Source organism: Xenopus tropicalis, chromosome 4 (genome assembly GCF_000004195.4).
Source record: "Xenopus tropicalis strain Nigerian chromosome 4, UCB_Xtro_10.0, whole genome shotgun sequence".
NCBI lineage: Eukaryota > Metazoa > Chordata > Amphibia > Anura > Pipidae > Xenopus > Xenopus tropicalis.
Window position 1 is genome coordinate 82,310,663 of NC_030680.2, and position 72,089 is coordinate 82,382,751.

Consider the following 72,089-nt stretch of genomic DNA (forward strand, 5'->3'; position numbering starts at 1 on the left):
AAGCTACAGCAATTCTATACCTGTGCAATTTCACATGTCCGTTTCCTCTTCGCTTCTGAATAAGAAATGTAAACATTTAACAAATCCAATGAGACCACAGTGATGAGTATATTTCGGCGAAACTGATAATTAAAACTAGAATAATTGACACTAAGGGTGAGAGAATTTTAATGAGCTTTCACACAATACGTATCACTGTGAATAAATTCTAAAACTGATGGCATACTCAGGTGGTCATTTAGATTTTTTACATTATTTCATCAAATCAGTATCTTTTTTAATCACTTTTGCACTATTAACTCTGTTAGTGCCAAGGATTGCAGAATTTAAGGAGCCTGAATAAAAACATAGTTCCAGCTCCCCAGATTCTACTTTTTCGGTTGGCTCTATCCTTTGCAGAACGGGGGTGGCGGATTGATCAATGCACATTCCCTGGTCCCTCTTCACTAGTCATTTAGTATCTATGGAAGTGCATGTAATTACAAAAACAGGGGTTTTAAGTTACAAAATTAGGATCATAAAATTGACAAGCCACCATAGCATGTCAAGGTAAACCCTATATGAACTATTTATCTCCAGTCATATTTTTGAAGGCTGGCACATCCTTTAATCTTTATTTTGTTAAATTCACCTTTAAATGATTTTTTTTTAGTAGACAAAGTATGGAGATCCAAATTATGGAAAGACCCCTTATCTTAACCTGAGGTACTGAGCATTCTGCATAACAGGTCCCATACCTGTAGTACTAATATAGTAGTTGAGTAGTGGCAAAAGAATAATAAAAAGGGAGGTTATACCATATCATTTCACTCAGTCTACTTTGTTATTTTGTGTAGCAAAATATCACAGTACGCTCTAAATAAACATTGATTAAAGTTTTTAAAATTAACTTACAAATGAATTTTAGATGGAAAAACTACATTTTGAAAAATGCTATTAGCGAATTGGTTGTCAATGGTTTCTGGCCTCAATGATAAACTGGTTATCTCCATATCTCAGGCTCCATCAATAGTGCACATGACCTGAATATCCACTTCTGTCCTGTTTTTTAGTGCTGAACAAAGGGGTGCCTATGCTGGCATACTTTTCTGTTGTTTGTTTATGCAAGCTAATGCTAAGCCTTGTGTATAACTTACCATTCTATGCACTACACCACCTGGAGAACTATGCTACAGACCTTGCTAGGTTTCTGTAAGAGGAAAACAGGGCAGCTGCTCTATGTAAGGGATCATGACGGTGCAGCAAGAAAATCTAAAATAATAGCTTAGGAAAGGCTAAACCTGAATGCAAAATGCATATACACATGCCAGTAATCAAGATATCAGACCAATTAGTCCATGATGAACAAGGTTAGATACTGCCGGTTTCAGCCACTCAAGCAAAACTCTCAGACAGTACAAGCTGTCTGTCAGTAACACCAAAACAGACTCCATTCCCCAACCATGATGACCTCGATGATCACCTTGATACCATTAATAAAAGAATAAAAAATAATTTAGGAGTGTTAGCAGCCATACTAAGTTGTGTAAGGCTATGGTGTAAAATATACATAGCACCTGACAAGGTCCAGACTAGGATTCAAAACAAGCCTGGGCATTTTAAGTACACAGATGCCCAAATTTCCCCAAACCAGCCCAATTTAACGGGTTGCTCACCTTTGAGTTAACTTTTAGTATTAAGTAGCAAGTGGTAATTTGCAATTTGTCTTCATTCTTTTATTATTGGTATTTTTTTTAATTATTTAACTTTTGGTTCAGGAGCTTTCCAGTTTGGAATTTCAGCAGCTAACTGGTTTCTAGGGTCGAAATTACCTTAGCAACCAGGGAGTAGTTTGGATGAGAGATTGATATATGAAAAAGAAAGGGTCTGAATAAAAAGATAAGTCATAAAAAGTAACAATATAACAATAACATTGTAGCCTCATAGAACAATATATTTTGGCTGCTGAGGCTGGGATCAGTGACCCCCATTTGAAAGCTGGAGAGAGTCAGAAGAAGGCAAATAATTCAAAAACTATAAAATATAAAGACTAAATAAAAAGTTGCTTAGAATTAGTCATTCTTGAACATACTAAAAGTTGACTTAAAGGTAAACTACCTCTTTAATAATGATTGTCTATGGCATATATGGACAGCAGCCCCTCTGGCGTTGGCCAAAATCTATGGATTTGCCAGTCTGGGCCTTCTTGTGACAGAAAATATAGAAATATATTAATACATACTGTAAGTGCTGAGACACTGCAGTTTAATTTAATTCATAGCCATCTACATAGAAATATGATAAAATACTGTGCATTCTTATACAAAGTAGAACTGGTACTAGCAGGATATTTTTCTTGAAAAAAAATACAGCATTACTGATGCTTGAGGATTTCCATTTATAAAAAGGAGAAAAAAAGATCAAGGTTGTTGCTGACCAGTTTCACTGTGCTTCTGTGAAGATATTTTACACCTTTGCAAATGACCTTCCTGGAGTAGCTTTTAAAGGAGCTGAGAGAATAAGTAATCTGGGCTAAGTGGTAAAGGGACAAAATGCTATGCAAATTAAAGGAACAGTAACACCAAAAAATGAAAGTGTATAAAAGTAACTAAAATATAATGTGCTGCTGCCCTGCACTGGTAAAAGTTGTGTGTTTACTTCAGAAAGTCTACTATAATTTATATAAATAAGCTGCTGTGTAGCCATGGAGGCAGCCATTCAAAGGAGAAAAGGCACAGGCACAAAGCAGATAACAGATAAGTTCTGTAGAATACAATAGTGTTTTATCTGTTATCTGCTATGTAACCTGTGCCTTTTCTCCTTTTTTCCAGCTTGAATGGCTGCCCCCGTGGCTACACAGCAGCTTATTATATAAATTATAGTAGTGTTACTGTAGCAAACACACCAGTTTTACCAGTGCAGGGCAACAGTGTATTATATTTTTATTACTTTAAAGCTCTTTCATTTTTTGGTGTTACTGTTCCTTTAAGAGCCCTGCTGCACCTCTTTTTTACACCTATCTGCATTTATATAGAAATATTATCTGTGCCAGATATTACATGCATTTTTTTAATAAACTCAGAAAGGCAAATACTAAATTTTACTCAGCTGCTTTAATTTATCTAATAAATGAGGGAGCATGGCTTCTATCTTCTATTTGTGAACTGCATGAACACTTTCTTCAAGACTGAAGACAAGTCTATACATTTGTAAATTCATTTTACAAATGCTGAGGCTCACTAGCCATTGGTAAACATGTTGCAAATGGCAAAATGTAAACTGATAAACTGTATCTGGTTGGTAACTAAGAGGGTGTAGGTATATCCAGGTATATGATAGGTAGGTGAGGCCACCCAATCTGATGCTGCTAAGCAGTGCCAGCAAGTCCCAGCATTGATTACGGGTGGCAATAGATAAATTCAGTTACTCAGGGAGGAGGCCAAGTGGATTGAGACCCTAAACACAATTGAACCAAGGGGGATGAACGAAGCTTGGAGTTTAAAATGTTTCTTGTGAAACGTGTATTGTACTAATTACATACTTTTTCCATTTCAGATTTATTTACCTTTCTGGACTTATTTTGACTTAATATGGACACTGTTACTAAATGGACTGGTTCCTAACCGTATGGTAGGATGTAACCTTTTGTTATTCATTGTTTACACTGATTAAGGTAATTTTGTTAACCTGTATACATATGTGCTAACTATGGTGCTATATTTTTGGATAGATCTTTTGGGTATTTTCCAGAAAGAAAAGAAGAAAAAAATATTTTAGTACCTGGCCACTAGATGGAGCTGGTACTGTGAGTCACATGATCTGGTGGGGGTGATGGGTAGTGGGTTTATAAGGCCATCCACTCAGCTGTTCTGTAAACTGCACCAGGGAAGGACCCATGTGGTCCGAAACATGTAGTGCTATGCATCTCTAATAAAGTTCACACTTGTTTGCACAGACGTGAGCTCTCCGGCGGATTCCTTTTACATTTTGAACCACTAAGATCTCCTGGGCCCACCCCTAGGGGACCCAAGTTATTAGATCATTGGTCAGAGAACCCTGATGTAATCTTCCCAAATTGCAATCAAACCCATTCTTCTGCAAGCCCCATTCCTTTTCCAACCAACAAATTAAACATTTAAATCTCATGGGGATCCTGACTGCAGTACCCCTGTACCCCCATAATAGCAGCCCTGAGAGACAAGATTTACATCCCATTAACCAGAACAACTTAAAGCAATCAACATGAACTGACCAAGGCATCAACTTTGCTAATTTTGTCAATTAAGTAAAAAATATTATTTAAAGTTATAATTTGATAGATCAAATTGCTGGGAATCCTTCTAGATTCCCAAGTTTGATCTATAATAACTCTGTCTCTAAATATCTTGGCAAGTGTGTGTTGTCAGAATAATTTAAAAGTCATCTTCCATTAGCAGACAGCAGCCATCTCATTAAGATAAAAAAAAAATCTGCGGAGTTACTTTTGATCTTGCATCCAAAAAGGCACTGCAGGATATCGATAGTACTACAAGGGAATTCTTACTTCTCAGAAGTTTAATTATAGTAAGGCACATTAAACCTTATTTGATAGACTTTTCTCTTTTGACTTCTGTATATTCACTGGGGGATGTAATAGCAGCAGCATAGATGCACATGCACTACACAGAATGTTGAAATATTAAAGGGTGCTAAATGCAAATGCTAATTTGTGATTCGTGCTGTATAATTGTTTTTTCGAAAGCAAATGAACAATCACAGTTAATTCAGTTTTAACACATAACAATCCTCTCTGCTGCTGCTTCTAATTCCTCTATTTTCTTAAAAAGCTGTACAGGTATCGGACCCCTTATCCAGAAACCCATTATCCAGAAAGCTCCAAATTACGGAAAGCCTGTCTCCCATGGACTCGATTTTAATCAAGTAATTCAGATATTTAAAATTGATTTCCTTTTTCTCTGTAATAATAAAACAGTACCTTGTACTCGATCCCAACTAAGATATAATTAATCCTTATTGAAGGCAAAACAATCCTATTAGGTTTAATTACTGTTTTATTGGTTTTTCCGTAGACTTAAGGTATGAAGATCCAAATTACAGAAAGACCCCATATCCGGAATACCCTTGGTCCCGAGCATTCTGGATAATGGGTCCTATACCTGTATATATAAGGTCATTTTCATGAATATAGTAGAGCAGTGCTGTCCAACTGGCAACCCCCCTCTGTGTGGCCCCCCACCTGTCTGGCTGCTTTGATGGTTTACCCTTGTATAAGCTTTAAATGGTATCAGTACTGAGATTAACAGCCCCCCTGCATGGTTCTCACCTCAGATTCAGGCTGTAATCCCCCTGTATTGTTTAAACATGTAATCCCCTGTACTGTTCACACCTTTTAATCTATGCATTGTTTACCCCCTGCAGTGTTCACACCTCAGGCTCAGGCTGTAATCACTCACATTGTTCAACTGTTCACACCTCAGGCCTGTGTGTAGGCAGCATAGGGTAGGCAGAGTATGGCACTTAGGCAGCATGGGGCAGGGAGGGTATGGCACAAACAGGCAGCATAGGACAGGGAGGGTATTGAACACACAGGCAGGGTAGGGCAGAGTATGGCACACACAGGCAGGGTAGGGCAGAGTATGGCACACACAGGCAGCATATGGCAGGTAGAGTATGGCACACAGGCAGGGTAGGGCAGAGTATGGCACACACAGGCAGCATATGGCAGGCAGAGTATGGCACACACAGGCAGGGTAGGGCAGAGTATGGCACACACAGGCAGCATATGGCAGACACAGGCATCATAGGGCAGGCAGAGTATGGCACACACAGGTAGCGTAGGGCAGGCAGAGTGCTACCCTATGCTGCCTGTGGGAGGTGAACCTGGCAGGAGTTTGTTAGCAGTTGGAAATAGCCAGTAAATGGTCCCTAAGGTGTGTAATTATGTACTGGGGGCTGCTGTGCTATCCACAGGGGAAGAGTCATATGGATTTTAGGGTGTGTCTTAATATGACATAATATAATTCTTTCACATATGAATGATGGTTGATATCCCTGCAGTGAGGACCAAGCTTTTGGGTTTTTGCTGCACTACCACCATTGTGATAAAATGGGTGTGGTTTGAAGTGGGTGTGGTTTAAAGGGGGAGTGGCTTCCATTAGCGGCCCTCCACCATGTATGCGTGAGAAATTCCGGCCCTCGGCACCGCAGAAGTTGGACAGCACTGTAGTAGAGAATGAAGTGCTTTATTTTAACTGCATCTCTACAGTCAAACTCTGATTAAACAACTGAGTACGTCCTAGCAACATGCAATATCCTTCTTGTAAAAGTATAAAACACAAATGTAGAGATATAATATGTGCCCTTAATGTGTTGTGCAGAATAAACGTAATACCAGGAGGTACTGTTGGCCTTAAGTAGCATGGGTGGGAAACTCTTTTGGCAGTCCTACTGGTGATGCATAGTAAATGATGTATGGGGGTAATCAAGGTTATTTTTCATGATACTCCAAGTGGTGCATATAACTAGGGCTACATTTTTTTTTTCACAAGTCAAAACATTTTTTAAGCAATTATATATTAAGCTTTTTCTGTAGAATTATTATGTTGGGTTGAAAAACCCAACATATTGTTCTTTATACTTTATTCTTCCGCATTTTCTTCTTCTTCTTAGCGCCCCCCATTTTCTAAACACTACTCCTCCTACAGTTTTAGGGGTACAACACCCAAACTCTCCACACTTCTTCGCCCTATAGCGGAGCAGGTTTTCTAAGTGATCCCGCCCCCGTCTTTTTGTTGCGTTGCTCCAAAAACCCCAATTTTCCCATTGACTTTGACAGGGAAGATTTTAAACTGCTGCCACACTTACAGCTTTGAAGCTGCACTCCCCAAACTTGAATAACATAATCATGGGGTCACCCTGAATGAAACAGCAACATTTTTGGATGACCCAAAGTGGGAGGGGCCAACAACAGCCAATCAAATTTCACATATTGACTTTAATGGGGAAATTGAAACTGCTACTATTCTTACAGCTTTGAGGCTACACTCCCCAAACTTGAATCACACAGTCATGGGGTCAGCCTGAATGAAAATATGATGATTGTTGGATTCTCAAAAGTAGGCGGAGCTGTGAACAACCAATCAGATTGTACCTATTGACTTTCAATGGGGAAATTCAACCTGCTGCCATTCTCACAGTAATAACACCACGGTCCCCAAACTTTGCAGAGTTATGCACCAGGTAAATGTGGTTCAAGGTTAGAAAAAGTGGGTGGAGCCACAAACAGCCAATCACATTTCTTTCATTGTTTTCAGTGGGGAAATTTTAACTTCTCACATGTTTAATGTCAGGGTCCCCAAACTTTGCCCAGTTTGTCACTGGGTGACTTCGTTCCAAGTTTAGAAAAGTGGGCAGGGCCAACAACAGCCAATCAGATTTTTTCCTATAGACTTCATATGTTTAAATTTAAACTGCTGCCGTTCTTTAAATATTTATATAAGGTCCCCAAACAATGCAGAACTAGTCCCCAGGTAACTGTGGTTCAGAGAAAAAGTGGGTGGAGCCACCAACAGCCAATCAGATTTTACCTGTTGATTTTCAATTTGGAAATTCTCACAATATTAATATCAGGGTATCCAAACTCTTCACAGTTGGTCACTAGGGGACTGCATTTTTAGGTTTGAAAAAGTGGGTGGTTTTGGTTTAAATTTAAAATGTGAGGTTTGAAAAAAGTGGGTGGAGCAAAGACAGCCAATCAGATTTATTTAATTGCTATTAATAGGGAAATTTAAAGTGCTGTGATTCTCACACGTTTAACACCAGTGTGCCCAAACTGAGCCACTGAGGGATTAAGCTTAAAGGTTAGAAAAAGTTGGTAGGCCAGCCAACAGACAATCAGATTTCACCAATTGAATTTTATTGGTTTTTATTTATACTGCTGCCTTTCTCACACTATTTATGCAAGGGTTCCCAAACTTTGCACAGTCAGTCACTACTTGACTACGTATTTGTATTCAATGTTAGAAAAAGTGGGGGGAACCACCAACAGCCAATCACATTTCTTTAATTGATTTCAGTGGGGAAATTTTAACTGCTGCCATTCTCACGCATTTGATGCCAGTGTCCCCAAACTTTTCATAGTCTGTCACCGGCAGACTAAGATTAATGGTTAGAAAAAGTGGGTGGAGCCACCAACAGCCAATCCATTCCCACCTATTAAATTTCATTGTTTTTTATTTAAACTGATGCCATTATTTAAGTATAAATTCCAGGGTTGTTAAACTTTGCAAAGTTAGTCACTGGGTACTTGCGGTTCAAAGTTAGTGAAAGTGGGCGGCTCCACTAACAGCCAATCACATTTCACCTATTTACTTTCAATGGTGAAATGTAAAATTCTATCGCTCCCACAATATTTACGCCTGAGTCCCCAAACTTTGCAGAGTTAGTCCCTGGGGGACTGCAGGAAAAGTGGGTTGGGCCACTAACAGCCAATCAGATTTCATCCATTGAATTTCATTGGTTTAAATTTAAAATGCTGTCATTCTCACACTATTTATGCCAGGGTGCCCACTGTTTGTCACTGGGTGACTTCAACTCAAGGTTAGAAAAAGTGGGCACACCCACCAACCACCAATCACAATTCACCTATTGACTTTTATTGATTTAAATTTAAGCTGCTACTATTAATGCTGCTATTAATCCTAGGGTTCCTAAACTTTGCAGAGTTAGTCACTGGGTAACTGCAGTTCCAGGTTAGAAAAAATGGGCGGAGCCACCAACTGCCAATGAGATGTCACTCGTTGACTTTTAGTGGGGAAATTTAAATTGCTGCCATTTAGACACTATTAAAACCCCAGGGTCCCCAAACTTTGCACAGTGTTTTTTACTATGAAACTGTGACTCAAGGTTAGAAAAACTGGGTGGAGCCAACAACAGATCAGATTTTATTCAGTGACTTCACGTTTTTCAAACCAACATGAAGTTTGTTCTCAAACTTCCCTTTCTAGTTTGTAAATGTACTGTAATTGCTACTGGATGCAGTTTATGTCCCTTTATATTCTCTGTACCTTCTTGTTTTTTTAAAACATTAGTGCTATGGTTAGCCAGCTGATTTACAGACTTGTAAAGAAACATGCTAATCTTGGCTGAAGGAGAGCTGGGCTCTACAAACGTTCCAACTCTGTTAGGAGACCCCCCCCACCCCTCCGTCAGTAACCTACGATGGATGCTCAGTCTTCCCCTTCACAATCCTTGCAACCAGAATTTTCTTTATGGAGGTAATAATCAGCATGGCTGGTGGGATCACCAGAAGAGTGGTTGTATCATTACAGGGGTATGCTAATAACACATCCTCAAGATGTATATTTTAAGGTGGCAACTCTGTTTTTGCCACCTTGTTTCAAGTCAGAGCCCTGTCCCTGTTGTGGCCCACCAACCACATTTTTACATCTCTTGGGGCCCCTGACTGCAGTACCAGTACCCCCTGTACCCTCATGATGGCAGTCCTAAACAGTTGGTTCGCCAGCAGATGCACCATATACCAGTGTATGGTGCATTGGCAGTTAAGTAAAAACAAGGTGTGTTTTCTATTTTCACAGCCCAAATGTAGAATAGAAAGTTGCCCATAGCATGTATGGCCCCTTGTACAGAATACATCTGTTTTAGTGCTATAGAGTGTATTAAGTTGAGCTTACATAGAAAAGGTACATAAACAGTATTTAATATGAATTTATTATATTTTTACATAGACATAGCTGATTCCACAGACTGAAAGGAAACCATAAAAGCCTGCCAGTGTTTGCTATCTGTGTGTTTGCCGGACTTCAACCCTTCCCTTATCTTGTTCCATTGTGAAGGATTCTGGGACTTGAAGTTTCTCTGCTTTCTAGAGAGTCTATGCACCACCCACTATGGTAAGCAGTAAGACTAAAGTCCCAGAATTCATCACTTTTCAATGGAACAAATTGAGGGACGGTTGCATTAGACTCTTAGCATAAGGGATCTTGAGAAACAGCTCACTGGAGTTATCAGGGTGTCCTTCAATCTGTGGAATCAAGTATGTACGTGTAAAACAAAAACAGGTTTATATTTATAGCCTGAAGTTCAGATAGTGTTTATGTATCTTTTTTACATAAGACTACCTTAATGAGTTCATGTGAAAAGGTTGGTATAGTTTCTCCTTAAAGAGGAACTGTCACCCTAAGAAATAATTTGAAATTCTTTTCTATTGAGTTTGTTAAGCAAAATAAACTTCACATACATTATATAAGTAATGTAAATCTTGTTTCCTTCAGCTCTGGAATTACAGTCACATCAAATAGGCAGGTGCCATTTTGTGGACACTGTTATTAAGGCAAGCTTTGTATCTTGCCAAAATCTTGTTTCTGTGCCAGTATGGGGGGACCTGATGCTCATGCCTATGCAATGGTTACAAAATTAGATGGTGAGGAGGGAGGGGCAATGAGAGGAGTGCAGCAACATCTAAGAAGTTCTGAATTCAAAGTGAAGGTATCTGCCCCACCTCTATGCCTTAGGCATAGAGGTGGGCAGGCAATATATGATTGACAGCTAGGATTTTTAAATGCTTTTATAATGGGTATGGATGTGTTAATAAAAAAATTAGTTTGGGTTTCATGTTTAATTTGAAAAGGACTTTTATTATACAGCTTTTTATGCCTGGGTGACAGGTCCACTTTAATAATATTTTAAGGACATCAGCTTCTCCTGAAGGGAAAAGCAGCAGTTACAGGCAGTAGAGTGTGCTGAACATGGAGACCTTGTAATGCCCCCCTCTGGGCTTTGATCATTTTACATTCCCCTTTACATAATGTAGGGTTCTTTGGAAAACTTTATTTTTTAATACATATAAACAATGTTGTCATATCAGATGCTCATATTTTGAGGTTACTAGCTCATTTGAAAAATCAGGGACATTTCTAATAAACAAGTTGGTTCTGTTCTGCACTGCCTGCAAAGAGATTGTGTTTAAATGAAATGCAACAAGATTTTGTTTACAATATGCAGCAATGTCAACACATTATGTACATATTCTAGAACATCTGGATATTTAGATGCTCTTGTAGCAACAGCAAAACAACTGACAGTACAACATTTAATAAATAGTATATATTTAACCTTGGTATGAGACAAAAAAGACCCAACCAAATTTTGGAGCAAACCAAATCTTAACCCAAACACTCAGAAAAAAAACATTGCTTGAAGTAGAAGGAAAGGCATTTTGGTATTTTATTGCCAATAGATTAGCCACATTACTGCAAGTTAGAACAGTTAGAGAGGTTTACCATAGTGTGAGTAAACAGCCCTAGAAGCTCTTGTTGTTTATTTAAGATAGCAGCAGCCATTTCAGCTTGGTCTAACTTCACTACCCTTCCTGCCTGCTCCTGGAACAGCTCTAAACTCAGATTACACAGCAGAGATAGGGGGGTGGAAGAAAAGGGAGGGGGAGAGAGGAGCAAACTAAGCAAACTCCTGCCGTGCCCTGGAGGACTTTTCTGAGAGCAGGAAGTCTGACACAGAAGACCATGTATATGTGAAAGAAATGTGGTGTTTCTTTTCACTGAGGACTCAGCGCAGCAGTTCTGTAAGTGCTTATGGCAGTATTTACATATATTTTTCTGCTAAAGCTTACTTAGTTTTTACATTTTTTCTCCTTTAAAACTGCTCTCAAGGGCAGAAACTAGAATTTTTTTTTGTGTGTGTGGTGACCTCCCAACAGCTGCTCTTGCATATCTATCCCGTTCTTAGATGCATATGGTACATTCCTTCACCAATACATGACAAAAAAAACCAAAAACAAATGGCAAGTAAAACAAACAGCCAGGTTGTTCAACTGATGTAAAACAGTTCAGGGAGAGTAGGAAAGGTCAGGTAATTTACCTGCAAGTACAGTACATAACTGGTAATTATGCAATACCAGCTAGGCCAGTGAAAAACTATTCAGATGGTAGCCCTACATACAAGTAAGATACTTAAGACGCAAACTTTCGCTTTTTTCAACATCAAGTCTCTTCTTAAGCCAACAAGGCAGCAGTTTGGGGCTTTAACACTGGGGTTCTGAATTTAATTACAACTTGGGAGTATCTGCAAGGTGTTTGTATGTTTTTTTCCACACTCCAAAAACATAAAAGCAGGTTATCTGGTTCCTGATTAAATTAATCCTAGTGTAATTGTAACAGGGGTCTAAAGCTGGCCACACACGTAGCGATTTTCCATCTTTCGTGCATCGTTCCAACCCTCCACTAACGTTCAAGGCTGAATCGTCAGATATGGAGGTAGAAACAATAGGATTTCTACCTCCTTTTGCCGATTCAGCACTGAACATAGATTTTGCTTGGGCGCGATAATAATCTTCTAACACGCCCAAATATTTTCTATATATTTATTGTTGCATCTTTATATTGACACCTTGGAGTACAAAGATACTGATGGCCCTTCTGATGTTACAAAACCAGCAACATTGCCATTACCTTGTGAGCCAATAAAGAACTTTCCATTGGTTTCACAGCATCATAAGTGCCATCACTGTTTTTGTTCTCCAAGCTATTGATCTCTTACCCCTGGCAGTTTAGGGGCCTACACATAAAAGCACATGAGGCTAACGTGTATTTTATACTGGTGGAAGCACTACATTCTACGTTCTCTATTTATATTTACAACAATTTATATAAAATGGCAAAATAGTGATTTATTTTTAATATATTTCCCAAACAAGAGGATAAGGTTGTTTCGCAAAAAAATTGATTTGCCATTCAGACTTGCAAGTGTAAAAACCTTTACTAACAAGCCGTGTTAGTCAAACACGATATCTTCTTATACTCCTTAATCCCGTTACTACAATACACCAACTATCTGTGACGTATTTCCTACGTACTACGCAGCTTCCGGCTATTACTCACACGCCGCACATTCAAGACGAGGCTTGAGATATTTGGGGTGGCCAAGGCAGTGCCAGTGTCCAGTCATCTACAAATTACATCGGTATTTAATTTCTGACATAATTATACATAACCTGTATTTGTCATGCATAAAACCACATGTGTCACAAATATATTTTTGTATGCGTTTAAGGCATAGTTGTTGAGGGCGCCTTAGCGCTGGGTCCTGCTTTACAGAGGGTACTGTGGCTGCCAAGATGTCGACGAAAAATTTTCGTGTCAGCGACGGTGATTGGATTTGTCCGGATAAAAAGTAAGTCGTTTGCAGGCTAGTATTCTGAGCCTTCGTGTCAGTAGTTATACTCCTCACGGGCAGTGTCCCGAGCAGCTAGGCGGAAGTGTTTGCTACAGCTGGACTTGTTCAAGTTGTAAACTCTTAAGGCCCGAAGAGTCAGTGGGTGGGGTGGGTACCTTGCTATTGCCCACTCCAGGATATATATTCATTATACACGTGTTATAGCTTTCCCAATGGTCTACAAACACCTTTCTACAAAAAAGCAGCACCATAAAAAGAATCATTCATGGTGCTTTATTAGAAAACGCCTTGTTTGGTAAAGGTTTTAGGTTTTATACACTATTTTTTCTTTGCGTAAATTGTGTCTCCTTATTGCTCAAATAATATCTTTACTTGATGTTATTCCCTTGTTTTTAATACACGTTCTGTAAAAGAAAATGAAAAAACTATGTTTCTACGTTTTTTTTTGCTTAATGTCCTTTCTTTTTAAAGTTTATAGCCTATAAGATTTTACAGGTAACCTGTCCCTAAAGCTCAAGAGACAATGTCAAATGTGGATAGCTCTATAATTCTGTAAACTATACTGATTTAATAGTTCTAGAAACTTTCCTGGTACAAATCTAAATGATTCTCTTTCCTTTCTTTCAAATAGCAGAATGTTGCTTTATAGCAGGGATCTTAGGTATACTCCCACGATCAGAGTTTCAGTGGACAAAATAGCATTGCATTCTCTTTTTCTGAATCTTTCACACACATTTACTACATTGCTGCTAGCAATGCTTGTGGCTTAACAATGAGATTCAAATATATAAGGAGGTTTAAAGAGATAATTTCATTATTTTTATGGTGTACTTTTTATTTCTAAATTACACTGATTACATTACAAATAAGTTTATTTTTGAACCAACAAATGTATTTTTTTAGCTGTAATATTGGTGTGTGTAGGCACCATCTCAGTGCATTGTGCCTAAAGGTGGCCATACACGCACCGATAATATCGTCCGAAACCTCGTTTTGTATGTTGGCGAGTCGACCAATGTCGCAGGAAGCTGCTGATATCGGCCGACTCGCCGATCGGGCCAATTTGAAAATTTTGATCGGGCGCCATAGAAGGCGCCTGACCAAAATCTTCCTTCAGCGCTGAATCGGCAGAAGGAGGTAGAAATCCTATTGTTTCTACCTACTTACCTGCCGATTCAGCCCTGAATGGTGTGAGGCGGATCTGACGATGTTTCGTGCGACTGATGGTCGCACGAAACATCGTCAGATCGCCACGTGTATGGCCAGCTTAAGTCTGAGGTTTTAGAAGGAGTCAGCGCTACACCTTCTCCCAATAACCTGCGTTAGCAACAGTCATTTGGCCCTTTGGGTTGCCATATTGTGAAAGGTCCGCTCATTTGGCAGCCTGCCAACTGAGCAAATTGTAACATGTATGATCACCTTCACTTGAGGCAATGTAAATAAATGCTTTAATATATTAAGCATGCCAGATCAGCAGATCTTCCCCTTATATGACCATATTGGACTGATCCAAACATTTGGTCACTCATAATGGATGCTGATGAAGTCCTCATCCCAAAGGTATATTTAAGTATGTCTGATTTTCGTCCCGATATCTGTTGTTGATGTTCCATACACAGGCAGCTAATCTGATGATTTGGTCTGAATGGGCTGTATGGCCAGCTAAGGGCTGTGTCACATACTGTGCTATTATCTACTTTCAACATGGTGTAAAAATGGCAAGCAAACATTACTATAGAAAACACTTTAATATATTTGGCATAAAACACACAAATACATTACAGATGCAGAAGTCCTCAAAAAAAAAAAAGTGCATTTTCAAGTGTAGGAGCTGATAAGCCAGGACAAATTTGCTTTTGAAGCTTGCAAAAATGCACTTGTGACGTAGCATTATTGGCAGGCATTTTCTTTCTGGTCTATATACAGAAATGTATTTTAACTGTGTGCATATGCAAGCAGAGAGGATGTGGTCATATAATTTCAGCATTTTGCTATATGGTCATTTTGCAATTATGGTATTGCATTAAAGAATGAACATATTCTAATCCCTCCCCCCACCCCCCCTTTATTGTTATTGTTTAGTGGTCCTTATTTTACTTTAACCAAACAAACCCCTCCCTTCCATCATAGCCTTGTATGTATATCTTTATTTCTAAAGCGCTACTTATGTACGCAGCGCTATACAGTAGAATACATTAATACAAACGGGTTTAAAGATAATGGATAAATACAAAGTACAACAATAAATACAAGGTACAGTTGCAATAAGAGTCAGAAACACAAGATGAAGGAGGTCCCTGCCCCGTAGAGCTTACAATCTATATGGGAGGGGTAACTAACAGACACAAATGGGCAAATGTAAGTGCTGTAGGTCACAGTGGGTGACACTACAATATAAGTGCCTTTCGGCTGCTCATTATTGAAGGGCTTCTCAGTGGACGGGTAATTCGTTTTATTGGCTTCTCTGCTTTGGAGAATCTGGTGCGGGTTTCATTTCCTTGTTAGTGTCAAGAATCGCAATAGGAAAAAAGTATGGTCAGCACATGCCACATCGACTGAGCTTATGTTGAAACAAGGTATATACTGTCCCTTAAAGGAAAACGAAACCCTAAAAACAAATATGGGTAGAAATGACATATTTTATAAATTGAATTTACTGCTCCAGCCTAAATTTTCAGAGATCCTACAACAGTAATGATCCAGGTCTTCAAAGATATCTACAGGGGGGTCACCATCTTGGATTTTGTTGGGAGTGTCAGTGGAGCTCACATGCTCAGTGTGGTCTTGGCAGCTGTTGTGAAAGTATGCTTAGGGGTCATCACAAATCATGAAGAAAATGAGGTACATTATATCATAGAATCTGATGCTAGAGGGCTACTGCTATATAAATTCTGATGCAAATTGCACAGGCTTCTGAACTGCCATGTAATGACAATACTGATGAATTACCAAAAAGCCTTGTATTGTGACTTTTGTAATACATACAGTATATTTTGAGTCAGTCCCTAAGCTCCGGTAACTGAAAGCAGCACTGAGTTTGTGCAGTAAATCAACATAAAGGAAGATGATGGTCTGCAGATCTTCACTGCTAAAGGACTGTGGTTGCCTTGGGCTGGTATAAAAGCCCTTCTTGCCTACTTCTTTGTTAAGCTTTAGTTCTCCTTTAAGCCAAAATTGTGTAAGAGACTGAAGCCACAGCAGTGTTCATCAGTGGATTTATAGAACAGAACCATTATCTCTTTACTCTCTGAGTAGTGCTACTTTATTTAAGCATTGGAAATATATGATATTTCTTTTAACGTTAAAGTGGACATTGGTTCTAACACAGCAGATATGTTACATGGGATTCCTGGGTAAAAAGGGGCTGTATTTATTGCAACAGTTTGGAACAGCACTTTGTGGAATACTCCTCTACAGAGGCCTAGGACCATTTGAAACTGGTGTAATTTTTTAGAAGTATGGGTAAAACAGTGAACCCCTTAGGTTTTATGACGGCATATTTATAGTGTTATAAAAGATTAAAAAAAAAAAAAAAATACGCTTGCACATAGAATTTTATAGTGTTAAGAAAATGTGGCAATTTATGATGAATTTGGGTATTTGTCTTCATAAATTACTGAAATGTTTTTTAGGTGCGGGAATGTAAACTTTGCCAGACGAACCAGTTGCAACAGATGCGGACGAGGTAAGACAATTTGGTTTTGTTTCTTAATCCTGAAACATTGTACTTTGATCATATTCTAAATTTCTCTTACTTGTTTTTGTTAGAAAAAACAACTGACGCTAAAATGATGAAAGCTGGAGGAACTGAAATAGGAAAAACCTTAGCTGAGAAAAGCCGTGGATTGTTTAGTGCTAATGACTGGCAATGCAAGACGTAAGTTGGGTGATACTATGCGTGCTGTTACAGTTCCCATTCCTTTCATTATTACATATTTCAACTGTTGGAATGTGAGGTTTTTATTGCAACGGACAGGTGCCAAACTGGCCATAATGCTGCTAGGGAGGACAACAGTGGATACAAGGAGGATAGGAGAATTTCACTTATAGGTCTGCTGCTATAGAGATTAGTCCTCCTTCAGTCTCTGAGTTTACTTACCATCTTCCAGTATTTTATATGCTTTTATAGTATTTCAATAATGTATTTCCTGTTATTTTATTAAATTATACAAACATGCCTGCCTTCATTTTATCAGATGCGGAAATGTAAATTGGGCCAGAAGATCAGAATGTAATATGTGCAATACACCAAAGTATGCAAAACTAGAGGAAAGAACAGGTAGGATATTTGCTTGCTAACATATTTAAACCCTTTGTATACAGCACTTGAATGATTTTTGGAGGCAAGACAGCAACACAACTATAATTCTGTTGAAGAAATGCAGTGGAGTACATTCCATGCACAAGTATTCAGGAGAGGATAAAATGATTATTGGTCCACAAAAGTCATCTATCATCAGCATATGCCAAGGTGTTCATACAGTTTAATAGTTTTAAAAAATGCTACGAGAGGTTATGTGGAAACCCCTTATTCAGGAAACTCTGAAATATGGCATTGTCAATTCATGTGCTGTGCATTTTAAATACACATTCTTAATCTCTGTAAAAAAAAAAAAAGCTATCTAAATATAAAAATGTAATATGTTTTAGTAGACTTGAGGTCTCCAGACTAGAAAAAAGTCCTTATCTGGAACAGAACAGTTGCCAAGAATTCTGGATAATGAAATTTATACCAGTGCAGTTAAGGTTATGGTAACAGCTTGGTCCCTGAACACACAAACTTGAACCAGAAGGGTCAAACTCTAAAGTCTCTCTTGTTTTGGAGATGCTGCGAATGAACACCTTATGACCAATTCCTTTAACCTCTCACCAGTTTAAGAGAATTTTGAAAATCCATTTTTATATCTTTGTTATAGGCCATGTAATGGTGCCTTTATCTATAATTTTCAATATTAATGAAACAATTGATGTTTCAGATGTCTTTTGAGTGGTGAATTTCCTCAAAAGTACCCTTATTTTAATCAGCAGGGAAAACCCAGCATATAATTTCCAAAATGATATTTTCTATGTATTTTAAATATCCTCAAGTTTAATAAGTCAATATTAAATTAGTGTATTTTTTATTATTTTGGCCCTGCAATTCTTTTAGACAAAAGATTATTAAGGATAATTGTTTTTATATACATTCACAACAGTTAAAGACAGAATGAAGGACATTTTTAAGTTTCTTTACCTCGAGACTAAGAAGTAGTTGGTATTAAAGGTACAGTAACACCAAAAAATGAAAGTGTATAAAAGTAATTACTATATAATGTAATGCTGCCCTGTACTGGTACAACTGGTGTGTTTTCCTTAGAAAGACTACTATAGTTTATATAATAAAGCTTCTGTGTAGCCATGGGGGCAGCCATTTACAGGAGAAAAGGCACAGGTTACTTAGCAGATAACAGATAAAACCCCATTATATTCTACAAAGCTTATCTGTTATCTGCTATGTGCCTGTGCATTTTCTCCTTTTTCCCAGCTTCAATGGCTGCCCCCGTGTTAACATAGCAGCTCATTTATATAAACTATAGTAGTGTTTCTGTTGCAAACTTACCAGTTTTACCAGCGCAGGGCAACTATACATTATATTTTAATTACTTTAAAACACTTTAATTTTTTGGTGTTACTGTTCCTTTAAAGAAGTTAAAATGAGGAAGAGAAATAAAGATGGAAGAGCAAAGTCTAGATAGTGCCGAGTAATAGTTACCATGAAACATCTGTATATACAAGAGAAAGGGGGGAAGAAGGCATCACATGTTGGTGCCACTTTTTAAATTTGAACCAGTTGTGCTTCACTGTTTGATCTTTAGGGACCTTATCCATCCCTAACTGCCTATGGCTGAAGAGAAACCCTGCTCATTTAGTCCCACTTGACTGTATTATAAGCCTTTTTGTTGTCAAATAGTACAATGTCACAATCACCATAGTTCAGTGGTTCTCAACCTGTGGGTCGGGACCCCTTGGGGGTGGAACGACCCTTTCACAGGGGTCGCCTAAGACCCTCGGAAAACACATATTTGTGATGGTCTTAGGAACCGAGACACTGCTCCTCTATGGTTGGGGGTCACCACAACATGAGGAACTGTATTAAAGGGTTGCGGCATTAGGAAGGTTAAGAACCACTGCCATAGTTGGAATACTGGGTCTCCTGATCTAAATGATGTGGCGGGGTTTGTTTGTTTGTTTTTTACAGGTTATGGAGGAGGTTTTAATGAGCGTGAAAATGTAGAATATATAGAACGTGAGGAATCTGATGGAGAGTATGATGAGGTAAAGTAATTTGCCCCCAGATGTTTGCATTGTTAACTGTATTTACAAATATTATTTTCTTTATACAGGGATATGGTTTTTATCAAATTGCTAACCCAGTGTAATCAGTCACATATTTAGAAAATTTAAATAATAACTTAACCAATCAACTTTTTAAGGTATATGCATCCCTTTTATATATACAGCATTGTTTTTACTTGTGATAATTATGTGCTATCTTAGATTTGATGCAGGACAATATATAGTTATCACTGTATAAATATATAAGCAACCTATTTCCTGTTTATTGCCACATTTATGAGCCCATGCCATTTTTTAACAATTTTCTATCCCTGCACAGTTTACAGTTTGGTCAACAAACATACAGTTCCTTGTATATTGTTCCACTTTAGTCTTCTGAGGTTTTGAAGACTGTCAGTCAAGCCATGTGTGTTTCAATCTGCATCCTTTACTACAATTGGCCTAATATATTTAAATCTAAAAAGGGTATTCTTTAAGTTGTAATTTAGAATCACACAGACAATAAAGTTAAACAGCCTTGGACTAAATGCTTCACCCTAGTCTGTTGATAATTACTATTATTTTAACATTTATTTATAAAGTGCCAACATATTCCGCAGCGCTGTACAATAGGTGGGTAATCAAAGAAAGCATGTGCAAAACTGTATGAGATGAATAGGCCTTCGAGATCCTTTAAGGAGATGAAATAGGACTGCTTGTGTAAACGGGACACTATCCATTTTGAGAGAGTTTATATTTTTGCTTTAAATGGCCTATGTTTGTGAGCACCAAGGACAGGTTGGAAAGGGTGTAGGGATGACTGTACTAGTTTGGTTATTACAGTAGGTTTTTTTTTTTTGTTTTTTTTGTTTTTTTTTTTAAATTGGGGTCCACATGAACTCTTAGCATGGTTTTACCCTTGATTTTATGTAAACCTAAATGAAAATAAATTATCTTCAGTACATATTACTATTCTGTCAATTAGTGCGACTTTGAATATATATCTTTATTTAACTTTTTTTTTTTTTAGTTTGGCCGGAAAAAGAAAAAATACAGAGGGAAACCCGCTGTGCCCAAATCAATTTTAAAGGGCGATGAAAAAGAATCAGAAGGTGAAGAAGAGGAGGATGAAGATCTTTCAAAGTATAAACTTGATGATGTAAGCAATATTTTTAAATTGCATTAGTCTTACAGATTTTTATAAAATATTTTATATTTTACCAAAATAATGAGCTGGTATCTCCTATATCTTGGCAGAAATATTTACTTTCAATTTAAACCTAGCAAAAAGGAAACATTATTGAATGCTAAAAATTAGTTCTTCCCAATAACTTGGAAAGATATTTTGGCCCCATATTCCTCCCCTTCTGAGATTATAGATATAGAATATGATTCTGCTTTTGAATTAGGCAAACCCAGATTACAATTAGAATAGAATGAATCTGTTGTAGAAAAACAATGAAATGGTCTAAAAGATTCCAGACACCGCACATACCAAACACAAAACTGCTTACAATCTTAGAATCTCTCTCATAGTAAATGTAGAACATTAACAGATTTTAATCCCTCTGCTCTATATCAGTTTTCCCTGCAACATAATTATCTAAGATATGGCTGAATGGGAAAAAAATAAATCTACACCAAATTGAAGCTAAACACTCCATCAGTAACGTATTTCAAGAATATTATTAAATAAATTGCTTTCCAGATGGTAATAGGACCCCAGTTGTGTTGTGTAAAAATGGATTACTATCTTCAAATACATGTTTGAGATGGGAGGCAAAAGTAGGCACCCTACATCTGACTTAAATGTCTAATCCTGGCCTCATTTTGGACTCGGGTTTAAGTGATTTATAAAACAATCACTGGTAATCGGGTTGCGAATAACCCCTGCTGTTGTAAGGTTATGGTAAGGGTTTGCTCCTTGCTCCACTTAAACTGGAATTGAAGTCTGTTGTTTTGCAGATGTGAATTGGCACCTTCTGACCTATTCCTTTAACCTCTCTTTTCCAGTTTCATAACTTTGTTATAGGCCTTGTAATGGTGCCTTTGTCTATCATTTGCAATATTAATGAAATAACTGATGTTTTTTATAAATAAAAAAACCCTGCTTTTGTAATTATTAATAGCGGCAAAACTACCCTCAACCCTGAATAAAAATGACCATGCATAGTAATAGAAAGGTGGCAAAGTTTTTTTTGGTTACAAAACATGTTTGGCCAAATTTACAAAAATTGTCAAGCTTTTTTTTTTTTTTTTTTTTTTTTTTTTTTTTTTGGCACGAAAACCCATGTGATTTATAGTCCACCCCAACCCTTTACTAAGATGATATTTCTTCTATTTTAGGACGAAGAGGAGGAGGAGGAGGAGAAGGAGAAGGAGAAGGATAAGAAGAAGGAGGAGGAGGAGGAGGAGGATGATGATGATGATGAGGAAGATGATGATGATGGTGATCTGTCAAAATATAACCTTGCGAGTGAAGATGAAGATGATAGTAAAAATAAGAAATCCACACATAGCAGTAGATCTAAATCCCGATCTCATTCCAGATCTTCACGCTCCTCTTCCCAAAGCTCAAGGTCTAGGTCCAGGTAAACGGGTGCAGGTCAAGGGTAAAGACAGGAAAAATGTCAGTATCTAACGTTCTCACATTTTATATTATATCTTAATGTTTTTCATTCCTTCAGCTTTTAATTTCCCATGTTGTATCCATTAATTTTATTTTCTATTAAATCCTTATGAATTTCCTGTACTTTATAAAAGAAAATACTTTTTTGTTTGAAGAAATGCAATTTTTATCTAGTAACAGAAAATGGCATTAGTGAAAAGCTGGTACAGTGTGTCTAATTGTTTCTTCAGCTTCTCTTATTTATTATTTATAAGTATTTCATATTAAAGGGAAATGCCACCCAAATTCAACTTAAGCTTTTTGAAAAGTAAACCTCATTTTAAGCAACTTTGCAATATACATCAAAAGAATATGCACAGTTACCAAAGCTTAGCCCCTTGTTCTCCTTCTGATCTAGCTTTAAACATTAAATTTAACAGTAGTCGACTGTCCTCAGCCTGCTTTCAGCCTGTATCCTCCAAATCCCACAATTCAATGCACATGTGATGTCATTAAGGAAAGTATCATGACAGAGCAATGCCTTTTTGGTTATATAGTTTCTGCATGCTGTCTGTATGATGTGGAGAAGTTGTTACAAGTGTTTTAGTCTCTCCTCCCCTGCCAGGAATGTAAATTATGCAGAAGAGAAGAAATGTTTTGGCGCTGGATTTTTAGCATATAAAATGACATTTATTCATACTTTTTAAAGGAACAGATTACGGTAATAGGTATATTAGTGGTTTTTGTGTTGTGTGGGGCTCTTTAACAAATTTTGGTTTGGAAGACAAAGTTCCCCTTTAATATGATTTTATGCTTAAAAATTATATATTTTTCAGTGGTTTGTGTAGAGTATGGCGATATCTACACTGGTATAACTCTTGACATAACACAGTGGGTGGCACTTTGGGAGTGGTATTGTTTTTTTATGAAAAGTAGGAAAGAACAATTAGGAGTGTATTTATAAAAGTATTTCTGGATTTGTACACCAGAAAAAATATCAAATATTTGGCACAAATGAAAAAGGAACTTGACATAAATACTGGGAAGAAATTGCCTAATGAAAGGAAACAAGCTTCCAAGGATACATTATTTTAAAAAAAATATAGTTTTCAAATTAAATGTTTAACATTTAGCAGTTTCTGTCTGTCCCTTTATTTTTCTGAGCTGTTGACTCTTAAAACAGTATAGCAGAAGCCAGTTCTCATCCAGCCAGTACTACAGTTCACTTAGAATTAAATTTTTGGTCATCAGGCAGAGAGTTCCTTAATAAAAATTACTTCGTCCATATAATGAAAAAAAACGAATTATTATTATTAACATGTATTTATTAAACCCCAACACATTCCACAGCATTGTACAATAAACGGGTGTAAACATTAAACATGCAGAGGAAGAAAACAAAACTTTAATTTTATTTTATACAACTGGTGCAAGTTTTTTTAGTGACCATGTGCCATAATACAAACCATATATGTAGGAAACAGCAACATATAATTTTTTTAAAAAAAAGTCCTTTATTCCATCATGGCTACATCATGGATAATACAAAGGACATTTCAGGCTACAGCAGGCCTTTTTTCAAGCGCTGAGCTTCCTTCACAAGGTCCCGGTCGTGCGATATATAAATGTGCACAAAGCAGCCTAGTTGGTGAAGTTGTAAAGTATACAAAATTTGTTACTTGATTTTACTAACTAGGATAATTTTGTATACAAGTCTGTATTTTTTTTTTTTTAAATGCATTTGCTTGTTACACTATAATGGGCTGTGTAAGAAGCAGAAAGGGGGAAAAAATGACTTCGTTAGCACAAAAAAGATATTTGTAATTGAAAATATCTGTAGATTTTCTTATAGGGATTTTGGGGTGCAATTTGAGTATGTATCATCGAATTTTGTTGAACACAATATACCCAATGGAGATTTGTTAAGGTGCTTTTGGTCCATTCATAAAATTATGCATTCCTAAATAAACTGTGTGCAATGCATCAATATGGAATATAAATATATCCTTTACGCTACAAATAACAGTAGGCAACTCTTGGTGCTTCTCAGAACACACCTTTATGATTCTGTTGATATCATTAGATTCATAAAACTTCACTAGATATTTCCTTTATCTGTAAACTTGCTTGTTTACCGTTGCTTTTCTCTTTTTTTCCCCCCGCATTAATCTTAACTTTGCCTATATTTGCATGTTGCATATATTTGCATAGTTGTCTAAGCAAAAATCAAATATGGCTGTGTCCCTTGATTGAGGTACTAGCAGTTGAATCTAGAATAACCCTGATGGGTTCTTCAATGAAGCTCTTATGCCAAGAAACATTAAAAGCTTTTCACTGGTTAATGAAATTTTTTGCAGCAGTATTTGATTAGAGACTAGATCTAGTTTGCTCCACTGAAACCATGTGAGCATGGGTACCCGTTTTTTCTCATGTATTTTTCTTTTTTGACCATCTTTACCCCCAGTAGCGAATAGCATACTACACTGTATATTTTAGTGAGATGCAGTTTATCAATTATCCATGTAAAATGGTGGAACAATGCAGCATGGGACATCTAGGATAGACGCTAACCACTGCAGTAAGAAATACTGTCATAACTTTACAGCCAGCTTTTGCCCCACGAACAGATTTCAAATTGACCCCTGCAGTCTTTCTGTTAGCTTTTAGTAAAGAAATGTGTAGGAAAACCTGAATTGTACCATATTTGCTTTCAGTGTAGCAGCACTGCATTTAAAGTATTCTGACTATGCACTGGTGAGCTCAAAGATTGTTAGATCGTAGGCAGGAAGTACATATTGAGGGTTCACCTCACTTAAAGGTGATCGAAGAACACATCTGTGCTCTAAAGGAAGATTGAGGTAAATGGGTTATTTGAGAAAGAAGTGAATTACAAAGCACTAAATCATACTTTCAACTAAATGTACAGTTTGTCAGAAATATTTTTTGGTCAGTAGTACTGGAAAAAAATGCCCCATGTTGTTTCAGATCCCGGTCAAGAAGTTCTTCCAGTTCCAGATCAAGATCACGTTCAAGTTCAAGAGAGTACTCTAGATCTCCTGGGTCGAAATCAAGGTGAATAGGTGTGCCACTCTCTCTGTGGCTGCAAGAGAGATTGGAAGTGTTCCTGGATCTTGTTAAGACTGACACTTATTATACTTTTTAATATATTTTGTTTAATACTTAATAATTACACATTTAGACAACACAATGTACTAAATAAGATTTTTTTGTATGTATTGGATATGTTTATATATAATTTGTGCAGCCTGGCGGCCACCATCTTTGGCTCCCTAGTGGCTCTTGCTGGAGCACATGCACAGGGGTATGGAGAAAGACAAGGTATGGGGTATCATTAAATAAATAAAAATATAATATGGCTAAATACATTTTACATTTTTGCTCTATAGTTTTGAGAAGCTTACGAGAGGTATATTAACTTACTGCCCGAGGGTTTTGACTTTCAGCACTATCTGTCCCAAAGTGCATTAGTTGTGGTTTTGCACACCCACCACTAGGGCACTTTGGGAGAGGTTGTGCTGAGAGTCAAAATTATAGGACACTTAGATAATATACCTCTAGCTTTTTAAATACATTTTTGCTCTATAGATCCAAGGCTAAATTTCCAACTAGTTGCTAGGGCTTAATTAGCCAAGCAACAGGCAACAGTTTGCAAGTAAGCATGGACGATAAAGACATGGGCTGAGTAGAAATATAAGCAATAAGAATGGTCTGTGGCCCTGACATCTACATAGTAGTATAACTTGCAGGCTGGAGAGGCAGAATTGCAAGGCTGATTATTCAAAACCCATATTAAATTAAAACCCATTATTATTAAATAACATATTTTAAAGGTAAAATTCACTTTAAACAACATTACATAACTGAACTGCTAAGGAATGTGTAGCATCTTTAAACCTGAATTTGATCTTAAAGAAGAGTACATTTCTTTGATTACCAACCTTTCTTGCCTTTGTCAAATGAATTTGTCAAACATAGACACAAATTATCTTGGGGTACATTTCTCCTATATCCTATGATATGTAATCATGGTGGAAGGCTACTTCCTAATGTCCTTTTTTGACAACGTGGGTCTCCATGTCATGTCCATGTTACATGTCACTGAACATTTGACTTAGAATATTTTTTTTAGTTTAGTAACAGTTGGAGGACCAATGTAGAAAGGTAACTCTTCAGCTGTCTCTGAACAGAAATTACTTCCAGCCAAGGGTGAAGGTAGGCAGTTCTTGTTATGTAACCGCTGGGGGAGGGTTACCTGTTATATGCTTTTTGAGCATGACATTAAAGCTTGTTTCTACATATAAGCAGGTGGTCACTAGCTAATGACCCTTGGCTAAAGGTAGTTGTTCTGTGGCAACTGGAGGGCTACCTAGTTATCAAAAACCGATCTTCCTCTCCAAGGTTGAAGAGAGTTGTGACAGACAGCAGGAAGGCCCAGCATAGTGTTCTAACTAGTGCTTTAACAGGGGGGCTCAGTAGAAAATATGAAAATTAAAGAATGAAATATAATAGCTGATAATGGGAAACAATACAACAAAATAAAGTATAGACTCGGGGACCCTCTTTTTTTATTTTATTATAACCTATTCATTATAAAACCTTAAGGTAAACAATACTTTTAACCACTACAGTTTGTACTCCAACTAACCTAGCAACTCAAAGAATGTCACCTGGAATGACTTTATAAAGCATGATCTGTTTTCAGTCCAAATTGCCAGAATAATGAGGAGACTGGGTTGGGTTTGCTATAAAATGAAAAGATTGTAAATACATTTTCAGTATGGATTTTATTCTGTTAAGGAGTCATAGGGCAGGATGATTTGAGGACTTTACTGTTAACCAAGATTAACATTGTTTTAAGATTATTTTCAATATCCGGCAACTACATATCTATTGTGCTTCTAGCAGGGACCTTAGAACCGGCCCAAACCTTATTCAAAACATGGACAGGTACTGTAGCAGATCTATAAGGGAGCTTCAGTAAAGGATCAATATTTAAAGATAATGCTAATGTTTAGCCCAGAGTGAAACCAGCGCTATATAGTATTTATTATTGCTTACAATATGCTATATGTCTCCTTTAAGACTTTTTATTACATTACCCAGTTGGTCACTTTGGTACCATACCTGTCTGTGTAACTTCTGACTTAGATTGCAACTTGAAGAATCCAGTGGATCTTTGGTCTCTTTGTAGTAATTGCACATAAACTTTGTTTCACATGTTCTAAATTGTCTCCTGTGCGGGCCACAAAATGTCCAAAAATACCTTTGTATTTAAGTCAACCAGAATCAACCCTGTAAATGAGTTTTGTCCCATAATAGAGCAAAAATAGCTCTTTATATTTGCACAGTTACACAAGTAAATGGTTTTAGAGTTGACAATTCCAGTTGACAAATACAAAGGTATTTGTACTGGCCCTACAGGAGGAAACTTTGCATGACTTCTGAAAATGAAGTGTTTCTTATGCTTTCCCACCAGTAATTCGCTTTATTGCCGATTGGAAACCATATTCGTGGAGATTAGTCACCCACAGTAGCCGAGATTAACCATGGGCGACTGATCTCTGGGTAGTGATAATTTTCGCCTGGTTTCACTGTGAAAAAACGTCCATAGACTTATAATGGCTGTAAAAAAAAAAAATTTGCAAGGTAAAAAAAAAAAAAAAAGTTGCCCATCTTTTTGGCGAAGCGAAACAGGACAAATTAGCCCAGCACTAACGAAGGGCCATGGACCTAAGGCTGTTGGGGGGCTGAAAAGTCATTTAGGATTACAGTTTGTTGGAGGAATAGTTTTTAAAGAGAAAAACTTATTTCTTTCTGTTTTCCATTGCTTTTTTTTTTTTTTTTTGTTCTTGAAAACAGATTTTCCTTTTAACCCAAAAAAGAAAAAATAGTAATTAAAAATGCATTTAAGCCCCATGCACTCAGGGGAATTCCTCTACTTGCATAGATTTGTAAAGTTTATATAAAGAATAGGGCATTAGAAAACCACAAATAGTTGCTGTATGTGTGGAGAGTAGCTTTTTCAGTACTGCTTGTATAGCTTAGGCCATGCTCACTGCTGTTAATGGAATTATAGCATGTTAGGAAGGCTGTATATGCAAGACTAAAAATGCAGTATGTGTCAGTAGTACATTGAAACCTAAATTGTAAATTTAGCCTGATTTTTAAGTTTTCTTTCATTTTACACCATTTCTTTTTCTTTTTTATTGTTTTTTGTGGTCCTAACAAAATAAATTTACAAAATAATTTATAATGCATAGGGCATTCCCTAATTTTTTTTCTAATTCCTTCGTAGAAGCTTGGCAGCCTAAAGCTAAATGAACTCAAATGTTATATATTTAACTGTAGTATTTCGATTAGACAACTATAAAAAGGCGTAAACATGATGTCTTATATAAGTAACTGGTGCAAGTAATAAAGGAAATATCTATTGTTGTTCTTTAATCCCTTCACAAAAGGCCCAATATGTATGCACTTAATTTGTTTACCATTACATACCTTTCATTTACAGTAAACAATAGAGAAATGGTACTGAGGATTGCCATGAGTGGGGATATTCTTTTAATACATGACATGTGACACTTTATCATAAATTTGTAACTGCTTTTTTATTTTTTAAGTAGTGGAGTAATCATAACCAGTGTTGGGTCATAACCAGTGTATGTGTTCCCTGGCTCTCAAGGTGTTTCCTATAAATTTATTTTGCTAATTTCTTTATTCAGATATTGATGACTACACACAGTTTGACTTTTGCTGCTTATGATAGGAGATTCTTGTTTATACATTTTATATTGCCAAACAGTAAGTCAGTGACACATGAGGATTGCTGGCACATTGAAAGTTCGCTTTTAGCAAGGAGGTGCAGCAGGCTCCCCAGATTGCCCTCTGTTGAACATGGCTGCATATTCAGTTTCTGACATTTTAAAGTAATCTTCATTGGGGACAGTGGAGAGGTATTTTAGGCTTTGCGCTTAGTGAGAAAAAATGATAGGCAAAATACCTGATGCATCTCCCTGAGCACCATTGCCTTGTGTTCATAAATGCATTGTTTTAAAATATTGGTTCTAATTTTATTTCAGTATATACAGTAAAACCCCTATCTTAATGGAATTGTTTTTTTTTTTGTTTTTTTTTTTTTGTTTTTCCTGGATTTTACATTTTCATACAGCTTATGCCAGGAAACGCAAATTCGGGTTTCTACTGTATTGACTTTAACGCCATGAATTAATAGAAATATTTGTAACTTGCCATATAACAGTAATTTTTTTGTTTTACCTGTGTTTTTTGTATATTGTCCTGATGGTCCATACATTAAACTGTCTTCATTTTCAATCAATAAAGATCCAGCTCCAGATCACACAGGGGATCTTCATCCCCGAGAAAAAGATCTTATGCAAGCTCTCGATCATCTTCATCTCCAGAGAGGGGCAAGAAGAGAAGTCGCTCTAGATCCTCATCTGGTGACCGCAAAAAAAAGAGATCAAGATCACGGTCAACAGAAAGGTTTGGGTTACTGTAGAATTAGAAGGGAAATTTAATTGTTTAGCAATAAAACATTGGGAAATTACTTACCTACTTGGTGTTTTTTTTTTTTTTTTTTATTATTATACATTGTAACAGCAGACTGCGAAAGGATCAAATGTCCCTTTCTGCCCATGTACTGCTCAGTGGTATAGTTTCCATTATATTAAATTCTGCCCACCCCTCTCAGTAAGCAAGGCAGTATGGCAAGCATAGTTCATGGTCTCTCAACACTGGAAGTGACTATATGATAGTGTGCTGGCAAAATGTTTGGGTGGGAAAACAGTTATGAAGGGCCATATTGTAAATGTGGGATGAAGTGTTTAAAATTTGTGGTGAAAGAATTTTACTTCTATAGCCTCCAAAGTTTTGCCTAGACAAATGTTTTTGTGATAAAACAATATAATACAGCAGATCTCACTCTAGATATTTTCTTTTCTTTTTCCTGCCTTTTAGGCTAATGCCACAAGAGGCTATTTCCCTGCCTGTGTATAAATAGGCAGCCTCCTCTCATCGGCTCTGTGGTATAAGTGTACTGACAATGACTTTGGTCATGTACACACAGGGTTTTAGCACAAAAGTGCATACTTTTACATTTCCACACTAAAATCTCCTCAGTATGTACACACAGACCAGCGCTGTGTCTGTTGGTGTCCTTACCCTATTGAGTGGATAAGAGCAGATTCGCTTTTTTTAAACACAGGCAGAGAAACAACCTTGTGTGACATTAGCCTTGTATTTTTCTTATTTAATCAGCATATTCAAACTTCAATTTCTGTTTTGCAGACGCCGTGGGTCATCATCCGGATCATCTCACTCTGGCTCCCGTTCTTCAAGTTCCAAAAAGAAATAAATTATTTTTAGGAACAGTGGCTATCCAAGTGCATTGCATGAGGCAGACTTTAAAAAAAATAAAAAACATCAAGATGAGAACTTAATTAAGAAGAACAATTAATATTAGAGGTGCATGTCTTTGTGCTTCTCCAGTTACAGCATTAGTGAGGTCCTAATTTAAAATTAGCATTTTAAGCCGTAAGACACAGAAACTTAAAATATTATCATTAATGCTTGGATGATGTTTGTCACCTATTGTGCTGCAATATATATATATATATTTTTTTTTTAATAAGTAATAACTCTCTGATCTAGTTTCTTGGAATTCTTCCCATTTTAAATAAATGCGTTCTTTTTCCATTACTGCTGAAATGGAAGAAGTTGTATTTGATCATGTCACCCTATTCTTATGGCTTAAAATGCAAAGTATTACAAAATAAATCTTGTGTTAGAGAAAAATGTTCACTTTCTTCATTAGTATTACAAGGTAAGTATTAGGTATTGGAAGCAATCCTAGCATATCTAAAATGCCGCAACTAGTAAACTTCTTAACTGAGAATGTAACAGTACCATAGTTAAATTCAATTCTAACTATTTAAATACCAGATACAATTATTTGGGTTCAAATTGGCTTTGCTTTCAAGTCTCTCTATTCATCAGTTTACTTAATAAGAAATGTCTTTAGTTCTGTACTTTTTTCCTGAATGTACTGTTTTTCAAACTGTAATCGTAATTGTGCCTATTGCAGTTTCAACGCTACTATTTAAATATGTGCAAAACTTCTTAACCAGATGTTAGAAGTTAGTCTGTTCTTCTTAGTATACAAAACTGTTCTGACAAGGTGAGAATTTTTTATCATTTAGCAGTAAGCAAATAAGAGCGTTTGTTCTGAAACAAATTATTTTTGTTTAGATAACGTATAGTACAGTTTAGAGGATTTACTGTAGTTATGTGTAAATAAAAACTGACCTGTGCAATTGCCATGCTTTCTTTGTTGTTTTATTGTGCTTAGGGCTAAAAAATATGGGAGGGGTGGGGTTAACATATGCTTACCGTATATACTCGAGTATAAGCCGATCCGAATATAAGCCGAGGTACCTAATTTTACCTAAGAAAACTGGAAAAACATATTGACTCGAGTATAAGCCTACGGTGGGAAATGCAGCTACTACTGCTAAGTTGTTTTTTTTTTTGTTTTTTTTAACTGTCAGGCAAGTTTGGGAAGGCTAAGGAAGCTGCCATACTAAGTATCAAGTACTTGCCATCCTGCTGTGTGTGCCTCCCATCCTGCTGTGTGCAGTTCCCATCCTGTGTGTGACATGTCATGTGACATTGTTGTGGGTTTACTTTTCAGTTAAGTTTGTTCATTTTCATAAAAATAAAAAAATGTAAAAAAAAAATAATAAAGCGCAGGTATGCAAAGAGTTAAAACTTACCAACTGCAGGCCCTGGTATCTTGCAATTGGAAAATCCTTTACTATGTATGTAGGGTTATATGCGCAGGGGACCAGCACGTTATCCAATCTTGATTGTTCAATCAGTGGCGCTGAGAAGGGGAATGGGTGTGGGTGACGTCACGCCTGCGACCCTGTCACCCCCCTACCCCAAAGAATAGGGACCCGAGGGCCACTCCCCCCAAAACATGCTGCCCTAGGCACACTGCTTGCTACTGAAATTCCTCCAAAGAATAGGGACCCGAGGGCCATTCCCCCCCCCCCCCCAAAACGTGCTGCCCTAGGCACACTGCTTGCTACATATATGGCCGACCGGGGGGGGGTGCGAGCGCAACTGATGCTATTAGACATGGGTGCGGGCGCAATGGATGCCAGTAGACGGGGGGATGCGAGCGCAACAGATGCCAGCAGAAACGGGGGGGGTGCGGCCGTGACGGATGCCAGTAGACACGGGGGTGTGAGCGCAACGGATGCCAGCAGACGGGGGTGTGAACGCAACGGATGCCAGCAGACACGGGGGGTGGGATGTGCGAGTGCTACGGATGCTGGACAGTTAAGGTGACAGCTTCAAATTCTTCTATTCCATATACTCGAGTATAAGCCGAGGATGGCTTTTTAAGCCCATTTTTGGGGCTGAAAAACTCTGCTTATACTCGAGTATATGCGGTAACTAAGATACTTAAAAGAGTGACTTTCAGAGTATGCAATGTTTTTACACTAATCAGAGGAGATATTGTATTTCTGTTTTACACTACTTGGTTCTGTTAATTGGGGCAAATTTTTAAATCTGCCAATAAATGGTAAACAAAATTGCTGTCTGCTTAAAACCAGTTACCTCCTGTTGCAAATAGAAAATGCTGCTAGTTTGGGGCAAGTAATAATAATGGGGGATTGTAATTATCCTGATATTGACTGGAGCAATAGTACTGCCAGGACAGTAAATGGGAACAAGTTTATAACCTTCTTGCATGACAACTTTGTCATAGGTGGTTGAGGAGCCAACCAGGAACCATGCTATATTGGATCTGGATCTCTAATGACCCAGAACATATAACAAATGTGCAAGTGGTTGAACCCCTGGGTAATAGTGACCATAATGTTATTTCATTTGATGTTTGGTGCAGGAAACAAAATTACACTGGTGCAACAAAGACACTGAATTTTAGAAAAGCAAAGTTTAGCTCCTTAAGGGCAGCGCTTCAGGGCATAGATTGGGGCATTATGTTTTCTGATGAAAACACAGAGCAGAAATGGTTGTCATTTAAAATGATATTCAATCATTACTGTTCTCAATTTATTCCATTAAAAAGAAAAAGTAGAAGTGTTGAGAATCACCCTATGTGGCTTAACTCTGAGGTAAAGAAGTTAATAGGGAAAAAAAGGAAAGTTTTTAAGAAATATAAGTCAGAGGGACAGTAGCTGTGTGTAATGAATATAAACACTATAACAAGTGTTGTAAAACAGCAATCCGGAAGGCAAAGATAGAAAATGAGGAGTGCATTGCGGCAGAGGCCAAGACTAACCCCAAAAATTTCAAGTATATTAATAGAAAAAAGATGCAGGTTGAGGGTGTGATCCCATTGAGTTATAGTAACAATATAGTTACAGCAGATACAGAAAAGGCACATGTGCTAAACCAGTCCTTTTTTTCTGTGTATACAATAGAGGAGCCAGAGTGCCAAGTCCCACCCAATAGCGGCACTGTTGCCTGCAACTACGCAGTGGTTGACACAGAATATGTGCCCTTTATCAAGGGCTTTGAAGCCCTTGAAACGTACCCCGGGGGGATGTGATGAGATTTTGACGGGTTGGAAGGTGTTTGGTTTTAAAGTGCAGGGGTGAACAGATCGATGGTGTGGAGGCTGGGGAAAAGGAGATTTGGCGCTATACATTGCCAGACAATAGATAATACAAGTGACTGTAACGCTCCTCTGTGGGTGAAATTAGTCAAATCATTTGCGCTGTTACTTGTCTGAGACGAGCAGAATACTTTATTGTAGCTTTATCTGCACTGTTCTGGGAACATTAGCAAGAACTAGCCTTAACAAGTGTGCAGGGAGAAAGTGGATACATTTGTTGCCGAGCGATAGTTACAATTGCAACATGCACCATGTGGGTGATGAGCCTTAGGCAAATAGATACTTTAGTTGCCAACTTAGAAGGATACACTAGTAACATTCACTCGTCTTACAGATGCAGTGCATTAGATGTGAAACAAGCGATCTCCATCTCTCCATCTCTTCATCTCTTCTTTACTTCCCAAAGCTACAAGGTTCATGTTTTACCCTACGTGTTTCTTAACTTTTTTAATACGAATGGAGTGGTTATTATTAACATTTATTTATAAAGCGCCAACATATTCCGCAGCGCTGTTATGTTATGTGAATTTTTAATTAGCTTGTCAATAAAAGTTACATTTTATTTAATTCCTGGGCACTGATTTACCTGGTATATGGGGGAGGGAATGGTGCACTTAATTGGAGTCTATTAAGATCACCTGAACAGTGTTCTTCTCTTTTCTGCATATACTGGTCTAATACTCATAATGCACATTCTCCTCCTATCCTCTTTTGATTTGAGATTCTTTCATGTGGTAACACAATAGACTTGAGACATTCCTGTGGAGGGTGCAACCTTAGTTTCTTATTTTTTTTGACTGTATGATATTTACCTTTAATTTATTATGGTAATATAGGTATAGAATTTATAATACATAATGCTTGGGGTTTCTCTTTCTCTCTGTAATTTTAAAGTTATATGGTATAGGTTTGGCTGGCGTGGGAACAAACTGGTGACCGGTACACAGAACACAATTACTGCAAAACATAAGGTGGACCAAGACCTCTGGGACTGGTTAGAGAAGTCTGAACACATGGCAATAGAATAAATCCCCTATTTAGGGTATGACAAAAGTAGTAAAATATGGTGGCAGCCATAATAACTAGGAGAGATTAAAATAAACATGGTGGTATCTAAGACATTCTGCTAACAAGAAATGAGTTATGCTCTCCTTCAGAATTGTTTCTTTTTTGGAATAACACTCACTGAAGTTTATTTTACAATGTAACTGCTTTCACAGTGCTTGCCTCTTCTAGCATAGAGGAGGGCAGACCAGGAGAAGGTGGAGTATTAGATCAGGTAGACAGTCTGTAGTAATAATATAACTATTGTTATGCTATTCAAGGATTTAGAAAGTCCTAGAGTTGGGCCCCCCCCTTTAGAGAATTCTGGAGTCCTGGACTAAACACTGATTGGTAGAACAAAGTTTATGGAGTGTTGTATTGCTGGGTTCAGGGATATCCAAATATCGGCACTGAGAGACACTGATAAAGCATTATTTATCATCAATCATATGTCCTATAGAGACTGACAGCTCAGACACAAGCTCAGAATCAAGGGTCTACCATCAATGGTGATCAGAAGGCATACAAGAGCTTTAGGAGAATGGTACGCTGCTCAGCAAAGGGAGAGTTGATAATATTGCCTAAGTCTAAAAAGACCTAGAGAGAGAATCTTGATTAATTTTGGAAACCGGAGGAATGGCTTGCTTGTTAGAGAGTTGGTTTATAGTGATGAGCAAATTTTTTTGGCGGTTATGGATTCGCTGCGAAATTCTGCATCTTGCCATTGGCAAATATATTTGCAAAACTGCCGCAAAAATTTGCAGAGTGAGGAAAAAGTCACGTTTGCATCTAAAAGTTGCACAGTTGCTGATCGTTTTTTCAATTACATTCTACTCCCTGTGCCTTATATTGTTTACAGACCTTTCCTCCTTCCCTAATAAAGTCATTGTATAATACTCTCATGCCCCTGCAGACAATGCCAACAACACTAGAAGAAGTTTCAATGCAACTATAAATGACTAACTTTCACATAGAAAATACATTTCTCTCCTGCTTGTGTTAAGCCATGAATCTCAGCATCTACAGACAAAATTTATGGGATAGCAGAATTTGTAGTCCAGCACCAGCTGAGCGCTTTAAATTACCAAACCTTTTAGTGGCAGAGGGTAGGTAGGTATTGTATTAGAGCTACAGAATATAAACACTGTCCTGGCTCTGTTCAGATCAGTGCCCTTACCTGACACAAAAACAAGGTATCTAAGCCCACATAATGATGGCAATATAACCACTAATTGCCTAGGTTTTTGTTACATGAGGGGTAGCTGCTACTTTTTTTATATTTTATCCATGAAGAAACACTTTTTTTTTTTTTAAATTCATAATTAAACAATGAAACCACCAAGGTCCAGAGTTTGATTCGATCCAGGGATTAAACTGCAAGTCGTTTTCATGTTCTCTCTATGTAGGGTTTCCTGGCGCTACCCCAGTTTTCCCCTTGTATCTTGTGTAAATGTGTGAAATGGGATGGTAGGTTTCAGTGGGGCAGGGAAAAATCTGAATGATGAACAATTTTTGTGCTGCTACATCTTGCTATTATATAAAGGATAATAGTGGGCAGCTACAATAAGCAGCTGCTAATCTCTTAATAGAGCATATTACTCTAATAAAGCCCACTGGGAGATTATTCATTTGTGATTAATCTCGGCTGCCACGGACGACTCATTTCCCAGAAATGTCTTCCCGCTGGCAATTAAGTGAATCACAAGTTGGAAGGCTTATGTGGCGCTTCGTTTTTAGAACAAAGCGTATCCTTTCCAACTGACGATTCTCTTGCTGGTGGTAAAGCCTTTCGGGGAGATTAGTCACCCATGGTAGCCACGACTTATAGTTAGGGCCCAAATTGTTGGCACCCCAGAAATTTTTCCTGAAAATCAAGTATTTCTCACAGAAAAGTATTGCAGTAACACATGTTTTGCTATACACATGTTTATTCCCTTTGTGTGTATTGGAACAGAACAAAAAAGGGAGGAAAAAAAGCAAATTGGACATAATGTCACACAAAACTCCAAAAAATCGGCTGGACAAAATGATTGGCTCCCTTAACTTAATATTTGGTTGCACACCCTTTTGAAAAAATAACTGAAATCAGTTGCTTCCTATAACCATCAATAACCTTCTTATACCTCTCACTGGGAATTTTGGACCACTCTTCCTTTGCAAACTGCTCCAGGTCTCTCTTATTGGAAGGGCTCCTTTTCCCAACAGCAATTTTAAGATCTCTCCATAGATGCTCAATGGGATTTAGATCTGGACTCATTGCTGGCCACTTCAGAACTCTCCAGCGCTTTGTTGCCATCCATTTCTGGGTGCTTTTTGACGTATGTTTGGGGTCATTGTCCTGCTGGAAGACCCAAGATCTTGGACGCAAACCCAGCTTTCTGACACTGGGCTCTACAGTGCGACCCAAAATCCTTTGGTAATCCTCAGATTTCATGATGCCTTGCACACATTCAAGGCACCCAGTGCCACAGGCAGCAAAACAACCCCAAAACATCATTGAACTTCCACCATATTTCACTGTAGGTACTGTGTTCTTTTCTTTGTAGGCCTCATTCTATTTTCGGTAAACAGTAAAATTATGTGCTTTACCAAAAAGCTCCATCTTGGTTTCATCTGTCCACAAGACATTTTCCCAGAAGGATTGTGGCTTAAGGTCCCCATACACGGGCCGACTATAGCTGCTGATATCGGTCCCTTGGACCGATTCGGCAGCTAATCGGCCCGTGTATGGGGAGAGCAGAGCGGCCTGGCCGACCGATATCTGGCCTGAAATTGGCCAGATCTCGATCGGCCAGGTTAGAAAATCCGGTCGGATCGGGGACCGCATCGGCTCGTTGATGCGGTCCCCGATCCGACTGCCCCATTGCCGCCCACATAATCCGATCGTTTGGCCCCAGGGCCAAACGATCGGATTATTTTTTTTTTTACCTAAATGCTCCCCGATATCGCCCGCCCGTAGGTGGGGATATCGAGGGAAGATCCGCTCACTTGGCAACATCGCCAAGCGAGCGGATCTGCTTGTGTATGGCCACCTTTACTCAAGTACATTTTGGCAAACTGTAGTCTTGCTTTTTTATGTCTCTGTGTCAGCAGTGGGGTTCTCCTGGGTCTCCTGCCATAGTGTTTCATTTCATTTAAATGTCGACGGATAGTTGGCGCTGACACTGATGCTCCCTGAGCCTGCAGGACAGCTTGAATTTCTTTGGAACTTGTTTGGGGCTGCTTATCCACCATCCGGACTATCCTGCGTTGCAACCTTTCAGCAATTTTTCTCTTCCGTCCATGCCCAGGAAGATTAGCTACAGTGCCATTGGTTGCAAACTTCTTGATAATGTTGCGCACTGTGGACAAAGGCAAATCTAGATCTCTGGAGATGGACTAGTAACCTTGAGATTGTTTATATTTTTCCGCAATTTTGGTTCTGAAGTCCTCAGAGAGTTCTCCTCTCCTCTTTCTGTTGTCCATGCTTAGTGTGGCACACAGACACACAATGCAAAGACTTTGACAAGTGAACTTCTCTCCTTTTTATCTGCTTTCAGGTGTGATTTTTATATTGCCCACACCTGTTACTTGCCCCAGGTGAGTTTAAAGGAGAATCACATGTTTGAAACAATCTTATTTATCCTTATTTATGAAAGGGTGCCAATAATTTTGTCCAGCCCATTTTTGGAGTTTTGTGTGACATTATGTCCAATTTGCTTTTTTTCCTCCCTTTTTTGTTCTGTTCCAATACACACAAAGGGAATAAACATGTGTATAGCAAAACATGTGTTACTGCAATACTTTTCTGTGAGAAATACTTGATTTTCAGGAAAAATTTCTGGGGTGCCAACAATTTGGGCCATGACAGTAACTGTGGGCGACAGTGGCCAATTGCCTTAAGGGGCAGATTTATCAAAATGTGAGTTTAAAGTTCACCACAGAAAAATGTCCCAAATTTCTATTCCTGTTGGATTTTTAGAACCATATTTGTTTTGATAATTACACTTTTAAAAACCTCATAGGAATGAATGGAAAGTGGGTGAATTTTTCTGTGGTGAGCTCTAATCTCACATTTTGATAAATCTGCCCTTAAATGTTATGCTGCAAAAGTAAACAGGTGACAACTACGTGTTGCTAGCTATAATAGGTTTTATTGCATCAATAAAGAGATCTGCAGCACATATTTTAGTAGCAGTAATGTGGGCAAGTGTGGCATTGTCCTTATGGGCAAAAAAATTGTATAGTCACATTTTCCACATAGGTTGTACGGTAAACCTATAAGAGATGTATAAAAAAAGAGTGGTAGGTATAACTGAATGTATTTCATTCTATTCTATATTTCCCAGGTACTTCATACAACATAGCTTACTAAAATTCCTTATGAATATTGTCCAGCATCAGCCAACCACAGATTTGAAGAATTTTTTTTTTTATTACGATTCATATTTTTTTTGCAGAAAAATACGTTTTTCACCATTTATTATGCAACTAAACTGCAACAAATAAGAAAGTAAAAATACACCATCCAAAAGCTGTACAGGTCAAGTAGAAGTCAATGGCAGCTGTCCTCTTTCAATTGGCCAATCTTTTCTTAACTTTGTGGCATTTTTCTATGTTGGTTTTTTTTCTCTCATTTGAACTTTTTTTTAAAAGGCTGTTTTAATATATCACTTGGCATTCGTGGTTTTAGAGAAAATTAGTTTTTCCAAACTGACAAAAATGAAAATGTTGATAAATAGGCCTTCCAGTTTGATTGGTATTGAGACTTGCTCTATTCTGGTAAATACAAAAGGAAAAATATTTCAAAATATTTTTTCCATAATTTATTAATGAACCAGTCCCTGTGTTAAATGGGACAAAATGTTTATCCTTGTGACATTAGAATAAACGCGCAGAAGTTCCCAGAACACATCTTAACAAAAAAATAAATTACACTGTTCACACTATTTATAGCTGTCTGGTAAACTGGAACTGTTTCTCCTCTGCTGGTTTATGATTGGGACCTTTTACATTTAAAATAAATTGTATATAAAGCATTTATCATGTGTTCTCTAAAATGTGTGCGTTTCTGTTTAACAAAACTTCTTTGAAAAACAGCAATTTAGTTTACACAGCATGCTGTTATATTTGTAGCTTTCTTTAAACCTTTGTATATGCAGTCTTTGTTTCCCCTAGTGTATTACACTAATGGTTTCTTCTTCTTACATATTATAGATTATTAAAAAAAAAGAATAAATAATATTAAGGTATTAGCAGCATATGATTAAAAAGCCCTAGGCCAAATCTATTAATATATATATTTGGGAAATAAAACATTATGGGCCTGATTCACTAAAGTGCGATAAAAATTATCGCACGCTTTTTTGCGGTAAAAAAGACGCGATAATTTGCGCGCGATTCACCATAGTATTATCGCATGCGATAAATCGCCATTTTCGCATGCAGTATTTCTCACGCTAGTTTTACCGCATGCATTAATTTCCATGCTGAAAAGAATACGATCGCATGATTCACTATAACTTTTGCACGCTAAATATCGCATTCGGCTATGCGAAAATTAACTCCTACTACAGGCAGGCGAAAAATTATAGAAAAGTACAGTAAATGATTTTTTTGCAATAAAATATGGACTTACGGTGTTATTTATTCAAGTATGTGTCTTTTTACTCAATTTTACTCAAAATTAACACCTACTTCAGGCAGCCGATAATTATAGAAAAGTACAGTAAATTAGTTTTTTGCAATAAAATATGGACTTTGCAGTGTTATTTATTGAAGTCTGTGTTTCCCCTAGAGTGATGCAGCCGCCAGTTTGCAGCGAAATGTTTATTTTTAATACAGTAATTTTCCGCAAGTATTGGCGTGTATGGCTAACATGGCGCGCGTTCATTTGCGCGACTATTTATATTTGGCTACAAGTGATGAAATGTTTCGCCAGGCATGGATTCGCAGCAAATTTTTGGACGTGCGTTGAATTTTTTCGCGGCGGATTTTTTCATGCGTTTCGCAAAACAATCCGCCAATGGCAAAACGCATGAAAAAATTTGCCACGTAAAAATTCAACGCACATCCAAAAATTTATACAAGCGTCAAAAAATAATAGTCACGGGCAACAATTTTTTTGCCCGCACAACATTTTTGCCGTTTCGTGGATCTTTTGCTAATAAGATTTGCTAATTTTTCACTAAAGATAACCAGAACACATTTGCTCATCACTAGTGGCTACTATTTATAAGCATCTACTACTTATATGATACCATTTATATGCTACCATTTATATGTGGCTAATATTTATATACACCATTTATATGTGGTGACAATTTTTATACACTATTTCTATGCTACCATTCATATGCGGTGACTATTCGCGTGCGTAATTTAGCGCATGTACCGGCAAATACCGCATTGAAATAGTCTTTGCGAGTTAAATAACGCATGCAATATCGCGCGTAAAAAAGCGCACGTATGCTTATAGTGAATCGTGCGAAAAATCGCCAAAATTAAGACGCGGTAAAATTTATAGCGCACACTAAAAATAGCGCACATTTTATCGCACTTTAGTGAATCAGGCCCTATATGTAATATGAACCCAAACAAACAAGCCCATTGCGATGGCAGAAAGCCAATACAAATGCAGCCAATTTATGTGAGGAATTCACCAATTTGGCCACAGATTTGCATCTTTGGACAAGTTTTGCCACATTCTACTATGTTGGTAATGCAATTACACTGGAATTCTGGTAAATAATGTTGCATTGCATGTAAACATAGTGGACAATGTGCAGTTGCTATTAAATAAGCCCTAATGTTTGCTGGTGTTAGTACTATATAACGCAGGGGTCCCCAACCTTTCTTACTCGTGAGCCACAGTCAAATGTAAAAAGACTTGGAGAGCAACACAAGCATCATAGAAGGTGCCAAATAAGGGCTAAGATTGACTATTAGGCAGCCCCTGTGCACAGTATCAGTTTGCTGGAGGATTTATTTGGTAGTAAATCTTGTTTTTATTCAACTAAAACTTGCCACCAAGTCAGGAATTCAAAAATAACTATCTGGTTTGGGGGCACTGAGAGCAGCATCCAAGGGGTTGGTGAGCAACATGTTGCCCCTGAGCCACTGGTTGGGGATCACTGATATAACACATTGTAAAGTACTGGCTTAAGATAATGCAGTGTATTGCATAAAATGCCATGCCACAGTGACATTATAATACTTGTGCAGTCGGGCATAATCTCATACAAATTGGGGCACCACAAAAATCAGTACTTGTTTGTACCACTTTCTGTACACATATTTTTTGTGTATTAGGTTTACAAATAACTATAGTGAACATTATTGCCCCCTATTTTAAGATGAACAATCCAGTGCTTTAATACAAATCACATAAAGCAAAGTTGTGCTGAGGCTTTGAAATAATGGAGTTGCCCAAAACCTGTCAGGTTATTTCCTTGTATGATTTAGCATGCCATTTTGAGTCAGGGTTATAACTTGCTAAGAAATGTTAGATGTAAAATGGTATCCAGGTATGGGACAGGTTATCCAGAATGCTCAGGACCTGGGATTTTCCCTATAAGAGATCTTTCCATAATTTCGATCTCCATACTGTGTCTATTAAAAAAAATATTTAAACATTAAATAAACCCAACAGAATTTTTTGCCACCAATAAGGATTAATTATATCTTGGGATCAAGTACAAGGCACTGTTTTATTATTACAGGGAAAAAGGAAGTCTATGAGAGATGGCCTTTCCATAATTCAAAGCTTTCTGGATAATGTATCCCCCTATTGTATAAGGATATTAGAAGTCACTGGCATTTTTTTACCATTTAAAGAGACAAGGCCATAGGTCTATGGCTTAGTTAGTCAGTGACTCTAGGGGGGGCCACATGGGACATAATTGTTCAGTTAGTTTGTGAGCACCCAAGTCACATTCAAATGCAAACATCTAACCAGTTATGTCCCATGTGGCCCTCCTCAAGTCACTTCCTCAAGGAAGTAGTGTTCTGGCTATTATGTTAGACATCTGCTCACTCCAGCCTTTATAGATTACATTTTTGCCTAACTAAATTGATTTTTTTTTAATTTTATTTTGAGCAGTCTATCTATTTTACCAGTTTATTTTTACACTGAACTGCTCCTTTAAAGGCAGCCACTAACTTGTTGCAGTCATGCATTATTACCGTAGAAAACAATAATATCTGTAACTAAACAAGAGATAGGATGGGCTTAGAATGGTCTGATAATAAAGGTTATGGCAAATATTGTGAAAAATACGACCATAAAAAGTGTCAGCTTCTGACAATTATCTGGAATAACCTCTAGGTGGCCCTATTTCCCAACTATAAGGTTATGTTCAAAATGATATGTATATTTGATCATGAAGCTAGTGCTGTGGTGTCAGTGGCAGTTTAGCTAGCTAAATTTGTGTAACAGTTGTGTGACAGGCCAGGGCTGGTGGGGGCATGCTAAAGAACTGTAAATTATATTTGTATAGTTCTATTAGTGTTAAAATCTTTCACTTTGTATTGATTTGTATTGCTAATACATACTGGTGACTTTAGCTATAATTTAGTTAGCTTAGCAGAGTCTAGATATAGATATATTTGTAGATCATAGTGGCATCATAGTTCCTTTTCACTGTGAACTATATTATACAGCATTTGCTCTGCTCCATCCCCAAATAGGACTCAGTACAATAAATTACATGTCACAGCTGTGCTGTCAGTACACAGTTCTTAGGAAGTGCTAAAGGCAATTAGGCTATAACTATAGAGGAAAACACCCTGAGACTGCTGGGGTTCAGCCTAGGAGGTATTGGGAGCCAAAAGGGGCACTGGCTGATTTCAGTATATGTTTATAAAAAATGTCACATTTGGGGGGGGGGGATGTTGCTGTGGGAGCCGGTAACTTGTAGTTCTGCCACTGAGCACATGGACAATACACACTGACAAATTGTTTCCTTTGTGTTTGTGCAGAATTCCCACCTTGTTGTCAGGTAGAAACAAGGCAAAAATAACTGCAACATGAGCAGCAAGTTTTACGAGTAAAGTTTATTCTAACACCTGGAAACAGCGCAACTTTGATCCAAGAAACATGTGCTGTACTAGTACTGAGGTAGGAAGGGAAATGAGGCAGAATATGGGGCAGCTCACCTGGCAGAGAGCAGCCAGCCCGGCAGCCTGAGAGTCAGGGCGCTTCCACATATGAATGGAGATGACGTTGCGGAGGGAACCACCCCAGCCCTTATATAGAGGCCCCGCTCGGCAGGTTTGTGGGAATCGCTGCAGGTGGTCGGAGAGGATGGGTGGGGGGAGCGGCGGTCCCTTGGCACCCAACCCCAGAGCAGCTTCACCATGAAACGCGGGGCGCTCCCCTCGGCCGATCTGAATAGCACCGGCAGGAGGATGTTGGATCCCATCGCCTCCACAGCTATGAAGGAACGGGACAGAAGTAACATGACGGCGAGGGCAGAGGAGGGCAACACGGTGTCGGTGGCATTCCCCCTGTCTATGATGATCACGGGCTTGGTGGGCAACGCGCTGGCAATGCTCTTGGTGTATAAATCTTACAGGAACAAGGAAAGTGCAAGGAAACACTCGTTCCTCCTGTGCATCGGCTCTCTGGCACTGACAGACTTCATAGGGCAACTTCTCACTAGCCCCATTGTCATCTCCGTGTACTTGTCCAACCGGCAGTGGGCTAGGGTGGATCCCTCCGGACACCTCTGCCCTTTCTTCGGACTTTGTATGACTATGTTTGGCCTGTGCCCACTCTTTATAGCCAGCGCTATGGCCATAGAGCGCACCCTGGCCATCCGCACCCCGCACTGGTACTCCAGCCACATGAAGCCCAAAGCCACCAAGATGGTGCTACTGGCTATCTGGATCGGGGTGCTGGGCTTTGCCCTCATGCCTATCATCGGGGTGGGGCAGTACACCCTGCAGTGGCCGGGCACTTGGTGCTTTATTAGCACGGGAGATGGAGAGGCAGTGGGGAACATCTTCTTTGCCTCAACTTACGCCTGCCTCGGGCTTCTGTCGCTTTTCACCACTTTCGCCTGTAACCTGTCAACCATCGTGGCGCTGGTGTCTCGGTGTAAGCGCCGGAGCAGCACGGCCAATGCCAGCAGGCAATGGGAAAGGATCACGCTAGAAACCCTCATCCAGCTGCTGGGGATCATGTGCGTCCTGTTTGCCTGCTGGTCCCCGCTCCTGGTAGGCGCAATTCTCTTTCTATTCACGCTTTATACATGCGGTAACTTGCGCTGTTAGCAATGGGAGCCTCAGCAATGGTGTCTCAGTAATGCCAAGGAAAGCAAAAAGGGTAAACACAGAGCAAACTTTGGTTAAATATTTGAAATCCCACCATCTCCTTCCAGTTTTAGAGATTATTACTTGCATACCCCGTTGTAATAAATGCTGATAACAAAACAAAAGTTTGCTTCTGCAGCTACTGTAGCACCAGCACCACTTGGCAAGGAGTCTTGTAGGGACCCTCTGCTTTGTGACGTTACAGAGAAACCTCATGAACTGCAAGTGTAACAGATAATTATTTACTCAAAGATAATCAATCAATATCCGAGGCTATTGTGATACTAATATCTACAGTTAGTATAAATGTTTGTATATATAGTTTATGTATGTGTTGGTATAGATTGGTAAGTATAGGTTGTGTGTGCTGGGTTTACTTGGAAGGGTTGAACTTGATGGTCTTTTTCAACCCTATGTAACTATGTAACTAACTCCTGTTATTAATTCAGGGGCTTTTCTAGAAAACTTCTGAACTCCCATTGGTGCACACACCTCTAGTGTGGGACTGGGAACGCATGGGGCCCACCAGAAAACCTTAGACCAGAGGCCCACTCTCCAAACTATTTTTCCTCCTTTCCACACCCTAACTCTTTATTCTCCTGGTCTCTCTTATTTACATGATAGCAGCTATTCTTCCATCTATTTCTCCTCTTATTCCAATTCAGAAATAGGGAATGACCATGAAGCAGGCCAAATGGCCAGTTGCAGGGGGCCCACTTACACCTGGGCCCTCTGGGTGTTTTCCTGGTATCCTGGTGGCCCAGTCCGACACTGCACACTTTCAATATTTCCCACAGTAAGAACCTTTCCCCTATACCAGTGATCAAGCAATGGCTCAAGAGCAACATGTTGTTCACCAACCCCTTTGATGTTGCTCCCAGTGGCTTAAAAGTAGGTGCTTATTTTTGTATTGCTGGCTTAGAGGCAAGTTTTGGTTGTATGATGTACTAACAAACAGAGCCTCCTATAGGCTGCCGGTCAATATAGGGTCTACCAAATAGCCAATAATAGACCTTATTTGTCACCCTCAGAAACATTTTTCATACTTGTGTTACACCCTAACTTTTACATTTCAGTGTAATGAGTTATTCATGCATTGTTTTTGTCCTGAAGTCAAAAGGGGCTATAGCAACAGCCTGGCATGGACTGAATATGGCCACCATATTACTTCCAGCCAAAACACTGCTTTATCATTATTGAAATTAAAGATGGTTTTCATCATTTATACTATGAGACTGGTTTAACTCCAGGTTATATATGTTTTAAAGTATTAAAGATCAAAGCATTGTTTGCCACATACAGATAGTCTGATTCATTAGAGCATCCTGATATGTAAGAACTTTGCACTACTGTCCAGAGGATATAAGTTAAGTTATATATACCATATATATAATATACTAAAACAAGATTATATTAACCTTTTAGTTTTTTGCATGAGGATAATCCTAGAATATATGTTGCCTGTGCTGTTATCATAAGCAGAAAGGGCAATGTTCTTGATAAGAAAAACATCAACTCCCAGCAAAGCTGGTGGGTAATGCAGAGATTTGTAATTCTATGACAGCTGGATCACTGGACATTACCTTATCAAGTACTAAGTCTGATCAATAAATATCAGAGGAGAACTAGGGGGAATATATACAGTATATATATATATATATATATATATATATACATACAGTACATATATATGCACGTACATAGAATGAAAATGCAGGTTTAAAGCATAAGATGACTAGTGATGAGGGCGACAAGTTAATAAATCAGACCGGCTGTGATGATATATTGAGATTTTGGTCACAGCAAGAATAATGCATAAAGTAATAAGTCACAGTGAAAACCTAACAGAGTAGGCAAAACAAAATCAGATTTGTATAGCACTGTCACCAAAAGCTTTGATTAGTGCCTTGTAGTCTGTAAACATATCAAACACAAGGGGTGAGATTCTGCAGTGTGACCCAGCATATATACATTTTTCACAGTATGCAATGTAAAAGACAGCTTATTAGTAAAATAGCCAGCGCTTCTCTCCCATTAGGTTATTTACAATTACCCAGACTGGATGAGCAATTGATTTAACTTGTCTAAAGGCTACAAACATAATGTAATAGGTACTGAAGGATCTTACAAACTGCATGAGTGTACCTTCATTCCGTGTAACTTCTACTTGTGCTCTAAAGTCACCCTCTACTGCATGATCCCCGAGTTAGATGATAGAATTCTGTACATACATGAGTCTAATCCAGGGGTGGGCAAACTTTTTGGCTCACGGGCCACATTTACTTACCCCCGGGCCAGACCGGGCCAGGGCGGGCAGGGCCAGGCCAGCGTTACGCCCCCTTAGTCTGTTTAATTCCGGCCCGCCAATGACACCAAGTCTCACGTGATGAGACTTGGCGTCGTCGGCGGGCCGGATTAAAAAGGCCAAGGGGCCGGATGTGGCCCGCGGGCCGTAGTTTGCCCACCCCTGGTCTAATCACAACTCCATCACATATATTTGGGTCAAATATTTGAACTCAAATTCCAGAGACTGATCTACAGTATTTCTCTTTTTTTAATAAGTGTATCATATAAGAGTGTAAGCATTTCTGTCATATACATATTCCTTGAAAGCATACTATCGCTCCACTTCACTGCACTTCCTCAAAATGTAAGTCTCTGCTATCTAAACTGTTGCTGGGCAACCTGTGACTTTAAGTGGGTTTCAGGCTTCCTTACCATGTATCCACATAAGTGATTTAGCAGCACTTCCAAGAAAAAATAGGTTTAGATGCACCCTTTGATGTAAACAGAAAGCAACTGCCACTAGTATTAACATTATTATATATAAGGCTGTTGCATTATAACTGCCTTAATCACAACAGATATCATGGTTATCTTCATCATAAGAGTAAACATTTGCAGATATGAACATTATAATTAGGTTTGTATTTTTTCATGTGATCATTCATTTATGATATTTCTGACCTATGATATTTCACCCATTGAAGTGAAATTTCTAAGGAGTACTCCGCCCATACATAACTTGAGTTTTTTGAAAATTGAACATAATTTCAAGCATGATTTGTAATATAATAATATGGTTTGGAATAGTTCCCGAAGCCTGCCCCTCTGTTCTCCTGCTGATCTGGCTGACTACTTTGAGACTTAAGTAAAATGTAACAGTAGTCAACTGTCCTCAGCCTGCCTTTAGCCTGCATCCTCCAAATCCCACAATTCTCTGCACATGTGATCAATAAGGAAAGGAACATCACCATGCAATGCATTGTAGGTTATATAATGGTAAAAAGTATATTTATTCATACTTTTTGAAAGAACAGATTATAGTGATAGGTATATTCAGGGTTTCTATGTGGTGTGGGGTTCTTTAACAAATTTTGGTTCAGATGCCGGAGTTCCCCTTTTAAAACCTTACACACTGGAATAAAATCAATACACAGCTTTATGAATGCACTGGATTTTACATGGTGCACCTTGGCATTAATGCTGAGATATCTGCTGTGCACCTTTATAAATATGCTGTTTAAAGCGAGAGGGTCAGAAATTCATTTTCAGCTGAACTAGCCAAGCATTACTCTATGGGGCAGATTTACTAATCCACGAATTCGAATCCCAAATGGGAAAAATTCGGATTGGAAATGAAAATTTGTGAAGATCGCAAATATCCCAAAAATGCTTACGAAAAAATCGTATTAGTCATGATAATATCGTATTGGCGATCCGAAAGTCCCGAAATTTTAGTACCAAACCATTGTAAACAGCGGTAAAACCTTTCTGATTTTTTTGCGCAAGCGTACGAAAAAGTCATGCGGCGTACGAAAAAGTCGTGTGGACCCCCGAAAAATTCGGCAAAAATACGCTCGGAGCGTTCGTGCTTTTGTAAATGTGCCCCTATGTGTAGCTTTCAGCCTAACATTTGCATGGCTGCTGGTTGAGTCGCTCTTTTTGGTGTCTCTCATTGGCTGACAAGGATTGACAAGGGTCATCCAGCAGGATAGGTTCCATTTGCCTTACAAGTTGGATCAGTGCAATCTGGTCATCTAAACAGGCAGTGCAATCAGACTGCATAAGAATGGTTCTGTGGGTTTGCTCATTGTGTGTGAGTCACATATTAAGGCATATTGTGAATTTTAGGTGCTGCTGTAGGTGCAAGAATGGATTGTTCCCATTAAAACAGCAAACAAAACATACTTGTGCCTTCTGTACTAGAGACATGCACCAGTTTGTTAGTGGCATTACAATAGGCCCAAGGCTGTTGACCAGATGGTAAGCACAGGGCTCCATTTGAGCGTTTCACCTCTCAGTGTTGCATCAGTTAAATTACATGTAGTTTAAGGGTGTATAGGTACATGCACAGAGGTCATGGATCCTTTACCTGAAAACTATTATTTACACCAGTGCATCATTAAGAACCCTTATTTTAACACTAAAAACTTTGAATGCCACAAGAAAGTGTTTAAAATAAGATTATTTGCTCCCCTAGTGAAGTTCTCTCTCCACTGGAAAAATATTGAAATTCTTTTCTCTAAAGAGTGGTCCAGTGCTGCAGCCTATTCAACATACAATGTTTTTCTTTTATAAAATGCTATATTTTTTAAATATATATATAATTTTGAGTAGTCTAAAAAAAACCTGAACCCTGTCCTAACCCAGTGGGAGACAACCCGCAAGTAGAATGACCCACAGTATACAGTATTTTTTTGTCCTATATCCACTAGTGACATTAGAGAAAGTAGGGCCAGGGAGGTTCAAAAAGAATTACGTGCAAAAATTACTTCTGTGCACAAGAGGTGGGTGGCTTAAAATAACTACTACATTGTGTATTTTCCACCAAATTTTTTGGGCACAAATGTACGGCTTAAATGGAACATTAGTGTGTACACTAGTAATCAACTGTAATCAACACCAAAAATAGCATTTTACTGGGGGTGAAGTAAAAATGCACAAGGAAGGTAATTTCTCTGCTTTGCTTTGTCAGTTTGGGGGGGGGGGGGAAACAGATACTACTTTTAATGGTGTTAGTGGTGTCTTAAACCTGTACCCTGACATGCTTTGGCTAGAGAACCTAGCGTACTTCTTAAATACATCACAATACAATGGTAATGTGGTTGTGTCAGCAATGAGTATATTTTTAACGGGTTCACATGCTACTACATAAAGGTTTGCATCTTTAATTCTTATAATAGTAAATGGAATGTGACTTATTTACATCTGGCATGGGTATACAATGAGTATTTGAACCATATGCAAGTAGAATACTTACCCACTTCTCCATGTGCTAGGAAATAAGCAAGTGTGCCAGCAGCACTTTAAGATGCATACAGATTTGAAAAATGCAGCATTAGTGAAGCTATTCTGTACTCCTATTAAACCCAGCGCAATTACCACTCTCAGACAATATATTTATTTTTACAGAGAATCGCACAATTACTTTAAATCATTGCACAATTTGATTAGTACACTGTGATGCCTGGTGATGTGTGGTGTATTTTTTTCACCATTTTCTACACAGCATGATTAACAGCCCCCTAAATTATGGGGCCAGTGAAGTTTTCAGCATGGCTGACTCTCTACAGTGGGTCCCTGAAATATCTGCAGTGTTGAGAAACAGCAAAAATGTCTTTAGCTGCTCAGTGGTTTTCACTTTTATCTGCAGTTTTCTTATCTTTTTTTTAATCAGCAAAAACACAAGAAGATAATAATATATTTCCTGCAGCTATTAAAACTGTACAAATCATTTATGTCAAAAGGTTCCACTAGTGGGTTGCATTTGCATGCTTCCTTATCTGAATAGGCTCAATGAGCACATTAGCATTTGCTGCAATATGCTAGGAGAATATACAGTATACGCACAAGTATCTTTGTGAATAGCATAAGTACTCAATCAGTTTCGCATGCATTCCATTTGCACTCATAAATGATCCCCCTTACAGTTAAAGTTTATAGTGGGTCTACATAGTTCCAGGGCTGGAACTAGGAGTAGGCGGAAGAGGGTGCTACTGTGGGGGGAATGCTAGGCAGTTACCTCTCTACCCCTAGTCCGGGATCACTCACCCCTGCTCACCTCCGGCAGAACATCAGTGCACATGCCCGCACATGTGAGATGGGGGCGAGGCTTGCCACCCCCCACCCCACATAGTTCATAGAGTAATTTAGGACTAATCATGCTTCTTACCCCTTTTGTGTCCTAAATAGCGTTAAAGGGGCCGGTTTACAAAGATAGTTTCTTAATGGCACCAGTACGCAGTGCAACTAATTAGATCTTTGCTTTCATTTTCCAACTAGTAGTAGACTCATCAGAGATTGGCTGATTGGTTGTTAAGGGTAACTTTGCTAGTGCAATTTCACGCCTATTTTTTTTTTTTTTAACTGCTAAGGCTAATGCTATACGGGGGCTGACCTCAGTTTGCGTAAAAGCACAGGTCAAGGATCAGCCCCAAAACTGACATGAGCTTTCTTCTTTGCCTGCAAAAAGCTAGTAGGTTTGTAAGTATGCTAAATGAAACTTTTTATTTCAGGCAGTTTAAAGGACAAGGAAAGGTTAATAGAAATTAAAAGTAAGTCTAAAGGCATTCTTTTTAAGTACTTACTGCATATCTAAATTCCCAGATCCTTGCTTGCTTCTCTGAGATATGGTGCTGGCAGCCTACAGCATACCTCCCAACATTTGAAAAATGAAAAGAGGGACAAAAAGATGTGGCGCGCGCAGCACGCCAAATTTTTTTGACCACAGTCACTTTTGTGGCCACGCCCCGATTAACACACCCCTTTTTTTCAAAGAATACTCCTTTTATATAGTTGAAATGGTGGGATCAGACGCAAATGTGCTATACCCTCATACTGTACTACCTAAGGAAAACAATATAGCAACTCCTACATATAAAATACAAATATAGAGAGAAGGCAGTCAGTTATAAGTGACTTATAACTATGTACCAGTTTTGCCCCCCCATACACAGTGCCCCCAATGGCCCAATAGACAGTACCCCCCATCATGGGCGTCCGCAGAAAATTTTCCAAGGGGGGGCAAGTAAGCTAGTATCATCCTGCAACAGACAAATATATATATATATATATATATATATATATATATATATATATAAATATATATATTTTTTTTGCAGGATGATACTAGGGGAGGCTAAAGATGGCCCATACACAGACTGACCTACAGCTAATGTGACACTTAGTGGATTCGCTGCTGGCGTAAAAAGTTAACCTCCCAACTACCTCTTGCCGTTCCCACTGACTCCCAGGGATACTGTACAAAAGTGCGGGGGGGGCTTTTTTGTTTTTACCCTAAAATGTTTAGTATGTTAAAGTATTTATACGCGCATTTCTGTGAGGGGATCTGCAAACATTTGTGTTTGTGATCAGGGCTAGTTCGCATTCAAATTCACTTTTATTTTTAATGGTTTTTCAGTTATTTAGCTTTTTGTTCAGCAGCTCTCCATTTGGTATTTCAGCAGCTATCTGGTTGCTAGGGTCTTATTTACCCTAGCAACCAGGTAGTGGTTTAAACAAGAGATGGGAATATGAATAGTTAAGGGGCCTACTTGGAAAAATAAGTAATACAAAATTATAATAATAATAAAATTGTAGCCTCACAGAGCAATATTTTTGGCCCCCATTTGAAATCTGTATAGAGGCAGAACAGAGGCCTGTGTATAGTACCTGGGTATAGTACCTGTGTATAGTGCCTGTGTATAGTACCTGGGTATAGTACCTGGGTATAGTACCTGTGTATAGTGCCTGTGTATAGTACCTGGGTATAGTGCCTGTTTATAGTGCCTGTGTATAGTACCTGGGTATAGTACCTGTGTATAGTGCCTGTGTATAGTACCTGGGTATAGTGCCTGCGTATAGTGCCTGGGTATAGTGCCTGGGTATAGTGCCTGGGTATAGTGCCTGCGTATAGTGCCTGCGTATAGTGCCTGCGTATAGTGCCTGCGTATAGTGCCTGCGTATAGTGCCTGGGTATAGTGCCTGGGTATAGTGCCTGCGTATAGTGCCTGCGTATAGTGCCTGCGTATAGTGCCTGGGTATAGTGCCTGCGTATAGTGCCTGCGTATAGTGCCTGCGTATAGTGCCTGGGTATAGTGCCTGGGTATAGTGCCTGCGTATAGTGCCTGGGTATAGTGCCTGCGTATAGTGCCTGGGTATAGTGCCTGGGTATAGTGCCTGGGTATAGTGCCTGGGTATAGTGCCTGGGTATAGTACCTGTGTATAGTGCCTGTGTATAGTACCTGTGTATAGTGCCTGTGTATAGTGCCTGTGTATAGTGCCTGTGTATAGTACCTGTGTATAGTACCTGGGTATAGTGCCTGTGTATAGTACCTGTGTATAGTACCTGGGTATAGTGCCTGTGGGATGAAATCTGCAGCAAAAGTTGAGAGTTGGTTCTCAGGTAAAGTTACAGCTGCAGATTCTTCTTTTCAGTCTTCATTTGTTTCCAGTTTGCAAAATCTCCCGATCCCTGTGTGCATCTGTGCTCTGATTGGTCAATTTTACTGTCTGTCAAGGAAGCTGTGCTCTGATTGGAGAATCCACAAGAAGAAAGATCCAATCGGAGCACAGCAAAAACGGGCTTGAGGAGACAGTGCAGAAAGTAAGGTTTTTTTTGCTACTTTTCCAGGGGGGGGCAAGTGCCCCCTCTTGCCCCCTTCTGTGGACGCCCATGCCCCCCATACACAGTGCCCCCCATTGCCCCCATAGACAGTACCCCCCATAAACAGTGCCCCCATAGACAGTACCCCCCATAGAAAGTGCCCCCCATTGACCCCATAGTGCCTCTAATTGACCCCATAGACAGTGCCCCCAATTGCCCCATAGACAAGGCCCCAATTTCCCCATAGACAGTGCCCCCAATTGCCCCATTTAGGGAACAGTCATCAAAACATGGTCTCCTTTGAGATAATGCTGCAGAGACAGCTCTATAAGGGAGTAACTATAACACTCAATTTTAGATGTGCAGACTTTGCCAGTATAAGGGCATCTCTGAAAGGCTTTTCACAGGGTTAAACACAGAAGGAAAATGGTATATCTTTAAAACATTGCTTATCAAGTATACAGGTCAGTATATTCCCCTTGTAAGCAAGGAAAGGCATTACAGTGCAAAACCTTTATGGTTGAATAAAAGTGTTAGTGTTGAGGTTGGTAAGAAAAAACGTGCTTTTAAAGCATTCCAGTTAGCTGGGACAACAGAAACTTTCTTCAGGTACAAGGAAGCAAATAAAGCATGCAGAAAAGCTATCAGGCAAGCTAAAATAGAGATGGAAAGGGGTATTGCAGCTAGGAGTAAAAGGAATCCAAAATTAATTGTTAAACATGAATATACAACTAAGGAGCCAGCTAATCACGGCTTCCCTTTTAATAGACCCAATTCTATTAATATAACTACTGATGCATGGGTCACTCAGGAGGAAATTCAAAAGAGACTTAAACATGTAACGGTAAACAAAGGTCCAGAATGAGATGGTATTCATCCTAGGGTATTAAGCAAGCTTAGCCAAACCTCTTCACTTAATTTTTCAGGATTCATTGAGGTCTGGTATGGTGCTGAGAGACTGGCAAATTGCTAATGTGGTGCCGTTATTTAAAAAAGGATCCCATTCTGAGCCTGAAAACTATAGGCCTGTTAGTCTGACATCATTAGTAGCAAAGCTTTTGGAAGGGGTAATAAGGGATAGGATATTAAATACATTGCAAATCACAATACTATAAGTTTGCGCCAGCATGGTTTTATGAGTAACAGGTCCTGCGAGACTAATTTAGTTGCCTTTTATGAGGAGGTGAGCAGGAACCTCAATACTGGATTGACAGTGGATGTCATCTACTTTGACTTTGCTAAAGCATTTGATACAGTACCTGTCAGAAAGTTGGATAAAAAACTGAAGGATAGATTACCAAAGTCCTTGGTTCTTTGCTTTTTAACTGTTTCTATTTTTGCTGATGATACTAAATTGTGCAAAACTATAAGTTCCGTGCAGGATACTGCCACGTTGCAGAGCTATTTGATTACATTGGAAAACTGGGCAGCAAAATGAGGTTCAGTGTTGACAAGTGCAAAATTATGCACTTTGGTATAATTAATATAAATGCAAGTTATACCTGAAATGGTAGTGTGTTGGGGGGATCCTTAATTGAGAAGGATCTGGGGATTTTTGTAGATAATTCGCTAATTCCAGGCAATGTCATTCTGTGGCTACTGAAGCAAATAAAGTGCTGTCTAGTATAAAAAAGGGCATCGACTCAAGGGATGAGAACATAATTTTGCCCCTTTATAGGTCCCTGGTAAGGCCTCACCTGGAGTATGCAGTGCAGTTTTGGGCTCCAGTCCTTAAGAAGGATATTAATGAGCTGGAGAAAGTGCAGAGACGTGCAACTAAACTGGTAAAGGGGATGGAAGATTTAAACTATGAGGTGAGACTGTCGAGGTTGGGGTTGTTTTCTCTGGAAAAGAGGCGCTTGCGAGGGGACATGATTACTCTGTACAAGTACATTAGAGGGGATTATAGACAGATAGGGGATGTTCTTTTTTCCCATAAAAACAATCAACTCACCAGAGGCCACCCCTTTAGATTAGAGGAGCAGAAGTTTCATTTGCAGCAGTGTAGGTGGTTTTTAACGGTGAGGGCAGTGAGGTTGTGGAATGCCCTTCCTAGTGATGTTGTAAATGGCAGATTCTGTTAATGCCTTTAAGAGGGGCCTGGATGAGTTCTTGAACAAGTATAGTATCCAAGGCTATTGTGATACTAAAATCTACAGTTAGTATTGATGTTGGTGTGTATGGTTTATGTATGTGAGTGTATAGAGAGGTCAGTATATGTTTGTGTGTGCTAGGTTTAATTTGGAAGGGTTAAACTTAATGGACCCTGGTCTTTTTTCAACCCTATGTAACTATGTATATTCTCGTAGCATATTGCAGCAAGTGCTAATGTCGGCATTGGGGCTGATTCTTGGCCTGCGGAAAAATGCAGCCTCTATATGGCATTAGTCTAAAGAGTTTTATGCAGTGTTTTTACATAGCAGTATTTGCCCTTCCATGTAAATACTTTGTGGTATGAATGCAATTTTTCTCACATGCGATAAAATCTTTGTTCAGGTTAAAATAAATATTAAAATTAATTCCTTACTTAATTCTTACTGCAAAAGCCAAAACAAAAGACAGACAAATGGTGGGGCGTAGTTTTTATTGTTCACTGCATTTATTAGTTGTTCCACGGAATTCTCTGGGAACAAACATGACAGTTTAGAAATAATCTAGTTAGAATTAAAATTGTAGATATGAAAGTATGGGAAAATGCTGTATCTGCTTAAAAAATAAAGACTTACACTTAAATAGTTATTAAAACACAAAAACATGCTGTACTTTAAGATACAGCCATATCCCCAATAAGAATGTCTGCGAGGGGATTACTATTATAGTTATTGCTTAGTAAAACCAATGACACACCCTAGCATTTTTTTTTAAATTGGCTGTTGTTTCATTGGAGTCTTTGGCAAAGGTTGTCTTGTCAGCAATTATAGCTGATCCCACTCATAATATTAAATATGGGTAATTGAGGCTCTTTAGGGGTAATGTTTACCTTTTACCACTGCGTGGAAATATCTCCACCATGTCAGAGATTGGCCACAGTGCCCTGTAAAGCACAGACAGCTTCAGCTATTAATCCTCATTGTCACTGTGGCCCAGGAAGTTCTGACATTATTCATTGTATTGTATTGATGACATGTTTACATTTGCTATCTCTGCATTATCAAACCATGTAAACACTTTTGGGATTATGTAATTAAAGGCACTGCCCAGGAACAGTAACCCATAGCAACCAATCAGCAGGTAGAATTTACTGGTCACCTATTTAAAAGCAAAGATCTCATTGGTTGTCATGGGTTACTGCTCCCGGGCAAACTTAGTGCTTTTATTACATATGGGGGTTAGTTTTTCATTGGTCCTGGTCTCAGGGGCTGTGTGGCTTGTGCGGCGGTTTTAGGCGGAGAAAATACGCCACGTCTGGCATTAGCCTTAAACTACACAGTTTTTGCACTAATAACTGTGGAACATCTGCCTGGAAGCAGATTTGAGAGAGGCTGGCCTATTACTCAAGCTTCAAATGTTAAGATCAGATCCCACAGAAACAATCAATAGATTGCACTTACATGCTTTTAATGAAACGCATGCATTCTGTTTTAATCATACTGAGATAATGAATTTATGTTCTGTGTGTTTCCAATTAGGTAATCATGTTGAAAATGATGTCCAACCATACTTCAGTTGAACATTGCAAGCCAAAAGCTTCAGAGCAAAATACAGAGCTACAGAAAGACTGCAATTTCTTTTTGACTGCTATCCGCCTGGCCTCACTCAACCAGATACTTGACCCTTGGGTTTACCTCTTGCTTCGACATATTCTGCTCAGGAAATTTTGCCAAGTAGCAAATGCTGTTTCAAACTGCTCAAACGATGAACAGAAGCAACAGCCAATGATCCCCGCAACTGATGTAAGAATAGCTGAAGGATGATCTATATTGGTATTATTTATAGAATTTTGGGTGGAACTTGCATGCTCAAAGAAGAGTGAAACTCCTAGCAAAGCTTTAATGTGAAATGGCCCGGGTGGTCTATATTTTCAGTAAACAAAGTACTATTTATAAAGCTGCTAAAATTATAATATATCTTCTCCAATGTGCCAAAATGTTTATACTGAAATGACTGCAGTAACTTAAAAAACAATTGTACAAAGAAACGAATGTGATATCACAACAGCATGTTACTCGAGAAAATGCACTGTTTGCAAAAATCCTTACCAACAGAGGTTATTAACTGTGTTATAAAGTGTCAGATAATGCTTGTGTAATTAAAAGAGAAAAATAAACACAGGTTGGCATGGGCTAAAGCCTATTTATTAGTAAAATTTATAAATTCATTTTTAAAATACAATTCATTTACAATTAAAGTAAAAATACACAGTAATGTAAGTATCCTAGTGATGTCTACTATATAGTGTCTAGACATAGACTATTCAAAGCAGATTGGTGTTTGTGTATGTGCCTGTGTGTACTTGGAGACAACTTATGACACTGTGTAAACAGTAGTGTTTTGTATTGCCGCTAGCAACAATCAAACCTTCATAAGAGCCGTTGCTCTGAAAGATTTATTTGCAAATCTTTTGATTACATTACAGTATGTAAGCACTTTCTTCTTTATATGTCTCTGGAGCTTGTCTATCTGATATGGCAGGGCCTGGTTCTTAGTATTTAAGGATGTATTTGAATTGTTTAGTTCCTTATTACAATACAGTGCTTTAAATAAGCAGCAGGTTTGGAAAGCTATCAGGAAAGTGAAAACTTGCTTCTTCTTTTTGCCAAAGCAATTGCAATTTTATATTACTGAGTGCTGCCACCCTTAGAGATACTTCCTTAAACTATTAACCTTTAAAAACCTGAGACCTCTGCATCTTAATCATTGTATGCTGTCCTTGAAAGCAAACATATCTGCAGATGTCTGAAACACTGTACAAATACGTTTATTTCTCTGGATGAAATCTGGAAAGCAAAAGCCCAGATTAAAGGAGCTCTAAATTAAGATTTCTTGCTGAGCTTTGATGGATACTGATACATTTCAAGAGATCTATGGGCGCAGAAAAGGAAGCTTATGGCCAAACTGAAAAAGGGCAGAGACTTATGTAAGGCTGAAACTACAGTGGGTGACGACTCTATTCACAGAAACTTGATTTCATTGTAGACACTAGGGAAAACAAAGAGAGAGATACTTTTGCATTTCATTGGACAAAAACAATAGAAATAGAAAAATATAGTAAAACAGTCACCGGCATATTATTATCAGCAGAAATTGATGCAATCTGAAACAATGAAGTCAAATATTTACTTACATTTTATCAGTCTGCTAGCATAACCTTTCTTTTTGTAAAGGACACGTTGTTTTCCCTGACATCCTTATATTAAAGGGATGGGGTATTTGCTTGTCTTTGCCTAGACATACAGGCACTATGATAGAAATCAGCTTTAGTGTCCAAGCTCAAACTTTAAAGGGGGAATGTAATAATAATAATAATAATAAAGTCGGTAATGGCAAAAATATTCGCAATGGGAAAATGTATGCCTTGTGCGAACAAATTTGCTAATTTAATATAGCTTTTGCGAACGTGGAACTGTTTAGCAACTAATTCTTACAGTAGAAGAAAGTTTGCAATTTTTTTAGTTTAGTGCGCAGTGTATACAAGTATATATTAGTTTAGTGTAAACTTCTTAATGAAAAAGTTATGTTTGCCCCCTCGAGGGGGACAGGGGGGCCCAGACTGCGGGGCGTGCTTTTTCCATTTTACATGTAAATCCCCACTCCACCCCGGCTCTGAGGTAAGAGAGTGGGTGGAGAGATTTATACATGGGGGGGCGTGTCAGGGCAGGGGGTTGGGTAAGTTTGCTACGCTGCACTGGGCGCCTTTAAAGATTTTTTTTGCAGTGGGGCCCAGTGCAGTATAATTTTTACCTATATTATGGTAAAATACTTGGGTTTGGCCTTTTGTACAACTGTATATAAAAAAGGCATATTTATGAATGCGTTTAAAATATGCCAAAAAGCTTCATTGTTTTTATGTATAAATTTATGCCATGCATCATGATCATGGAAATAATCCGTTATAAAGAGCTAATCTTTGTTTTTATTAGGTGTGTATATAATTATACCAGACAAACACCTATAATTGGTTATTACATAACTCTAAACTTGTTGTAAACATTGAAGGATTTGGGACACATTTAGATGGTTCAGAATTTCTGCCATGAAAACTGGTTTAAACTGCTGTGTAAAAGTGCTTGTTTACATAGCTTTTTTTCAAGCTGACACCTGATTTTATGGCAGCATTTTACAGTTGACTATATATTTACATAAAATAATTACAAAGCTTCATAAAACTGCACCAGCCTGGAGAAAGACTAACAGAGAGCCATGCTGCCATTTCACTTATGTTTGCCCGACACTCACACATATAGTACATAGTAAAATCTGTAATCCATGACATTTATGTCATGCTTGTATAGCTTTCTTTAATCAAATGGTTTGGTTCCCTAACAATACAGAAGCATAGTCATATTGTATAGCTAAAATTTGTAATAAGGGATAGATTTATCAGCAACAATGGTCATGGTGTGCAGGACAGGCTCTTTCTGCTCCTATATGTATCTTGCTGCATTCCTGCTCCTTCTCAGAGCAGTGGGCACCAGTGAGTTAATCATCCTGATAAATAGAGATTAACCAAATCAAGTAGAGGAAGAGTAAAGGTGGCCATACACCTAGCAATAAAGATCATTCCCACCCTCCACTGATGTTCAGGGCTGAATCGTCAAATTCACCTTTGTTGAATATGTTGTTTAAACGACATTTATCCAATGTTTTAACAACATTTTTCCCCGACATTTTTCCCCATCATTTTCAAAATGAAGTAAAGCTCAGTGTAACTCTTGCAAACCAATTCTAAGATCTTCTGTTTTGTTTTGTTTTGTTTCACCCAGTCTCCTTTTTCCACCTCTGGTAGGGGCCCCATTGGGGGTTCATTAACTAATTAATGGGGATTAGCAGCCTATTGTTAGGGGACAAGTTTCTTTCTAACCCTAGAACAATAGGTGCAAAAAGCCTCATTAACATTTTATAAACAAGTAAAACACTGAAAAAAAAGTTCAATTTAAATATAGCATGCTTATGCTAGTTTTAGCTTAATGAACGGGGCAATAATTACATTTTGAGAGAATATATTGTATACATTTTTATTCAAAGGAAAAGTAAAGCCTTCCAGGCAAATTGTTGGTTTTAGCAACAGTGCCCTGTATGGAAAGTCTCAGTTATGAAGAAAGACTGGCCAAGTTGGGTCTGTTTACATAAACTTTAATCACTTCACTGACAGTTGTCCCAACTTATCTGTGCCCCCATAGCATGTCCAGAACTGCAGAGCTGCTTCACAGCATTGGCCCCCCCACCTTAAGATGTGGCCTAATCTGTTCCCAGCAGCCATATTGGTGATCAGCAAACAGCACATGCACACTGGCACCCACACTGGGATATTGGGGTACAGGGTTGGACTGGCCCCTACAGGGCACTGGATAAAAACCCAGTGGGTCCTAGTCCTGTTGGACCTCTTTTCACTGGGCATGTTGGTGTGGGGGCCGGATTGTTGCTGACCAGTAATGAGTAGGGGCTAGAGAAGAAGGTATTTAGACCCTTACATCTTGTTATAGAAGTGGAATTACACAGAAATATAGAAAACATTAGAAAGCCCAGCTTGTCCTGAAAAAAATTATGTATAGTTTCCCTGGGCAAACTAAAATGACCCCTTAGGAAATGCCCCAAAGTGAAATGACAAATGGCATATGAAATGCAAAATCCTGCTGGTAAATTCCTTACCCCAAGGCTCCTGTAGCTGTGGGACTGGGTTTGATGGCACTGACAGATTTACTAAGAGCTAAAGGCTAATTCATAAAAAAATGTCAGTAAAATGAAAAAATCTGAAAACTGACTCTTTAAAAGACAAATTCACAAAAATGGAGATAGAGATTTTCTGTCGGGAAAATCCAACAAATCTATCTCCACTTTTATTTTGTCTCAATATCACCACTTTTGTGACTTTCCCCCAATGAGTGTCCTTTTAACCCTGAAGTGAGAAAGTTAAGTGTGTAGATGCTGAAATGGGGAATATTAATCAGCAGTATCAGATTTGCTTCATGACCTTTTGATAAAATCACACCTTGTTTCAGCAGCATAATGCAAAGTAAAATTCTTAGAATTAAAACTGCACTAAGCAAAAGGATGTGTGATAGCAGTGTGCTCTTTCCGAATCTGACATGATTTCATATTTCTTGTAATTTAAACACTCCTACTTATTTCTGGTAAAGGTATTTTAGTTAGAATAATTTGGTGCATGATGGAATTGAGACACACCATTACACACCATTAGCTATTATTACTAGCTATCTCTCTGCAGATGAAGCAGTGTCTTTTACTGACTCACTGTATACCACCTAGAGTCATGCCAGCCTATCATTGCTGCAAACACTTCAGAAATCATTGAACCTTTTGCTCTTAGTTGTGCAGCACAATATTATTATAATAATAATAAACAGGATTTTAGGCATTTTACTTGCCTGCAATCTTCCTGTGCCACTTTCTATAGTCTGGGGTAATTATTCTGAGGAAGGACCATTTTTATTTCTCCAAACAGGTTCTCTCTTGCCATAAAGGAAAACTGCAAAGGCTTGTTTCACATGGACAGTTATGAAATCCGGAGGGAGGGATGGATAGCTAATTTAGCATTCTTTTGAATTGTCTACATACTGTATATACACAAAGTAATTTACTGTAGCTTTAGCCCCAACAGAGCATTAAAGTGTATGAGGTTAAGCACTGGATGGTTTTAATAGTTCACAGATAAACTTAGCCCTGGAAGAAGTAAGAATTTTTCTGAGAACACAAGAAAAGAGTTTACCGCACAGCACACAAGGCCTTTTATTCATGCCCCCTCATTCATCTACATAGCTTGTTTTCCAAAGGCCTCTGAGTTTAAATGGTAAGATTGAAGTGTGTGCAAGACTTTCTGATGGATAACAAACAGATGAGATGGATATTTTTAATTATTAAAAGAAAATGTTTTTAAAGTACATTAATAAGCACAGTCATCCATGGGATCTGTTATCCGGAAACCCATTATCCAGAAAGCTCCAAATTACGGAAAGCCTATCTCCCATAGACTCAATTTTAATCAAATAATTTACAGTCATATGAAAATATTTGGGAACCCTTAATTCTTTGGAGTTTTGTTTATCATTGCTTTCAAAGTAGCAACTTCCTTTTAATATATAACATGCCTTAATTGAGCCTCCTTTTGCAAATGTCACAGCCTCTAGACACCTCCTATAGCCTTTGATGAGTGTATGGAGTGTGTAGATTTTTAAAACGGATTTCCTTTTTCTCTGTAATAATAAAACAGCACCTTGTACTTGATACCAATTAAGATATAATTAATCCTTATTGGAGGGAAAACAATCCGATTGGGTTTAATTAATGTTTTATTGATTTTTTAGTAAACTTAAGGTATGAAGATCCAAATTACAGAAAGACCCCTTATCCGGAATGCCATTGGTTCTGAGCATTCTGGATAATGCCTGTATTTGTAGTTAAATAAAAGTGTAGCTTCACAGAGCAATAGTTTTTTGGCTGTTGGGGTCAATGGTCTTCATTTGAAAGCTGGAAAGAGTTAGAAGATGAAGGGAAATAATTTAAAAACAACTAGAAAATAAATAATGAACACCATTTGAAAAGTTGCCTAGAACTGGCCATTCTATAACATACTAACTTACAGGTGAACCACCCCTTTAATGGTGAGTAAACTGATCACAATTTGCTTCTTGGCAACCACAAACAAATTATACAGCCTCCTAAAGCACATAAAACAGGAATTCCATGACTGTATATACTGTTTATATTGTCATGGAATGCTACACAGCAGGGGGTGTATTGTCCTTTATATAAGCTCGTGTATCAGTGTATTTGAAGGAAAACAATAGTTGCTTCTGAACATTTACAAGTAGATATTTGATAATATAATTCACAACTAACTATACATTGTTTGCCTTTATGCCTTGTTCCAAGGAAAGCAATTTAAATGAAACAATAAGGGGCACATTTACTAACCCACGAACGGGCCGAATGCGTCCGATTGCGTTTTTTTCGGAATGATCGGTAATTTTGCGATTTTTTTCGGCGTCTTTACGATTTTTGCGTAAAAACGCGAGTTTTTCGGCGTCTTTACGATTTTTGCGTAAAAACGCGAGTTTTTCGTAGCCATTACGAAAGTTGCGCAAAGTCGCGATTTTTTCGTAGCATTAAAACTTGCGCGAAACGTCGCGCCTTTTAAGTTTTAACGCTACGAAAAAGGCGTGACTTTGCGCGCAAGTGTTAACGCTACGAAAAAATCGTGACTTTGCGCAACTTTCGTAATGGCTACGAAAAACTCGAGTTTTTACGCAAAAATCGTAAAGACGCCAAAAAAAAAATCGCAAAAACTACGCAAAAGTCGCAAAATGTTCGTTTCCAATCGGAATTTTTCCAATTCGGATTCGAAATCGTGTCTTAGTAAATCAGCCCCTAAATGTTGTGGGATATATTTTTTATTATTAAAATATTAAAATAACACATATTATATATTATTTCCATATATATGTTTCCAAAAAAGTTGGGGCACTGTGTAAAATATACATAAAAAGAGATTTGGATGATTTGCAAATCATTTAAAGGAGACATTTCATATAACCTTCATATTCAGTTATATGATTCATCTTTCTTCAATCTATGTAATCTTGCAGAAAAAAAACGATTTGAATGCATTTTACCTGCTAAAATCGTTTTTATATCAGAGCTGCAGAGAGATCTTCACTCCTCTGAAGCTATACTGAAATGAGAGATGGGAGTGTCTCTTCATTCTCCCACAGGAAATGGTCACAGCACTGACTGACAGGCTGAACTCTGCTGTAGCAGGGAAACCCCTCCCACCTCCCTGCCTGTGTATCTGTTACCAGTCTGCACATAGCTGTACTGTGCTGCTGCCTGATCTTTACAAGTTGCAGGGAGTTGTTGCAGGAGAAAATACCAAAAAACGGCCAGTTTAGGTGTCAAAGTACAAGTTGCAGGGAGTTGTTGCAGGGGAAAATACCAAAAAACGGCCAGTTTAGGTATCAAAGTACAAGTTGCAGGGAGTTGTTGCAGGGGAAAATACCAAAAAACGGCCAGTTTAGGTATCAAAGTACAAGTTGCAGGGAGTTGTTGCAGGGGAAAATACCAAAAAACGGCCAGTTTAGGTATCAAAGTACAAGTTGCAGGTAGTTGTTGCAGGGGAAAATACCAAAAAACGGCCAGTTTAGGTGTCAAAGTACAAGTTGCAGGGAGTTGTTGCAGGGGAAAATACCAAAAAACAGCCAGTTTAGGTGTCAAAGTACAAGTTGCAGGGAGTTGTTGCAGGGGAAAATACCAAAAAACGGCCAGTTTAGGTGTCAAAGTACAAGTTGCAGGGAGTTGTTGCAGGGGAAAATACCAAAAAACAGCCAGTTTAGGTATCAAAGTACAAGTTGCAGGGAGTTGTTGCAGGAGAAAATACCAAAAAACGGCCAGTTTAGGTGTCAAAGTACAAGTTGCAGGGAGTTGTTGCAGGGGAAAATACCAAAAAACGGCCAGTTTAGGTGTCAAAGTACAAGTTGCAGGGAGTTGTTGCAGGGGAAAATACCAAAAAACGGCCAGTTTAGGTATCAAAGTACAAGTTGCAGGGAGTTGTTGCAGGGGAAAATACCAAAAAAAGGCCAGTTTAGGTGTCAAAGTACAAGTTGCAGGGAGTTGTTGCAGGGGAAAATACCAAAAAACGGCCAGTTTAGGTGTCAAAGTACAAGTTGCAGGGAGTTGTTGCAGGGGAAAATACCAAAAAACGGCCAGTTTAGGTGTCAAAGTACAAGTTGCAGGGAGTTGTTGCAGGGGAAAATACCAAAAAAACGTCCAGTTTAGGTATCAAAGTACAAGTTGCAGGGAGTTGTTGCAGGGGAAAATACCAAAAAACGGCCAGTTTAGGTGTCAAAGTACAAGTTGCAGGGAGTTGTTGCAGGAGAAAATACCAAAAAACGGCCAGTTTAGGTGTCAAAGTACAAGTTGCAGGGAGTTGTTGCAGGGGAAAATACCAAAATACGGCCAGTTTAGGTGTCAAAGTACAAGTTGCAGGGAGTTGTTGCAGGGGAAAATACCAAAAAACGGGCAGTTTAGGTGTCAAAGTACAAGTTGCAGGGAGTTGTTGCAGGGGAAAATACCAAAAAACGGCCAGTTTAGGTGTCAAAGTACAAGTTGCAGGGAGTTGTTGCAGGGGAAAATACCAAAAAACGGCCAGTTTAGGTGTCAAAGTACAAGTTGCAGGGAGTTGTTGCAGGGGAAAATACCAAAAAACGGCAAGTTTAGGTGTCAAAGTACAAGTTGCAGGGAGTTGTTGCAGGGGAAAATACCAAAAAACGGCCAGTTTAGGTGTCAAAGTACAAGTTGCAGGGAGTTGTTGCAGGGGAAAATACCAAAAAACGGCCAGTTTAGGTATCAAAGTACAAGTTGCAGGTAGTTGTTGCAGGGGAAAATACCAAAAAACGGCCAGTTTAGGTGTCAAAGTACAAGTTGCAGGGAGTTGTTGCAGGGGAAAATACCAAAAAACAGCCAGTTTAGGTGTCAAAGTACAAGTTGCAGGGAGTTGTTGCAGGGGAAAATACCAAAAAACGGCCAGTTTAGGTGTCAAAGTACAAGTTGCAGGGAGTTGTTGCAGGGGAAAATACCAAAAAACAGCCAGTTTAGGTATCAAAGTACAAGTTGCAGGGAGTTGTTGCAGGAGAAAATACCAAAAAACGGCCAGTTTAGGTGTCAAAGTACAAGTTGCAGGGAGTTGTTGCAGGGGAAAATACCAAAAAACGGCCAGTTTAGGTGTCAAAGTACAAGTTGCAGGGAGTTGTTGCAGGGGAAAATACCAAAAAACGGCCAGTTTAGGTATCAAAGTACAAGTTGCAGGGAGTTGTTGCAGGGGAAAATACCAAAAAAAGGCCAGTTTAGGTGTCAAAGTACAAGTTGCAGGGAGTTGTTGCAGGGGAAAATACCAAAAAACGGCCAGTTTAGGTGTCAAAGTACAAGTTGCAGGGAGTTGTTGCAGGGGAAAATACCAAAAAACGGCCAGTTTAGGTGTCAAAGTACAAGTTGCAGGGAGTTGTTGCAGGGGAAAATACCAAAAAAACGTCCAGTTTAGGTATCAAAGTACAAGTTGCAGGGAGTTGTTGCAGGGGAAAATACCAAAAAACGGCCAGTTTAGGTGTCAAAGTACAAGTTGCAGGGAGTTGTTGCAGGAGAAAATACCAAAAAACGGCCAGTTTAGGTGTCAAAGTACAAGTTGCAGGGAGTTGTTGCAGGGGAAAATACCAAAATACGGCCAGTTTAGGTGTCAAAGTACAAGTTGCAGGGAGTTGTTGCAGGGGAAAATACCAAAAAACGGGCAGTTTAGGTGTCAAAGTACAAGTTGCAGGGAGTTGTTGCAGGGGAAAATACCAAAAAACGGCCAGTTTAGGTGTCAAAGTACAAGTTGCAGGGAGTTGTTGCAGGGGAAAATACCAAAAAACGGCCAGTTTAGGTGTCAAAGTACAAGTTGCAGGGAGTTGTTGCAGGGGAAAATACCAAAAAACGGCAAGTTTAGGTGTCAAAGTACAAGTTGCAGGGAGTTGTTGCAGGGGAAAATACCAAAAAACGGCCAGTTTAGGTGTCAAAGTACAAGTTGCAGGGAGTTGTTGCAGGGGAAAATACCAAAAAACGGCCAGTTTAGGTGTCAAAGTACAAGTTGCAGGGAGTTGTTGCAGGGGAAAATACCAAAAAAAAAACCCAGTTTAGGTGTCAAAGTACAAGTTGCAGGGAGTTGTTGCAGGGGAAAATACCAAAAAACGGCCAGTTTAGGTGTCAAAGTACAAGTTGCAGGGAGTTGTTGCAGGGGAAAATACCAAAAAACGGCCAGTTTAGGTGTCAAAGTACAAGTTGCAGGGAGTTGTTGCAGGGGAAAATACCAAAAAACGGCCAGTTTAGGTATCAAAGTATAAGTTGCAGGGAGTTGTTGCAGGGGAAAATACCAAAAAAAAACCCAGTTTAGGTGTCAAAGTACAAGTTGCAGGGAGTTGTTGCAGGGGAAAATACCAAAAAACGGCCAGTTTAGGTGTCAAAGTACAAGTTGCAGGGAGTTGTTGCAGGGGAAAATACCAAAAAACGGCCAGTTTAGGTGTCAAAGTACAAGTTGCAGGGAGTTGTTTCAGGGGAAAATACCAAAAAACGGCCAGTTTAGGTGTCAAAGTACAAGTTGCAGGGAGTTGTTGCAGGGGAAAATACCAAAAAACGGCCAGTTTAGGTGTCAAAGTATAAGTTGCAGGGAGTTGTTGCAGGGGAAAATACAAAAAAAAAACCCAGTTTAGGTGTCAAAGTACAAGTTGCAGGGAGTTGTTGCAGGAGAAAATACCAAAAAACGGCCAGTTTAGGTATCAAAGTACAAGTTGCAGGGAGTTGTTGCAGGGGAAAATACCAAAAAACGGCCAGTTTAGGTATCAAAGTACAAGTTGCAGGGAGTTGTTGCAGGGGAAAATACCAAAAAACGGCCAGTTTAGGTATCAAAGTACAAGTTGCAGGGAGTTGTTGCAGGGGAAAATACCAAAAAACGGCCAGTTTAGGTGTCAAAGTACAAGTTGCAGGGAGTTGTTGCAGGGGAAAATACCAAAAAACGGCCAGTTTAGGTGTCAAAGTACAAGTTGCAGGGAGTTGTTGCAGGGGAAAATACCAAAAAACGGCCAGTTTAGGTTTCAAAGTATAAGTTGCAGGGAGTTGTTGCAGGGGAAAATACCAAAAAACGGCCAGTTTAGGTGTCAAAGTACAAGTTGCAGGGAGTTGTTGCAGGGGAAAATACCAAAAAACGGCCAGTTTAGGTATCAAAGTACAAGTTGCAGGGAGTTGTTGCAGGGGAAAATACCAAAAAACGGCCAGTTTAGGTGTCAAAGTACAAGTTGCAGGGAGTTGTTGCAGGGGAAAATACCAAAAAACGGCCAGTTTAGGTATCAAAGTACAAGTTGCAGGGAGTTGTTGCAGGGGAAAATACCAAAAAAAACCCCCAGTTTAGGTGTCAAAGTACAAGTTGCAGGGAGTTGTTGCAGGGGAAAATACCAAAAAAACCCCCAGTTTAGGTATCAAAGTACAAGTTGCAGGGAGTTGTTGCAGGGGAAAATACCAAAAAACTGCCAGTTTAGGTATCAAAGTACAAGTTGCAGGGAGTTGTTGCAGGGGAAAATACCAAAAAACGGCCAGTTTAGGTATCAAAGTACAAGTTGCAGGGAGTTGTTGCAGGGGAAAATACCAAAAAACGGCCAGTTTAGGTATCAAAGTACAAGTTGCAGGGAGTTGTTGCAGGGGAAAATACCAAAAAAAAACCCAGTTTAGGTGTCAAAGTACAAGTTGCAGGGAGTTGCATGTAAAAAAAAAACTCTCATAGCTATTGCAGAACGTAATACTGATGGGCAGGGACACTGTAGGATTGGGTGCAGGGAGTTGTAACTATATATAATTGGAACCTAACATGGATGCAGGGAGTTACAAGCAAACAACACACATCATTTATCATTAGGTACAGTCTAATGAATAAACAGATCTGACTCCTTCATTGTAAATAACGTTTTTTTTGATTTGGTAAATAATTTTTTTTTTTAAGAAAGAGAATCAAGGTGCCTTACATTCCAGCATGTCACAGAAGCAGCGAATCTTCCTTCAACTGAGCTGCTAGTCAGGAGAGCAGGGCCAGCCGGGAGCAGCACTGAGAAGGACCCCAGCGTGACTGACGTGGGCGGGGAAATGACGTCATCAAAGGCGCCGCCCACGTCTCACGCCCACTCCTCTCTCATTGGCTGCAGCGTCTGTATAGGAAAGAAGCCAGGGCCGGCGGCCCAAACTACAGACAGACTATTTTCCAGCCGGAAGCCCTGTGAAAGCCCTGTGAAAGGGAGGGGCTTTAGCATATGTGCAGGGATTACACAGCCTTCTTCAACAGTAGGTATAAAATACACTTTATTTTATTCAATTTTAGAGTGTTAGCTGCAATTTAAGATAAACTGAAAAATTATGGTATATGTCTCCTTTAAACCCAATATTTAATTGCAAATAGAACAAAGTGAACATGTCAAATGTTGAAACTGAGAAATGTTATTGTTTTCTGGAAAATATATATGCTTATTTTTAATTTGATGCCAGCAACCCGTTTAAAAAATACAGTGGCAACAAAAAGCTGGAATGTGTAATGCTCAAAAAAAATCACCCAGTGAAACATCTCAACTAGAAGTTAGGCAGGTTATATATAGGCATTATGGTTGAACGTGATGGACGTATTTCTTTTTTCAACCCAACTTACTATGTTACTATGTTACTATCTCACCAATTGGCAAAAGTCAGTAACATGACTGGGTATAAAAAGGGAGGATCTCAGAGAGGCTGGCTGTCTCAGATGTAAAGATTGGGAGGGGTAGCCCACTTCCCTCAGGCAGCACTGTATTAAAAAACCGGAACAATGCTGTAGTGGCAATCACTGCATGGGTTTAGGAATACTTTCAACAACCACTGTCTGTGAAAACATTTTGTTGCTGGATCCACAGATGCAAGTTACAGCTCTACCATGCAAAGAAAAAAACATATATAAACATGATCCAGACACCCTGCCGCCTTCTCTGGTGCCCAAGTTAATTTAAGCTTGACTGAGGCGAAGTGGAAAACTGCCCTGTGGTCTGGCCAATCAAAATTTCAAATTCTTTTTGGAAATTATGGATGCTATGTCTTCTGGGCTAAAGAGGAGAAACACCATCCAGCTTGTTATCGGCACACAGATAAAAAGTCAGCATCCGTGATGGTATGGGAGTGCATTCGTGCACATGGCATTGATTGCTTGCACATCTGGGAAGGCACCAGTAATTCTGAATGGTATATACAAGTTTTGGGGCAACATATGATGCCATCCAGAAGACGTATTTTCAGGGAAGGCCTTGCTTAATTCAGCAAGACAAACTGTAATGTGCTAAAAAGATAGGCCTGGGGTCCATGTGATACAAGTATGTGGTGGTGGTAAATGGAACATTTTCTTATTGGACCAGTGTGGTTAGTGGATTACCGCAGGGGTCAGTCCTTGGTCCTTTGCTTTTTAACTTGTTTATTAATGACCTGGAGGTGGGCATAGAGAGTACTGTTTCTATTTTTGCTGATGACACAAAATTGTGCAAAACTATAAGTTCCATGCAGGATGCTGCCGCTTTGCAGAGCGATTTGACAAAATTGGAAAACTGGGCAGCAAACTGGAAAATGAGGTTCAATGTTGATAAGTGCAAAGTTATGCATTTTGGTAGAAATAATATAAACGCAAACTATCTACTGAATGGTAGTGTGTTGGGGGTTTCCTTAATGGAGAAGGATCTGGGTTTCTGTAGATAAGAAGTTGTCTGTCTAATTCCAGGCAGTGTCATTCTGTGGCTACTAAAGCAAATAAAGTGCTGTCTTGTATAAAAAAGGGCATTGACTCAAGGGATGAGAACATAATTTTGCCCCTTTATAGGTCCCTGGTAAGGCCTCACCTTGAGTATGCAGTGCAGTTTTGGGCTCCAGTCCTTAAGAAGGATATTAATGAGCTGGAGAGAGTGCAGAGACTGCAACTAAACTGGTTAAGGGGATGGAAGATTTAAACTATGAGGTGAGACTGTCGAGGTTGAGGTTGTTTTCTCTGGAAAAGAGGCTCTTGCGAGGGGACATGATTACTCTGTACAAGTACATTAGAGGGGATTATAGGCAGATGGGGGATGTTCTTTTTTCCAATAAAAACAATCAGCGCACCAGAGGTCACCCCTTTAGATTAGAGGAACGGAGCTTCCTCTAATCTAAATATTAAAGAGAGTAAGGGATTAAAGGGAGTAAGATCTCAGCCTGGCAATTATAGGCCTGTAAGTTTGACATCCGTGGTGGGCAAGTTATTTGAAGGCTTGTTAAGGGATCACATTCAAAATTATGTAGTGGAGAATGGCATTATGAGCAGTAATCAGCATGGCTTTATGAAGGACAGGTCATGTCAGACCAATTTAATTGCTTTTTATGATGAGGTAAGTAAGAAGCTGGACAGTGGGGATGCAGTAGATATCATCTATTTGGATTTTGCCAAAGCATTTGATACCGTTCCCCACAAACGACTGCTTTCTAAGCTAAGGTCTATTGGTCTTAGTGAAGTCGTTTGCACATGGATAGAAAACTGGCTACAGGATCGGGTACAGAGGGTGGTTGTTAATGGCACATTCTCTACTTGGAGTAAGGTTCTCAGTGGGGTCCCTCAGGGTTCT

General features: G+C 38.8%; 2 protein-coding genes across 4 annotated transcripts; both read left to right on the plus strand.

The window, feature by feature from the left end:
• The first annotated feature begins 12,863 nt into the window (after window positions 1-12,863).
• zranb2 (zinc finger RANBP2-type containing 2) lies at window positions 12,864-31,468 on the plus strand. 3 transcript variants are annotated; one of them, XM_018092914.2, is made up of 11 exons: window positions 12,864-12,975; window positions 13,066-13,185; window positions 16,821-16,873; window positions 16,957-17,065; window positions 17,385-17,467; window positions 19,427-19,503; window positions 20,534-20,662; window positions 21,850-22,094; window positions 25,097-25,183; window positions 29,474-29,635; window positions 30,440-31,468. In XM_018092914.2, the coding sequence occupies exons 2-11, from the start codon at window positions 13,130-13,132 to the stop codon at window positions 30,504-30,506; spliced, it is 1,068 nt and encodes a 355-aa protein (XP_017948403.2). In that variant the 5' UTR covers window positions 12,864-12,975; window positions 13,066-13,129; the 3' UTR covers window positions 30,507-31,468.
• Window positions 31,469-44,004: 12,536 nt separating this feature from the next.
• ptger3 (prostaglandin E receptor 3) lies at window positions 44,005-58,345 on the plus strand. Its single transcript, XM_002936086.5, has 2 exons — window positions 44,005-45,041; window positions 57,375-58,345. The coding sequence occupies exons 1-2, from the start codon at window positions 44,181-44,183 to the stop codon at window positions 57,657-57,659; spliced, it is 1,146 nt and encodes a 381-aa protein (XP_002936132.2). The 5' UTR covers window positions 44,005-44,180; the 3' UTR covers window positions 57,660-58,345.
• Window positions 58,346-72,089: the final 13,744 nt, after the last annotated feature.

What these genes read in the sequence shown, in the direction of transcription:
- ptger3 (XM_002936086.5), top strand. Translation starts at nt 44,181, where the DNA reads ATGAAACGCGGGGCGCTCCCCTCGGCCGATCTGAATAGCACCGGCAGG. An exon ending in CCTGCTGGTCCCCGCTCCTG is followed by an intron (nt 45,042 to 57,374) that starts GTAGGCGCAATT and finishes GTTTCCAATTAG; the next exon opens with GTAATCATGTTGAAAATGAT.
- zranb2 (XM_018092914.2), top strand. Translation starts at nt 13,130, where the DNA reads ATGTCGACGAAAAATTTTCGTGTCAGCGACGGTGATTGGATTTGTCCG. An exon ending in CTGATGGAGAGTATGATGAG is followed by an intron (nt 19,504 to 20,533) that starts GTAAAGTAATTT and finishes TTTTTTTTTTAG; the next exon opens with TTTGGCCGGAAAAAGAAAAA. An exon ending in TCTCCTGGGTCGAAATCAAG is followed by an intron (nt 25,184 to 29,473) that starts GTGAATAGGTGT and finishes CAATCAATAAAG; the next exon opens with ATCCAGCTCCAGATCACACA.